We start from the raw sequence: 58,278 nt of genomic DNA, 5'->3' as shown, positions 1-58,278 counted from the left end.
CTCATTGTTGTATGCAAGATGTACAGTTGCAATCAGAAATATTCAACCCCCTCACCTCAATAGACATTATAGTGATGTGGATGACAGATAATGACAATAAATGACCAAAACAACTCATCAAACAACAAAAGATATTTATTAATGCGTATTTTAGTTATTTTGACAACAGAAGTTGACCTAACTTTGAAGTTCAAATGAAAAATGTATTCTTTCAACACATGTGCATGTGCAGTATTATTCAACACCCCAGCTTCAGTACTTTGTGGCGCATCCTCTAGCTTTTATAACTTCTAAAAAATGTTTTCGGTAAGTGCGGACAAGCTTCTTACACCTCTCGATTGGAATTTTTGCCCATTTTTCAAGTGCAAAAGCCTCTAGATCAGTGATGTTTGATGGCTTCCATGCTGCAACTGCCTTCTTTAAATCCCACCAAAGATTTTTAATCAAATTTGAATCTGGTGACTGTGAATGCCATTCCAGGACGTTCCAGGATCTTTTTCTCCACCAAGCTTTGGTGGACTTGGAGGTTTTGCTTTGGATCATTGTCTTGCTGGAAAGTCCAATGATCACCAAGGTTTAATTTGTCAACAGAAGGCATCACATTCCTCCTTAAAATGGCCTGGTATTTCTGTGAATCCATGATGCCATGTACACAATAAAGATTGCTAGTTCCTGCCGCAGAAAAACAGCCCAACATCATCTTTGACCAACCTCCATGCTGGACTGTGGGGATGGTATTCTTCTGGTCCTAAGCCTGGCCTTTCGCATGCCAGACATACCGCTGGTCCATACGTCCAAACAGTTCCAGTTTGGTTTCACCAGTCCATAGAACTGTCACCCAAAACTCAGTAGTCTTATCCAAATTCCTCCTGCATATTCTAGTCGACTTTTGATGTTCCTTGTGGTCAAGAGCTGAGTGTGTCTTGAAGCCGGCCATGAAGTCCTTTTTTATTCAGTGCACGTCTTATAGTTGCCACTAACGCACTTGTACCAGCCTTCATCAGGTCATCCTGTAGGTGTCTTGCAGTCACACAGGGGTTTATCTGAGTTGTTCTGACTAAGTTGCTGAGGGTCCTTGATGAAATGTTGGGCTTTCTTCCACGGCCAGGCAGGTTTGAAGCTGCTCCATCAGTTTTAAACTTCCTTATAATGTTCCCAATTGTGTCTCTTGGAATATAATTTTTGGGGGAAATCTTCTTCTACCCAAGGCCTTTCAGGTGTGATGAAATAATCTCCTCTCAGCTTTTGTGGAAGCTCCTTTGTCTTTCCCATGATTGCAACTCACCTTGAATACCTTCATGGATGGGGTTTATATATGCATCACAGCTGAAGCAAATGAAGGATCAATATAGAGTTCCCAAAGGCTTAATAATGTTTCAACTCAACTTCAGGAAAAAAAAACGGTCAGACAGCTTTAAAAACAAGAATATTATATAGGGGTTGAATAATTTTGACATGGCTATCTTAACAAAATATACTGCTACACACAAATACTACATCATGCATTTTCCGTGTCGATTTTCTGTATCACTCAACTCATAAAGAAGTCATCCGAAGCAGAATCTTGCTCAAAGAGCAGATTCTGTCAACTTTAATTGATAAATCCTTAAAATCTTTGGGGGGGTTGGATATTTCTGAGTGCAACTGTATGTTTATAAATGGCAGTGTCATGGTCACCCTGTACCTTGCAGGTGTTTAAATTAAAAACATAAATAAATGAAGCCGTGTTATATTTGAATAGTTTAGTATTGAATGCACAATAACAGGATATTTATGCATTGGCACTAGGCAATGTATAAACATTTAGTTTAATACAAAACACAATTTCATACAATATTTATAGTATGGGGTCCCTGCACCATCTCTCCACCAGTTTCGGGGTCCTTGGCCTGAAAAACGTTGAAGACCCCTGGCCCGGAGCGCAAAATGCCGAGATGGCGACACAAGAGACCGATTTATCATGAAGTCACACATGTAATTTAAAACAATACATTAACGTCCCATGCTCAGGAATTGCGCGCGGTTTTGTTTTTAATTATTTTAATTTAAATTTAAAAAAATCTGTTTTTATATTTAATTAATTTAAATTTACAGTGTAACATATTTTGCTATGCTCAAGTCCGACAGATGTTAGCTCTGGCAGTCAATGCTGAGAAAACAAAATTACACAACAAATATCAACCAGTATTTTTCAAAAGGTATATTTATTTGTGTAGCCTTTAATTACATCTCTATTTACAGTTGTATTTCAACCATTTGAGTTGCTTCAAATCACTTCTCAAACCAACAAGGTTAGTTTGTGTTCTCACTCTTATGGTGAGGATTTTTAGGCTCATAACTTCCCTCGCCACAGAGTTTGCAAGGTCAAACAGTCAGCCCCAACGAAAGACATTCAGGTTTTTACAAAGGAGCAGACAGCAGAGAGGAAGATAAACATGTCACACACTCAGTTCTCCACAACACTGGCAGCCCACTGCTTGCCTTAACTATTTAATGTTGTGGTGTATTTGCTATTCAATGACAATGAAAACCTGACTTCCACTCTTTTCCAAGAAATCTCTGGATTTTTATTAGCCCTGTAAAAAAAAAAAAGGGACTTAAATGTCAAAAATGAACCAGATGTCTATTTAAAAAATCGTAATTAAGGACAAATATAAAATGAATCAATGGTGGACTCACCTCTTTATCTTTATGAAACACAATGGTTGCTACCCAACATGGATCTTAAGTAAACTCAAGTGCCTGAAGAAAAAACAAACATGGCTGCCTCACATCAGCTAATGTTCACTGTCATTGAACTAAAATTGAATAAATAAATTAGCTCTCAATCCAACTTGACCAGTGTGCCATCCAAAGCTGTCCTATGATGAGAATGCTCACTAGTAGATAACATGGACATTTTTCAATCTCTGCCATCGGTCCATTAAGACGTGTGCACAGCATCAAGCCTGTTGGTGGCAGCATAGAGATGCTACTTTACAGCAGGTCCTGGAAGGCTTCAAAATAACACCACAAACCACATACAAACCTCTGTACACAGATTCAAGGCTTGTTCTGCCAAAGGTGTCATACATTGAAAATTCTAGTTATTTAATTTGACTTAAGATAATTCTTAATGAATTCACATTGACATTTAAGAGTTGTTTTCAGTTCAGTGTCAAACATATCCTAACTCAATCCGCTGTGCTTCAGTGTTGTCAGACATAAATATCTCTGCACTTTAACCATTTCTGTATTAAGTTGCCCAACAAAGGTCTTATGTGTGATAGTATAGTTTTATGATGAGAGAACATGACAAGAAAACAGGGTCCAGGACAAACGTCATGTAATGTTTTCATAAATCCCAGCATCAATGGAAGGATGTGTTTTTAACATGTAGCTTCAGGGATGAATGTTTCCAGCAGTGGTGGTAGCTCCAGGGCGGGGGATTATTATGATAGCCAACTGAAGACCTGTACCCTCCTGCACATCAGCTGGATAGACAAAGGGTAGGTTGAGGTCACCCCGCCCACCGAGAACTAGACGGCTGTGGAAAGAATGACATAGCTAAAGCGGAATGTCATGCCAGTCTGACTGTTTGAGAGAGATAGAGCAGGGCAAGGAGCTCTGCAAACAGTTTTACTATACATTAATGGCATAAAACACAAAGTTAGAGACTTATGATATGAAGTGTAAAATAAACAACTTCGGGTTATTCTGAAAGTGGGCGGGGCAAATGGGACTGAGGGCTCATTTGAGACTACAGTTTCGGTAATTAAAGTCAAAAACTGCTTTCTGGTTGATTTGAGGTATCCAGCCTGAACTCTTCCCCCCCTGTCTCCCAGTTCTCATCCACTACACTGTCCATGTTTTCAAACACATCACAGAGTGAAGGCGAATCCGTTTTCTACTCTATAGGATTTAATAAATGTTATACTGCTGTTGGGTGCACTCAGACAGAAAAAGGGCAAGGTAGGCCTGCATTTGGATGACCTAGAAAATGCAATAGTGAACCTTTGCATAACCTGGCTCACGCTGGTCTGACGCTGAAGGCTGAGGCAATGTTACAGAGGAAGGACAATTTTAGAAAACCCAGGCATGTCCAAGACTGATGGGAATCTGGTTGTCACTGGTGGGAGGTGACTACTCGCAGTTAAAATGTGTAGCCAGCTGGGGGCGCTTTGTCGTCTTTGTTGCTCTCCAGGGAGAAAGGAGGAATGCGAACATCAAAGTGGGAGCCATCAGTCCTTTCAATACGAAACGTCCCCCTAAACACAAATACAGAAACAGAGGAGTGACCATTGTGCACATAGGAGGGGACCAGTGATTCCAGTAAAACAAAATGTTAATCAGTGAGAAGATGTAGAAAGTGTAGCATATGTGGAATGTGTGAAGCAGTAAAGTGATATATTAATGAGCAAACTCACCACATATGACCACTGGGGGCTTGTAGAGACACGTGGCTGCTGTACTGAAAGGCCGGCTGCTCTTTAGACAACACTGGCTCCTGCAACAACACAGACACAACATGAGATCAAGCGCCTCTGAGTTTAACTTTGTCTTTTAAGTTAAAGACACTGAACAGTTGGTTAAGTGATTTTTTTCACCAGGTAACGACACAGCAATTTTGCGAAATTAAAAAGGTAAAAGTTTGGGGAAAAAACTGAATTCACTTGGTTAAAAGGTGGTGACACTGCTCTCCAGACTTTGTGTTCATGTAGGTTTGTGCGTGTTTGCATGAATGTGTGTGTGTGTATGCTTTAGGGATGGGCGCTCGATTAAATTGTCTTCGTCGATCGTCGGGAGAGTTAATGACGAATTTTCGATTAATCATTAGTATTTTCAAGTTCAAAAATTCACTATTTATAAGCTACATTAAAATGCAGTGAAAAACAAAGCGTGTTTCCTCATTGAGATCTTTATTACAAGATGAACAAAATATGCGCTGCCGTAATCTTAAGCAGCGGAGCCGACAGCTAGAAGCCGGTGCTACTCAACACAACTGACCATCGTTTTTTTTTCCTCCAAAATAAAATAATAATAATATAAAAAAACATAATGTTAAACAACTACAAATATATAATACTTAGGTCTGACAGGTTTTGCCAAATGTAACTCAAAACTATCAAACAAGGTACCGAGTCGAGAAAGCTTCATAAAAATAACCAGTAACTCACATACAACTTCAGCACCAGCCTACGGATTTGTGTTGTTAAAGATGAGCATGTTAAACTGCTCTGGGGTCAGACGCGAACGCAGCCTGGTGACCGTCAGTCCAGCCGCAGAAAAACCCGCTCTGAGGGGACTGACGTCGCCCTGATACACAGGTAGCTCCGTGCTAACTTGGCTAGCCTGGCCGCGGCTCCGGTGTTTGCGCTCCCCTCGTCCGTGTCAGACAACGCAGGCTCCTCGTCTCCCTCAGCCTCTGGGATAGCTTCGCAGTATTGGCAGTGAACCAAGTCATTTTTTAACTCAAAATGGTCCCATGCAACACTTCGCCGTGACCTCTTCATGTTTACTTTGGAAATGGAACTACACGGTAACTCGCAGCCAGTCGCAGGTAACTGAGTAGGACTGTGGCGTTTTTTTCAAACACCCCCGTGGTCACATGTGTAATTAGCGAATTTCTCGATGAAAAAATTATTTCATCGACGAAATTCTTAATGATCAATTAATCGATCGTCGATTAATTATGCCCATCCCTAGTATGCTTACCCTGCCCACGACTCCTCGTCCTCGGACCGTCTCCAGAGTTCCTGACAGGCTGAAGATCCTCCAGTGCCTCTCTCTCAGCTGGACCACCTCACTGCCCATGTTCTCCAGACGGATACAGTATCGCCACTATCACAAGAAAACACACAAAAGCATTTTAGTACTCATTTTAAAAGTCAGGGTTAATAGTCTTCATGAAGTATATTGTGGTAATTTCTAAATGTGAGTGTCCTATGGGCCCATTACACATAATATTTCCCAGACAAAACTTTGCAACTCACCCAGTAAACATGAGAGTTCTGGGCCTCCTGAGAAGATGAAGAAAATATTTCCATTAGTATTTAAAAAGGGATCTCGACAAAAGAACAACTTAAAAATAGGGATGCACCGATGTATCGGCCGAACATCGGTAGCGGCCGATATTCGCCTTGTTAACTGATATCGGCTTATCGGTAATAAACTTGACTTTCACCGATATCATTGGCCGATGTTCATATTTGTTGTAAAACCGCTGGGCACGTGCCGCGGCTGGGGGAGCAGTCGCTCCGTCGCCCAGTGTGCGGCACCGGGAGGTCCATCGCCGGCACGGAAGGCGGGCTGTTGGAGGGGACTGGGTACGCGGTCAGCGGCGGCCACTCTGGATGCGTGTCGGGCCCTTCTCGCGGATCACCTCAGCTACGGCGACCGCTGGGGGAACCCTCTGTTCGCGCGGGGGGGGGGGGGGGGCACCCTGCGGTGCGCCTCGGCTGGCGCCTCGGCTTCTCAGTCAGCCTAGCAGCTGACTGAGAACTGGTGCGGACCAGGGGAATCCGACATCGCGAAGGGCCACGGGGGGTGTTGACGCGATGTGATTTCTGCCCGACACTAAAAACAGGTAAAACTGAGGAGGGCTTGTTAAGTTATCTTGACTCACGCAGTGTAACTTGGCGTAAAAAGTATGAGCGTAGCGTCTGTTTAAGTACTTTATTCTCATGTGCACCGGCTCTATTCATCCGTCTCATGCACAGGTAACAAGGGAATTGACAACATACGTCATACACACAGAAGCCGTAACACATCTAATAAACGGGCAATACTGCTACCGTAAATCAATGAGAAGAGCGTTCTCTATAATGCTACTTTAACAGGGCTGTTTTAGACAGGGTAAAAAGGTGCCGTTTTAAATTGTCCTTGTGGTATTTTGACCAAAATATGTTACAGACATTTCATTAAGATCGCATGGAACCATTTCAACTTGCGGTAAAATGGGCATAATATGTCTCTGTTAAATAAAGTTTAGTTAAATCAAAGATTGTTTCATAAATCTGATTCAATTTGTGCTCATTAAAAGATAAGAGTGATGAAGGGCTGAACATTTTTTAAATAGTGCTTTTAAATAATGATTTAATTATTTTTCTGGCACAAAAGGGTGAATGAATAACAACAAAAAGAAAATAAACAAATATCGTATCGGCTATCGGCCAGATTGTTATTTTAAATATCGGTATCGGTATCGGCCAAGAATTTCCATATCGGTGCACCCCTACTTAAAAATAATTAAACCGCTGATTGGCAGACCAAAATACAAACAATGCAGGGTTTGACAGTGACAGTTTGGCACTTGGATTTGCGACTAAAAACAGGTGTGCAAAATGTATTAAGATATATTTAAGATAATGGTTATTTTTTCAAAAAAAGGCTGATAATACAACAACTGTGATTACGCTGATCATTACCGATATTATCTGTTGAAAAAAATTTGATTTCATGAGGAGCACTGGTAGAGCTCAGGGTGAGCCAGACAAACGGCTTACAAAAAGCTGCTGGAGCAGTCGCACCCTTTGATTGTTTTGGCATTTATTTATAACTTTATTAAACAGGTGTTTATACAGCTTATTCTCTAGATCATCATCCTGCTGCTTTAGCGAGTAAAAATAAGTGTGTGTGTGTGAATGTGTGATATTATTTGGGCACAATGGGAACTGCGGTTGGAGATATATGGGTTCACTAAGCCCTAATGCTATTAATCACGGTAGAAAACATTCAGCTGCAGCTTCTCATTTATATCTGGTTAAAGTAACAAGTCAGGGGTTGATCATAAGTTGTCACTAATTAAACTACGGCTGTTTATTGTGTCTCAGAAGGCTGTTGTTACTACCAGCCAAAGATAGTTTGTGAGAGAAGAACCTTCACTCCGTTCCACCACTTAAAAACCACAAGTTTCTTTAGTTCCATTAAATCCAGCACAGTTAGACATCATGTAACAAAAAAACTTGAGGGACATCAATTATATACAGTTTGAAACAAAAATAATTAAAAAAAAATGAGTTAATATCTTATTAAAATAAAATCATTTTTGCTTTCAAATGTCTCATTTTATTCCTTCATTAAGAGAAAGTTCTAGCTTTTTATGATTGATAAATCTGCGATTTAAGAGCACATGCAATCCTTCAACAATTCCCGTCACTAGGTCCTGTAATGCAATGTAGACACGTTTTGAGGGCTGACATGGCCCAGGATGTGCTTAAAGAAGATAAAATAGCATCAAAATATATTTCAGGTATTATTCATGTACCCTCATGCCCATGTAGAAGGGGATGACAGTGACTCGGATGTTCTCAGTGGTCTCCCTGTGGACGTCTGAGAGCTCCAGCCAGGGATGGTTTTTATCCTGCCACGCCTTCAGGGTGTCTCTGGATGTGAATGGAGGAGCTACAGAAGGCGAAGAAACACACATATATTTATCAAAAAACTTTGACTTTCCTCTCTTCTATATTGTCCCAGTGTACTTAATTGAGCCTATAGTGTGTTTACAATACATGTCTATCATGAGGTACATAGTTGAGTCAAAAATTATTTGGACATTGACACTGACATCCCTTGGTGAAGATTTAACCCCTTGCCAATATCTAGCCCTGTCAAGAAACCTCTCGAGGACATTGGAGTGTCATATTTTGCAATCTGATGGGACAGTTTTCCATAGTGCAGCTCGATGATGTCCCAAAATTATATAATAAAAGCAGCCTAGGAGGTTCTCAAGGCAAAGAAATTCAATACTCTTTAATGACCATATCACATTAGTTTTTTATGTAGTATATAATCACTGAAGGATGAATGGGCATTGAAAAAGGTGTGAAGACTGAGGTCGAGACTGTGGTAGAGTGTTTACATTTTGTTGGGTTGTACATGAGGAAGCGCTCAAACAGCTCATGTTGGATGGGGACCTGCTCTGTGGAGTTGTAGGGAAGGATGTCTTCATGGCTCACATAGTCCAGACCTGAGGAAAGAAACAGACACACTGTCACATGGTGAGGAGATAAAAAAACAATAATAAAATCCTCAAAACGCAGTGTTTTACTGGAAAGTTTCATTTATCATGTAAACCCGATAGTAATTAAACAGAAAATGATTGGATAAAGAACATGATGGGTCCAACAATGTGTAACAAGACAGTTAAGTGTGTGCATCCTGACTGCTCTTTACATGGTTACACACCTGGGATGGCGTACAGGGCTCTGCTGTCGTCGTGGTTTGCCAGAAACGTTACTGCCTCTGTCTGAGACCTCTGAGACTGTCAAAGACAATAACAGTCACACAACTGTTGACACACACTAATGAACAACCCACAGTTGTGGCTTTAGCTTCTTTTACACAGAGATCCTCATTATGCAGCAATTTCTTGATTACAATGTACCAAGAAGTCAACAGAGTTACAGCTGAGCACATGGGATTTAAGAAGAGACTGAAAAGGGGCTTTTGTCCGCCTATGGAATTTCCGCTCATTGCACTGAATGAACTAGCTTATTGTAAGAGGACACATCTCACATCAGGTAGACATCTAAAAGAATTGTGTCCTTCATTCTCTCTGCAATAACCAGCCAAAACAATATAATATAGATACTGCACCGTAACCTGTTTTTTGCTGTTTTTAACCTTCTTATGGGTCTACTCTAGCATTTGGTTTAGATGTGTAAATTAGAAACAGTGTTCACTTATGGTCGCAAGAGTCGTACATTTTTATACTAAAAAGGTTATACAAATGTTAAGTCCTATAAGATTCTTGTCAGATACTTCTCCATTCTGACGTATACATAATTATCTGGAATTTAACCAATATCCAGTGAATACAACAAATAATATATGAATAACAAACTATCTGAAACTACTTGCCTGTCTGGACTCACCCACAATTTCTAGGGGCAGTTTAGATGTTTGGGCAGGGAAATATAAACCAAATATCTCTGTATTTTTTGGTTGAATGCCAAAACACAAAACATATCTTGGTATTTTCTAGTGCAATTGTAAGTCACATCCACAACAGAGCTATCACAAGAAAATTTGTCATAACAGTCGGTGATCAAAATGGAACAGCTACTAAATATATCACCATGTAATTTAAAAATATATAAAATAAATTGCCTCTTCAAAAAAAACAAAAAACAATAATGATAGTATTACTAGACTATATAGTGTTTGTACAAGAAGGTTAAGAACAGCTAAGTGAAAAGGTATGAGGGTCATTAACTACTTAAGTAAAGTTTAAATCCCAGTGCAAAAAAATACAAAAATATGCTAAAAAGGTCTGTTATAGGTACTTTGGCCTCGGATTACTCCAGAAGTTAACAGTAGAAGTACTCAATACAATTTGGACAAGTAGCTACAAAAGTACATGGAATATAAACTACTTATGGAAGAACATATAGTATTACAGCATATAATATCAGACTTTCAAATCACTTCAAGTTACAGTTGTGGGACTTGGCACTTGAAATTTCTGGTAAAACTGTTCAAGTTTAGCAAATGTTTTGTTTAGATAATTATAACATTTTTACACGGTATATGAATATGATCAAATCTTATTTCCATATCATGCATCTTTTTGGAAAACCAGAAGTAGTCACTTGCCTACCCTTACGCTGAATCTGATTTATAATTCATCAAAACTGTATTGTTTGTTGTTGCCAGGAGTGTATAAGAGAGGAGACTCCCGTCTTCTCCTCAGGAGAAATACAAGCACGAGCATAACTTTTTTTGGGATATAAACTGTGTTGCTTAATTCTATACCCACCTTTAAAATATTTGGTAAATACACCTCCCAGCCCTAATAGAGGTAACTAATATGTAAGTTCTAAAGGAAAACTATACAGGAACTTACTATGTGAGGGCAGTCCCTGGTGTCAATCAGGACTTGGTAATAGGTGTGAGTCTTCCCCTTAACCTCTTTGGAACCATGGCTTCCTGGTGGATCAGGTTTGCTGAAGGAACAAAGTGAAACAGGGACAATTTAATCTAAGTTGAAAGGGAAAAAACTAGTCTGACACAGAAACAGAGTCATTAAAGACCCATTTGGGCAGTTTGCAGCAAGAGATGGAGCTTTACCTGTCAGACATGGGAGGGGTGATGTCTCTGTCATAGAGTCGGGCATGCCAGGGAAACAAGACGATGCCTCTGTAGCCAAACACGCTGTGGAGAAACAGCTGAGGAGAGTAAAACAACAAGGGGGTAAGCGTTAAGTCCATGTTAGATTATACATGTAGGAGGTTTAGTAAAGCATAAATTAGATGGGATTACAGTCACTTGACAAGATCATGCAAATGTGCACTAAATTACTGATTCATCAAAACAGACCTGACTTTTAAACCATATGACAGTACAGTAATATTCAGGTCTAAAATGTATCAAAATTATTTACTTCCTCAGAGTGTGTGTGAGTGTGTGTCTTACTTGTCCCGTTTCATATTTGCCATGTTGCTTCACAGCCTCAAACACTCCGACTGTTTCCAAAATCTTCCCCTCAGGCCTGTTCCTGCCAAAAACAGGCACCACCATTACACACTGGACACTGTGTGTGAGTATGAGTGCATTTGTGTATGTTTAATTGTACACGCATGCTCACATGACTATAAATCATGACCATATGATCACAAACTACCATACAGGCGTGTTTATTGTACAGGTCAAAACAACATCACATATGGATAAACAACTTGTAAGTCCCAGAGGAGTCTCACACAGATTTGAAGAGAAAAGGCTTCAGGATTTGACCTCCTACAGAGAAGACTGGTAATCGTCCTTATAGGGGGGGAATCCCTCTGGTGCCTCTCTTTAAACTCTCTCCCCTATCGTAATCTCAATCACAACTTTGACAAGATTGAATAAAACATCTACACTCGTCAGATGTCAACAAACAGGACTACCAGTCAATCTAATCTCTGTGTCCTCGCCTTCAGCCTCGCAACAACACACAGAGACTTACAGTAAATATTACCAGTGACAACAACAGCTGGTCACCTCAAATAAATAACATGCATACTTCTGTGCTTCCTGCAAAGCTAATCTTCACAACAGAGATGAAGAGAGGGGATTAATGAGGTGGATATATTGACAGAGGGATTTAGTATTTCACTGTAGGTTATCTTCAGGTTATTTTCATATCATGGCTTTATTTGAGAATAATAATCACTAGGTAACCTGATTTTATTATAAGAGAAATGGTTAAAAACAGAATCCTGATATTCAAAAGTCAGATTTATGCCTTTTATTTAGCCTCGCGTTTGCGTAGAAAAGAAATGCCTTTTTTTTTATATATATATGATATTCTTGCTTTTGTACTGCAAGTGCTACTGGAGTATTCCAAAAGAGAACACAACCCAAAACTTAGACAATAAAGAACTTTTTCATCCTATAAAGACATGAATAAATTTGATGTCATGTGCCCCTTCTGCTCATGTGCGTATTACATCCTGTAGACGTGCACAACGGATGGACAAAATGGATGAGATACAGGCAGCAATGATGGTTAAACACAAGTATGTCTGCGGGCTAAGGGCAAGGAGCCATACTGAGACAGGGGGCCTCATTTATTAGGCACAAAACGGGGTCTGAAAAATGCGTGCGCTTCTTCTCACACAAACGTTGGGATTTATAAAAAGAAACAAGAAACAGGCGGTTAAACGAGTCGCCTCATAATCTGACATTGTTAAGAGATTTTATTGTTTTGCATTGACCATTTAAGGTTGATTGTGGGCATGTAGAGGGCGGAGTATGAGGCAGATGCACGTACGAACGTTTCCAGGTGAAGTGTGATGTATAAAGATAAAATTGCCTTCATGTGTGGGTGCACATGGTTTTATAAACCAGAATCTGTTTTGGGATACGGAACTTCTCGGCTTTTGTGCGCACGTACACTTTTAGTATGAATACTACGCACTGTTTGATAAACGAGGTCCCTGAACAATTACATCTCGTCAAAATCTGTTGTGCTCTCAGGCTACACTGCAGTGATGGCTGTGAGATTTTACCAGCAGATGGATGAATATTTCAACCTCCTGCCTCGGCAAAAAACAAGGGGAAATGTAGACTACATTAAATGATCTGAGCATTGGCAGCAACTTAAGTCTTAATGACAATGGACTATTTTTAATACTTAACAGACCCTACTTGACACTGTGTAGATATAAAGATATGCAAGTATTGATTCTTTCATTATAATACCCAGCATCTGGCCTCAAGTTTGAACAGGGGCTCTACTGTTCTGTTCTAACCTCTGCAACAATCTGAGAAATGTCAATACACTGTGTATACACAGAATCAGATCTAAATATAGAAAACCCACTGCAAACCCAGGGACTTTCTACAGCCAACAGCTGTATGTACACACTAGACCCTGAACACGGGTCATTGTGTCACTGAGCTCTCATCAAGTAGTTTGATGAAGCTACTAAATTTAAGTTAGACATGTTAATACTGAATCATTACTGCTGCTTTCCATCCACTGCGTGGGCATTCACCCACCTACCGACCCACTCTCAGAGACTAAACTCGCCCTCTCTTTCTGTTATGCTCTAAACTAATTTCTTCAGCACTTTTTCCTGGTTGATTCGATGAAGGCAGCTACAAACACAAGACCAACTAGTTTTTCTTTTTTTAGAGCATCACTTTTATTCAACCACTGCTGCTGCTGGTGGTGTGAACGCCAAGAAGAACATTTGAGCATGTCACTGACCTGCAATGCCACATAACAACAAAGAAAGTGCTGGGAAATCTTAGCTATTTTGAGAGAAACTGTCTGAGCTGAATAACTATATTATCATCAGTCGTGTGGAGAGTCAAATTGAGACTGTCTTATATGTTACTAATGATAGCACTAAGTCTGTAAGCTCTGAGCACATGTCCAGGTTGACTGAGTGGATAGATTTTTGCTTCGTCATGGTTTGTGAAGGGGGTTTTCATTGAAGCAGCAGTTTGGAACAGTCATGGAAACGTTAAATTTAGTCGAACCGTGGGAACAGTTTAAACCATTACAATTTAAACAGATAATTCTTGAGTGTAATGGAATTGTTTTCTGAGATGCCTTAAATGCCTGGGGTGCTACTCTATGTGAGCACCAAGTGTAATAACAGAACCATGGACATGTACATAATAATAAAATTATTATATATTCCTTTACATGGAACTTTTCTTAACAATGTTACAAGTGATTTTTTCATTTTATATTAACATTAGAAAGAAGAATTTCATGTTAGTAAACAAGTCCAAACCAGATATTATATCGTAAATCAGCCCAAAATAAAATCCAAGTGGAAAAGAAGACACCACACTGCAGTTAATGTTGGTAATTTTGCTTAACATAAAAGGTTATTTACTGAAAGGTCAAGTCCATTTATCTGAGCCTTTTCTTCTAGATAAATCTAATTCAAAAGATCTTCTGTCAATCGTTACAAGCAACTCTATATATATTGCTTAACAAGCTAAGAGACGTTCTGTCATGTTAATCATTAGCCTTCACTATAGCTTATAACAGTAATTATTAGTAACATGGGAGATGATAAACATTTTACTTATTACTTGATTATATTTAATAGATTTTAAACACAGCTTCTATTACTTTTTTTAAATCCATTCCCCCCCAAATACTCTTCCTACACATGTAGAATGTTGCATTAAATTTGCACTTTAAACCTCATTTGAAAAGCAAAATAGCGACTTAAGAACTCTGAAAAACTGCATTTATTTACAAGGCAGCACCAGTTCAAAGTAAGTTGTTTATGATTGCTTAGAAATATGATAATTTGATGGGAAATAACAGGAGATACACTGGCTAACATCACTCATGACTGCAGAAGGTGTCTCAGTGGCATGCGAGGCCTTGTGTCAAGTTCCAAAAGGCTGATGTTGCAAAGTGACATGTAAACAATCAGAGCTCTAACTATAAACCATAAATCCTACAATGTGGATCATGGACGTTCAACCAAATAGATGCCTACAGTTATCAATATACTCACTGTCATGCACGAATTTAAACCAATATGCAAGATAATTAGCAGATTGTTGCTTGTGCTGCTTCACATTAAAACCATAATGATACTAGTGATCTTACTAGCAGCACAATGGCCCAGGGTAAGGGTCACCGTTATTTAACATGCTGGCTGGAGGCAGGTGTTGCACAAGGCATTTCGCTAGCTTAGCGGAGCAGCAGAGGACGACTGCCCCGTTCTGGTTTTCTGCTGCTACACATCAGCTCATGTCCAAACACCAGCCTCATAATGTGGACACCAACACCAGCCACGTGTGCCCTCATAAAACTACAGCCAGGGTCATAATGGGGGGCCATCTTGAAAACCTTAGCTAAAGTCTTTAGCATGTTAGCATCGGTAGGAGAGGACACTAGCTGCGTATCTCACCGTGTCGACATGAACCTCACCGGCGGAGCTACGCCGGTCAGCCCGCAGCTCCGACATTGTGGCCTCTGTCTGAACGCCTGGAAGCCGCTGCTGCTGTCTGCCACGCTCAGTATTCTGTGGGTGTGTTTCCTGTTGTATTTACTGACGGTGCTCCACAAGCCGCGGCGGAGCGCAGAGGCAGCCATCTTTCCTGCCCTGACACCATAGCACGTTCAGACGCACAGTCATGAGCTTCACTTGTGCTGCTTTCATGGGACTGCGGAGACTTCGGAATTCCTAAACTTTAATTTGTTTATACTTTAAAAACAGCATTGCTTATTTGTTTCCCATTGTTTTCTTTTTTAAACTGTCTCCTATTGTTTACCTTCAATTTACCTTTTAAACTTTTAAAGCAGCTTGCAACTGTGCTCTGAAAGGTGCTTTATATCAAGTTTATTTGTATTATTATTATTAGTAGAATTATCATTACTTTTAATACTACTTATTATTAATGCATATTTTTATATCTTGCAATTACAAAATATATTGTCCAAAAATCTGATGTTTAAATTGAAATGTAGTTTTTCCAGCAAAACACTAATTTGCGATTCAACTCTAGTCTTTACGACCGTATGAAGAGACACTGAACGCACCAAAAGTGCTCACATTTAACGAGCAACGTTTAAAATAAATATGAAACAAACTATAAATGAATAAACGTGAAACATGTAAAAAGATTACAAGTTTTAAATATAAAATGAGTGTTTTAAGAATAGCATGTCATACGGTTGGTCATGTGAGCGAGTACGTCATCGAGTCACATGGTAAACAACATGGCCGCTTACTTGTAGTAATATTTCTACCTCTCGCTGTTGTTGGCGTTGAAGTCTCCGTAATATGGTGTACTGATGTAAAAACAGGTTCAGTTCGTGTTCTTATTGTTATTATTTGTACCCAGGCTGATTTCTTTGACTGTGAACGAACCTGGAAGTAGACACAGTCCGACTTCCCTGTCACAGTCTCCTGGATTAAAATCATGGCCTCATCATTTGTGGTCGGGGATCAGTTCAGGAACAAGGTGACAGAGTTATTAGAATACACATACTCGTCTCTGCCACATCCCCTGAGAGAAGAGCTGCAGGAGATCCTCGACAAACCAGCAGCAGCGACCCTGTCCTTCAGCACAGCAAGACAACTCAAGAGCTTCCTTCAGGACCAAGGTAGTGAGAAGTGTTTGCATGTTTATATAGAGTGACCACTGACATAGTTCACTGACTGAATGACGTATATTAAAGTAACATGATAGATTATTAAATTACTGTGCAAACTACAGACAATGTGCTTTATCTGGGTATAGGGTATTTTATTAATATGTTTATTCAAAAATTGACTGAAAATATATTCCGTTTATTGCCTGTAACATCTTACCTTATTGGAGGTTGATGAAATGTTGAAACCATTAACCGGGCTTTGAACCTTGCCGACTACAATTTAATAATTTAAAATGCATTAACCTTTCTCAACTAATGGAAGTATTAGAAAATCTAAATAATTTCAACAGGGGCTGTCTTATGTCTGATTTCAGTATTTGACTTCAAACATTTCTTATGACCGTTTCTCCTCAGGGCATCCATTCTACCTGCATGAGTTGTTGGAAGACAGTTCACTGAACCTGCCTGAGTTTGTGAAGCCTCCCAGAGTAAGTGAAGCCATGCACATGTTGGACATGTTGTAGTTCATGTCCGTTATAGCTGTAAATCTGATATGGGTTAGCTGTGATAAAATAATCATTGTACACAGCTCTTAAATCGCCATGCCATAACACTAGTTGACTGACTTTCCATTTGTGGTTGACATTTTAAATACAGGGTTGCGGTAAAGACATTATTTGAGGTGTATTATCTAAGTAGCACACAACATCTTGAGGTTGTTTTTAGTGAGTGTAAAGTACAAGTTCCAACAGGTGTGCCGTGTAGACCTGTGAGAGGGAAAGTGAGAGGACCCTGTCTGAAACTGAACCTCTATCATCAGGACTACAGCTGGAATCATGTCACATTAAAGTTTGATGTTTCTCTCTAACTGCAGAACCCTGTGCTGGTCGCACGTCTGGAGAGGATAAAAAACAAACTGGCCAATGAGGAATACAGTAGGATCACACGTAATGTCAACGCTCAGGTAAAACTACTCAAAGATTTCAAGTATGTTTCTGGGTTAATGTCTCAGGAACAATATGTGTCAGAGATAGAAACACGGTATATTATGAAAGTTAGAGGTCTTATCACTTATTTGAGTGTAGTGTCAAATCATATATTGTCCAATCATTTTAATTATGATGTGATCGTTACTGCAGCTTAAAAAAGGCATGTTTAAAAAATGTCTACACCCACTTGTACTTTAAATGACACATAATCACATTGTTTGAGCCAATAACACAGTGATGATTATTTTAAAGATCACATCAGAATTAAGACAGATAGACGATGGTCAGATTAATTTTTAATGACATGGGTGTGCATGTATAGTACTGATCTTTGTAGCAGACTAGCTCTCCTATCAGACAGAATGAAGAATTGCACTTTGTAATTAATATTATTAATATTTTTCCTTTTCTCCAGGAAATCAACAGAAATGGAACATTAGCAGATTTTGGACGGGAAGGTTCGTCACATGTTCACTATCTTACAGCAGCTGAATTCATATTGTGTCTAAAGTTAAGAAATGAACATAAACAGAACCTCAATTGTGTCGCATCTTTTTTTCTCCCTCTCTTTCTGCAGTGCGATCAGCGAAAGCAGTGGTGGTAACCATATTCAACTTCCTGATCACAGTGATTGCTACCTTCGCCTGTTCGTACATGGGCAGTCAGTACCTGTTCACTGAAACAACAGCGGTATATACACTTTTTCTTTCTTTGACGTGTTTAACATCTTCAAATAACTAACCATAACCAAACTTGCGTGAAAAATTTGCACTTGAACAAATATCAGTCTGCAAAGAACTACCATAAATGACAGAATCAGAATCAGAATGTATTTATTGCCAAGTAGGTTTACACCTACAAGGAATTTGCTCTGGTTATTGGTGCATACAATGAACATAGAACATAAAAACATACAAACACAATAAATACAACACACATAAGAAAAGCAATAAAAAGAAACAATATATGTTTACTCCCCTTTTCTAATATTTATACAAAGTAACATTTATTTAAACATAAACATATCTAAATAAAATATATATAATAGATAAAAGATATAAAAAGTGAAGTAAAAAGTGAAATGAAAGACAGTGAACAGTGTCAGATTGCAATATGCAATGTAGTGCAGAAAGTGTCTTTGACAAAAATGGATTCGATGTGTCATTTGACTTTGTAGTTTGGGCCATGTCCCATTCACCAACATGGAGGAGGCAGGATTTATGACTAATACTGCTCTGCAGGCAATCAATGGCGATCAAGATGATTTGGCCTCACTTTTGGCGAGCAGTCATGTCGTCCATCTTTTTATAGTCTATGGGTACACCCATCTTAATCCATAGCAATCCAATAAAACAGCCAAGTAATGAATTGTACACGTATAATCATTCTCCTACTTGTTTTTTTTGTGGACATGTCATCTCAGATCTGTTTAGTCAATTCATATCATTAAACTGACGGGGTTGATTAAATTAATTAGCATTAACGGCTAATTTCAATTGAAATTTGTTTGGATGAGAAACACAATATAACAAAAGTTAACAAGTTCAACACAACCACAATGAAGAACTTATCTACTCTCGCCTGTGATAACAATGGATGTAATTGTCAACTGTGTTTTTGTTCTTGTGTTTCCTAAGTTTGGCTTTTGTTTTTGTTTCTGACACGTGTTTTTCAGAGAGTGATATCAGCTGTCATCGCTGCATCAGTGGTCGGTCTGGCTGAGCTTTACGTCCTGGTCCGGACCATGGAGGGAGATCTAGGCGAGCCATAGCAGCCTTGCACATCAAATGAGGGAAACACAAATCTTTGTAAGCAAAGCCAGCCAGGTCAGAATATCTGGATTTGAGGGGAGTTTAGTAAAAACATTCTGTACATTTTGCTTTAAAATTTGTAAGGAAATTTGGTGGTATGAGTTTAAAGTTACTGAGAATTTACAAATGAATGACACTAGTACCACTAAAGGGAGGCTGGAAAATTACATGAAAGCAAATTGATTTAAAATATCGGAATATCTGTGACTGCTTAATCTGACATTCCAATTATTCACGCTTTTTAAATTAAATCTAAACACGAGTCATGTTTTCTATTTATTTAAAGGTATTTTATATCTCTTTTTTTCTGATACTGCATACTTTTTTTCTTCTTCCTCGTTCTCCTTGGCACTTCCCTATACAAATAGAATGTTGCAAATTTTTCTGTGATTCTATTCTGTTCTCAGATGTAATTATATTTATGTGTTCAATAAAATCATCAGTGGTGACTGAAGATAATCCTTTGAATTGTACATTGTAGTTCATCTTCCTTGCTTTCACTTCTTGCAAAGTTAAACTGGATATATGGGGATTCTTTTGTAAGAACACTGACACAGGGACTTGATAACACTGATGTTAGAATTTGATCTTATTTAACATTTCCTCACAGTGAGTTACTGTGGTTTGGGCTATGATCTAAAATACACATTACACTTACTCGTACAGTAGATGCAGATATACTCTCCTGAGATTTTATTATTTGAACAGACCTTTGTAGCCTGTGCCTCTGTGTTATTAGCCATTAATAACTTAACACACCTAAATCTCAGACTGAACTCTCTATGGTCATGTTGCATTGGGGGTAATGTAGGTACCAGGTTTTGAGAATGTAGCAAAAATGTATTTAAGTAAAAAAAACGTAACTTTCCATCTGGCATCATCATCAGGTCAAATTCTTAATTTGTCCAAACTGCAATGATGAATAGAATTTTGTATAGCCGGTTACTTTATATCAATTTTTTTTGTTTATTGAGACCATGAGATGAACCTTATAGTTGTTTAGAAAACTAGTAAGTGGAGCTTGGTTGAAGTAATTTGTTGTTGTTTTTTATTTATTATGCTAGTTGTGCTGGTAAAACTAATCCTGAATAGTTCCTGAAATATTTTATAATCCATCTCCAACTGGCAGATGTGTTATTAATTATCTGCTGATAAGTGCTTACAATATCTGGTTTGAAATGAACTATAGAGCCAAGCAATACATGAAAAACAAACAGTAGCCATGATAAAAGACTTAACATCCCCAGCATAATAACACTTTATTTCTTAGTTCTAGACAATTCCCGGATGACATAAGATAATCACTTTTCTATGATCCTCTCTCCAGATAGGACTTCATATTTTTTTGTAAACTATCCCAACCTCCTCTTGTCAAGTACCGTCATATCAGTGGTAGGATTAAAAGATGTAACTACATCTGGAATACAAAATAAAAGTATCTTTCTAAGATCTGAGATTTGACACCGGATTAAAGGTTTATTGAAAGATTATTTGGTATTAAAGATGATTATGATATGCAGAGATCTCTGTCCAGCGCTGGATGAACAGTGGGCACCACTGTCTGTCATATTTGCTTCTGTATTATATCTCTCATGTAATATTTCAAAACTTAAATCCAGGCAGAATTACAGAGCCTGTAAGCTGATAGACCCTGAGCTCTGGCTTTAATTTAGTTTTTTTTCTTCCTTCTGTCCATCTAACCCTCCTGATACTTACAGTACAGAGAGATATGAAAAATATATTTTGCCTCAGAAAATAATTATTCCTGTCATGGTATATTACCACAAGGAATCATTTTAATCAGGATGTTTTGAAAGATAATACTTGCGGGGTCGTAGCATTAAACATGCCATGGTTCAGCTTAGAGCAGGAAAACAGGAGCTGGCATCTGTGATAAGAATCCTTGCCACGAACAAACGTGTTTGCACGGAGGAGGCAAGTTGGTGGTTGATATGACGGCTTCTATTAGACATTGATTTACTGAGAAATTATCAATGTTAGACTCCAGAAATACAGAGCAATGAAGACTCTACTACATACACGTGGTTCTTATACATCTCTTGTATTTGGGGGGCAAAAAATGAGTTTTTAATTAAAGAAATCATCACTAACAGAAGAGAAGAAAGAGCTGTGTTGAACTACATTATCATTAAAAAAGAACAACATTTAATCACTTCTCTGTAGCAATTCAGGGTGCCTGAAAAAGATAGCACACAAGCAAAAAATTATTCGCTCTAACTGATGGTTAAATGGCTGAAGTCGAAGGTGTAAATAGTAGCAACGATCTAAACTCATGTATTAACAATGGAGTGAATAAAGGATAAATGGTTAAAATTGGTAAGTTAATGCACAAAACTGTGTACACAGTAAACTAAATGTAAGCTGATTAACAGAAGAAAGTGAATAGATACTGGAAAAATGTTGAAGTGGACAGCTAAAAGCCAACGTATAAACAATTTAAATAGTAGCCTGTGAATAACAGTACGAGGTTTGCTGGAAAATAATGGACGAATTGCTAAAAACACAGAGTTCGACTGATTGAAAAATACATTTGATCTTAACAGTAGCCATTGACAGAGCTGTAGGGCCAAATCTAACAAAAAACGCTGGAAACCAATGAACAAATGAAAACGTTTCTTAGAATAACAATTATTTTTAATGTTTTTTCAAATGAATGGAACCTGGCCTTCATTTTCTGGTCTCTCACTGTGTTTTGAACCTCTTGCTTTTGGTCAGGAAACAGTGATGGGTGTAACAATTTTTTTCTTTTTTGTACCATATTGTACATTTGTAAGACTGTTACTGTACGTTATTCTCGCCTGATCCTTGTTTTCTATCATATTATTTGTAAAATTATGGTTTTACCAACAGAAATGGGAAAAAATGGATTGTTGTTAAGAACATACAAACAAACAAATTTGTGGTTTTTGGAAATGTTAGAAATTACACTCATGGCTGGGTTGAAATAAAATCAATTTATTCCCTAAAATATGCAGCACAAAAACATAATAAGAAAATTTTTAACACGGATGACGCAACAGCAGCAGAACAACTATACATATATAGGTTTGTTTGATGCACAAGCAGCTCTTTTAAAACAAAGGACAGATGGAGACACAGAAAATGAAATAAAGGATAATGCAAGGGTTCCTGACAGAAAAGACAGATTGAACAATGTGAAGAAGAGACAGCTTTATTCTAACACTTTAAAGCTAATGCTCCAGACTATTCAGAATTCAAGAAAGTTAGTGACAATAGCAGCGTTGTAGATCAGGTCTGAGATGTATCCCATGGACGTCTGTGGTCCCATTTGTGGGTGGTGGTGGTGGTGATGGTGGTGAGGTCCTTGGCCCTGAGTTACCTCCCAGTACACTGGCTGAGGGTGAGAGGGGACTACCTGGTCCACAGAGGCATGGCTTCCACCTCCAGGGCTGCCTCCATACATAGCCTGGTGAGCCCCAGCTTGAACCAGGCTCTGGGGCTTGAAGCTCCTGAAGGCCTGATACGAGCGGGACGAGGAGGAGTGGTGAGCCTGCCTGCTCATGGGCTGGGGAAATGAACTAGGAATAAATCCAGGGAGCGCTGGTCCCAGGTGCTGCTGTCGGTGGTGCTCTTCCTCCCAGGGACGAGGCTCAGAAGCTTTGGAGGAGGCCGGGATGGGCTGCTGTTGGAGGGTTGAGGAGGACGGTGGTGACGATACAGGGTTGCTGTAGATTTGGAACCAGTCAGAGTACATGTGCGGAACATCCTCGGAGTGGTGGCTCTGCTCTTGCCGGAATATGTCTTGCAAGGTGGCTGGGGTGGAGAAGGTGGTGGTCATGGGTGCAGGGGAGGAGGACTCCACAGCACCTCTCCCTCCCTGGACAGGCTTGGTGACAGACTTCGGGAGTCTGCCAGTCTTGATGCTTCTGGCTCTCCTGTTTTGGAACCACACCTGTGGAAAATGGCTTATATTAAGGGGGGTCATATGATGTTTACTTTTGGTTTCACCCTCATTCATGTAGCAACACCCCCTTCAAAAGCAATGTATGGCTTTATAGATCAATATTCAAACCCATAGTAATGTCAACTAGTGACAGTGTAAACAAACAGAAACGTCCGATAACAGTGAGAGTGCAGTGAGCCAGAAATATTAAAGGTTGTGGGTCAGAAAGAAAAAAACAGGATTGCAAGAGCTGAGACACTGTGTTGGTCAGAGATTACATCCAGCAATTTTTAATGAGCCTACAAGTAGTTGTTTAATCTGTAATTAATAGTGTATACAAATATTGATCACAGCCACTTAAAAAATATAAAATATAAATGTGAATAAGAACTGTAGAAGTTGATGAGCAGTTTTCATTATTTTCATCATAGACCTGGCATGTTGGCCGGTGAGAATTTGAGTGTTTATAGTTTTAAATGGATGTAGTTTGCCGGACCTGTATCTTGCTCTCGGGCAGGTGTGTGTGTGCAGCCAGCCTCTCCCTCAAGGTGATGTCGGGGTACGGGGTGACATTGAAGGCCTGCTCCAGCTCCGAAAGCTGCGCTCGGCTGAAGATGGTCCTCTTCCTCTTCCTCTGCGCCTCCACGCAGCCTGCGGCGCGCTCCGGCTCCGGAGAGGACCCGGCATCTTCTAGCGAGTCCACACATGACAGGGAAACTTTCAGGTACAATCAAATTCAATAATGCATAATGTCAAATAAAAGTCATTAGGAGGAAGGTATCCTTTGGATTGAAATTGCTTTTAAGGCGATTAAAATGAATAAAGTCGAAATAATGTAAAATTGTTTAATTTGTTTTATTTTACAAATTGAATAAGGGCAACTTAAATTAATTAAATGTTAATGTTATATTTTCAGGTAGTATAATAATTCCATTGGATATTTAATTGATATTTTTTTCTGCTTCATTTCTGCTTTTATAATTTTTTTGTTGATTAACGTCATATTGATCAAAGTTGCTTCAAAATATGTCACAATAATAATATTAATAATTATCATAACGAAATTAAGTTATTATATTTGATTTAATATTTTGTAATGGATGGAATTATTATTATTATCAATCTATAATCAATATAAGAGTCTGATCATTCATTGAATTGTTATAATTATTAATCATAACAATATCATTAATAATAATAATGATAATGATAATCATCATCACCATCATCATCATCATCATCATCATCATCATCATCATCATCATCATCATCATCATAACTTACCTTTACACTGATCCTGTTCTCCAAATAACGCTTTAAAATCCATCATGTCTTTCTGCTGGTTCTGCTTGAGTAAAGAGAAGTCTGGATCCATAAACAGGGCCATTACCACAACAGACACACAGACACACAGACAATCGCTCATACATCAACTGCTCCAACAAGAGGAGGAGTTGCCACTTCTTATACCCAGATCAGATGGAGACCTCCCACACCAACAGCCCTGCAAATCCAGGTGTTTTTCACCTCTGTCTGAGAAATAGACCGGTTTTCCTGCTGCATTTTACATTTTGTAATCTCAAGTCATTACAGACTTTAAAGATATTTGGGGGTGCTGTGCTTCCGACATATTAAAATGTGTGTATACAGATCAAATATCAGGGAAAATAGCAAATAATAATAATAATAATTTTAATAATAATAATAATAATGAATTCAAACTATATTAATTCATGAATTGCTTCGCTGGATATTTCATTTAAATAAGGTTAGCAGAATGATAGGCCACATGTTGTTGGGGTCTCATTTCCGACGATAGATGTGTTTGGATGTGAAAATATTGCAATTTTTTTTAACATTTATTTAAATTTGCTTTTGGGAATGTCATAATATAAAAAATGTGAAAAAAGTTAAATTAACCAAATGCTGAAGAAAAGATAGGGATAGTAAATTGACTTTTTATCACTTGAGTGTCATAAAAGCAATGTACGCTCCATGTTTGCAGAGTCAAATACCCAACTGATGCAATATAGTTTATAACTCACATGTTTGACGGTGAATTTTGTTGTTGTGGTGAGATTATGACCCTTGATAGCAATGAAAAGCACCAGGTTGACATCAGTAATCTTTGCATTTTGTATTTACTCAGCTCTGTCTGTGTCGATTAATCTCTCTGAGTCTGAAGGAAAGGCTCGTTCACCTTACCTAATGTTCTTGCATGGTTCAACGCAATTTTACCAAAAATTCTCGTAACTCAATAAGCGTGACCCCAAATGACTAATTTTCATTGTTGAGGCCAAATATCATTGGGTCATATTAAATGATTGTGAGGAGTTGTTCCACCTTTTCATTTTTCTCTTGTCTGATTCCCATGAACCCAATCTCTGCATTTATTTGTCAAACAGCCCAGTTTATTAATTTCATTTCCTCTATCTCAACCCCAGCTCAGTTATACAATATCAAAGCATTTGTGGATGTAAATATCAGTCAGCAATCCTTTATTTTTTTGTTGTCATAAGATATTCTTTCCTGTGTTGGTGTTTTTGTTACGTAATTGGGAGTCAATTCATATTCAAGTGTCTATCACAAACAATTTCAACAACATTGAATTATCAATTCTATTGAGTGTAATTGTTGCAGTGTAAAAGGATAATATTGAGACACACATTTTGTGGTGACTTACACAACACATCAACATTACAACTCTTTGCCCAATATATCTTATCTATATACAAACAGATACACAGATACAAAAACAGCATTGGACTGTACACACACACACACACACACGCACGCACGCACGCACACACACACACACACACACACGCACACACGCACACACACACACACACACACACACACACACACACTTATACACTATGTTCCCTCCACGATACATTTCCCATCTGTGAGCATTTCTCCTGCACCGTTTGGAGGAGTGTCCACTAATCCACCACCAGGGGACAGCATAGTCTTTTCAAAGTGCTACCAAACCAGCTCTGTATCTCCGTCCAGCTGAGAGGTGAGGAGGAAGAACCCACTGCTGCAGGTGGAGGCTGAAATAGTTTGAGTGTAAAAGATGAACCGTGGAGGAAAATGGATCTCCGATGTCTAAGCATCACTCAAACTTGCGCAGGTGGTTGTAGAGGGACTGGACATAGGTGAAAACACACATGGGGTCTGGTTTACGACCCATGATCATCATGTCGTCCACCTCGATCAGCCGATCGCAGCCGGCCTTCACTCTGCACACACAGACGGAGAAACACAAGTCAGAGGGGAAGGCTCTTTTGATACGGTTCAACCTGAACCTAAGTTTGATTCAACACCTCATAAAGAGCATTTACGTACAACGAAACAGCCGGAATTCAGAATGGTGGATCAAAATGTGTCAGCTGAATCAAATGAAGGTTGCCCGAACTATTGACTAGTCCAAGAAATAACAGGAAATCCAAACCATTATATTAAAATAGCAATATTTTTTCTCATTAGCAAATCAAAAAGCAGCAATATTAATTGAATATGTTTAATACCTACAATAATATTATTAATGATATCAATCATATTAACTCTGAACTCTGAACTCCTTTTTTAATGCAAACAGGCACCAGTCAATTTTTGTTTTTATTCCGCCTGTTGTGTTTTTTTATGTAAATGCTGCTGTAATACTACATCTGCTGCTACTTTACTCATCCTGTGGATGGACAATACTATTGCATTTTTCAAATTTTGCAGTTCTCAATAAATGATTCTACTATTACGGTTTGCACTAAACGCATCCTATCGATCCTATACATATTGACTGAGTGCTTAATTTGTTACGTACGTATATGTTCGGTTTACACCAGGGATTAGAGAGAAACTGAATGTCGATCCTGCTTTTACATGTGGCAGAATTTACAATAAAGTTGACTTGGACTTCATAATAATATGAAACTAAAAAATGAGCAAATCCTCAATTGTAAGAACCTGGGAACAGGTTTAATACTTTTGCTCGACCTAGTTTATGATCAAAATGGTTTATGATTAATTTTCTGTTCTTTCAACACTGCGTCATCTGAGAGGTGACACACATGACTGAGCTGTATCAACAAAAGGTTTACAACACAGCCAATATTTGTATATCTAACATCATAAAGTTATATATCTAACATCAGGTCTTGGATACTCATTTTCCTTTGCATTCTCACAAACATGTTTTGTGTAGGAGGACCTTATATATGTATAATTCATATGCATTTAATGTCCTATAAGTCTCTGCTCTGTGATCTCCTTAAGAGGTCAACTTTAAAGCTGCCCCCTGTATATAAAGGATTGATTCTGTGACCAAGTGAATATTGTTTTTCAGTCAAATCAGCTTAATTCAACAGCAGTCTTAAAATAATAATAATAAATAATAAAAAATTCATGAACCAAGGGGTATCTTTAAGTCCACTTCAGAACTATGCGCCTGTATAATGTCTAATCTACACAGTGCAGCCTGCTGGAGCAGTAACCGTAACAGTAACAATAAGCCATGCTGTGTGAAGCTCTGCGGTCAGGCAACAGGAATGCACGCCCAACACCTAAAAGAAGAAAGTCTGGTGAAGCAGAGAGGATCGGCAGGAAAATTGCCATATAAAATGTTTGTGTGGTGTTGTCTCGTAAAATACAGAGGACTATAAAATAAAACAACAAAGAATATAAATTAAGGAACCCAACTGTAAAATAAAATGAAAAAGAAAGAAGTTATTGTTGATGCACTTAAGACCAATAAATTCTTAAAAGCAAACTCCCCAAACCACAACTAACCCCTAGCAAACAAATAGGTGATTGATGTTTTTTCATAGTTTTTTTTAGATATTTTGTGGCAAATACAGAAAATACTTGACCACTTCTTGCTGAGGAGCTTGATACTACTAGTCACAGTATTTTTTTGCTATAGATGAGGGCAGAGACAGCACACAATTAGCTTGATTAATCATAACTGGAAACAGAGGGAAACAGCTAAACTATCTCTGTGCACAAATGTAAAAAAACAGCACCTCTGAATCTCACTTATTAACATGAACCACCACCTTTGTTTAATCTGTTCAAAAACTAGTGTGGAAAAACAATGGGGAACTATTTCTTGGTCGGAAGCAGTCACCACAAATTCACTGCCTCCAGCTGGTGTTGTGAAGTGGTTATCCTATTTATTTGCCCGCCGGAAGCAGGGGGCTGCTTCTTTGCAGAGTTCAAAAATATTCCTGCCAGACCCCATAAAGCTCACCAATGAACACGTTGTATCTTATTTTCTTTTACACAGACATAAATGTGTGGTTTTATATGGAGTTATGTGTTGGACACATTTCTTGACAAACTCCAGTGGATCAGACAATGTGTCTGTGCAGTGTCTCCAGTCACAGGGCAGGTTGTCAGATAGGTGATAGGTGATTACAGGTTTAATTAGAAGTCTTTGCAAAAGCGAAAGTTAATAAACCTGACGACCTTAGTGAGTTTTTTTAAAGAAGAAAATCTAAGATTTCGAGAATAGACTCATCATATTACAGGAATAAGGTTGTAACTCAGCAGAAAGTGGTAAACTCATGAGAATAAAGTAGTAGTTGAGGAGAAAGTTGTATTTTAACAATAAAAAAAAAGAATAACTCCTTCTGGATCTAAAACCTTGATAAAATAGCTCAGTGTTTCTTTGAATATCACACAGATGTAACCAACGTTATACAATTGATCACTACCAAACATTTCCTCCTCCACCAAAGAAGAAACTTCCTCTGAGTCTGTGTATTTCTTTCTGTTGGAGGAGACAACGTTTCTTCCAAAGTCCTGATACTTATGATAATATAGAGCGGATGTGACAAAAAATTAAAGATTATATTATTTTTGACCTTTTATGTAGTGCCTTGAGATAATGTATAATTGGTGCTGTACAAATAAAACTGTAATTGAAATAATTTTTTAGAACCTAAAAAGTATAGGTCATTATATAAAATATAAGTCATCAGATGCTCCAAACAATTTGTTGTTTTATTTATCCAAGAATGAGCCTTTTATATTTAAATACTGTACATTCACATTGGGAGTGGGTCCTCTCTACAGTGTTTTTTATAGTAGACCAAACTGGACAAACTAAAGACCTTTACCTCTAGATGTCACTAAATTCTACAAACTGACCCTTTAAGTGGCCCTTATGATCCCACATTGGTTACAGTACATAACTCTATATACACCAAAAACAATAACTTTTGACTTTCTGTTTGAGTACACATTAAACTGAATGACAAACAGGGAGCTAAACTAAATTAAGCCAACCACCTCAACGTCCATACTTGGCCCAATGCACAGACATGGCAGTGGTATCCCTCCCCTTGAAAGAAAGTAAAGTAAAACTGCCATGCGACACATTTTTGTCAGGTCATATATGATCAAAATGATCAATTCTACAAAATGAAAAAAAAAGGGATTAATCTGCATCATGTCATAAGAATAACTGGCCACTTCTAAACACAACATTTCTTTAAAATGTTGACTTTGCTTTCACTCACTCTGCAGTTCCAAAGGCCAGCTCAAAGTTGTGTTTACGGTTGACGGGCGACAAAATGGTGTAGTCGAACTCAATGGGGAAGAAGGAGTGGACGAGGGCACAGAACGCCATCCCGTCACTCCAGCTGGATGAGAAGTTCTGGATGTCGATGTTCTACGGAGCAACAAAGAAAAACATTTGGTGATGATGTGGCATGTGTTTCCGTGAGATCATTTCAGACCTCCGTGTGCACAAAGAAAAACATTTAAGAGACAGGGAGAGGTAAAAGAAACATGACTTGTAAAACTGACTGGCAGCTCGTCAGAGCTTCATAAAGACATCTCTCCATTCACTGACTGGCCTATAATTATGATGGATAAAACAGACTTTCTTCGCCTCTCCAGCTTTGGGTCTATTACATGCTTTTGAAGTCATGTCAACTCAGGGCTGCCCTTCATTAGTCTGGAGTTTGCCTTGAATGAAATGCAGCATGTCAAGTCACAGGATGAACATCTCCCTCACATGTGTGCGTGAATGTTTATTGCTGCCAGTTAATAGCAGTTTAGCTTGACTGTGGCCGTAACCAGAGCCACATGGAGCAGCTGGCAAACAGCGCTGTGAAAAGAAAATGGTACCATGGCCTCAACTACCTCAGCCCTGCACCCTCACATACATACAATTACACACACCTTGGATTAACAAGGATATTCACCTCCATATACTGCAGCTCTCTGGTTGATAGGTAGATGATTAACACATTAGCGCTGTGCTATGTGCTGACAGGTTAAAGCTATATGGAGCGAGGCTTATTTAAAACCCACTATTTTTATGTCTCATCTCAAACATATTCAAATTCAAAAGCCCCGTGCTGGAAATGTTGTGACCTTCACCCATTTACAACAGACTACATAAACATCACATTACTGCAGGCCACTTTTTAAAAGCATGCTGTAATTTTTTCCTTGAAAGGGTTTCCTTACTTTTTGCAAGCTTCTGCACATTTATCTCTGTCTGTGTGATTATCTGACATGTGCATATTCGCTTTCTGTCTGACAGTTACAGACAAGAAAATTGAAACCAGTGTCATGAGTGTGCAGCACGTAGGTCCACAAAGCTGTAGCCAGGAAGAAATAAACTTATGCCTCTAGCATGAAGAGTAGAAGTGGAAAGTTTGGGAAGTTAAGAAAAAACATCTACCATCACGTCAAAAGCTCAATAACTACAGTATGTATCTTTTTCCTTCAATCTTTACAGAAAGAGAAATGTAGGAACTATATAATTTGTGCTCTAATGGCGAGTTTGATGGTGGAACTGTTTATTTCTTTAACCACGAAACAAGCACATCTTTGAATATGGTTTGAAAATTAGACATGTTGTGATATTTCTTGAGCTTTAAATACACAAGTATGTGTTTAATTTTTAAGGGAGCCAGCTAGCTATTATCTCTGTGCTTCTGGTCTATGCAAGGCAGGAAACATAATATATAAGATTATTACATATATTCATCTAACTCTTTGAAAGAAAGCAAATTTCAGACATATGCTGCAAATACTTCTCTTCAAATATCTGACGAATCTATATCTGTCAGTGTAACACTATTATGACATGACTTTGCAGTTGAAAAACAGCCAGTCAAGTAAAAGTCAAGGGACTAACAGCTGGAAAGCATCCTGAAAAGGATCAAATGAATTTATAAGCCTCTGCTGCTGACTTTAAAGCCCTGCTTCAAACCTCAAACACAGGATGTGGATACAAAGTTTACCACTGCATCTCCATACAACAATAATGTGACTTAAACTACAATAGGCACAATGGGTTAGAATCTCAAGCAAACCTCATTTTCATGCTATGAAGTGAAATGAAGAGTGACGGCCTGGCACTAAGTGAAACCACATTCTAAAAGGTAATCAACTTTGATCTGTCCTGGAAAATGTGCAGCAGTAGCATAATATTTATGCAATTTGTGGTAAATGGGCTAAAACACTTTAGAAGCTTTGAGTTTATCTGGAGCCAAGTAGCAACTTGTAATATATGGATAAAATGTTATGAAATATGGATGAATTGATACTATATTACCATAAATGCACAGTATAGAATGTAATGTTAAATTACAGAATAACATAGTCAGAGTTTTATCTGCTAGATAATAATAGGTATCTTACCTGGTAGCCTATGGTCTTGGATCGGCACCACTCCAGAAGGATCTGCTTGATGCTGCTGGCGCTGGATACCCCAAAACTCTGAGACCGCTTGAGTTTGGATTTGGACTCCACTGGTTTGGGACGGCTGTGAAGGAGAAGTTGGAAAAGAGGCAAAAATGATGCATACATGTTTTATCTACCATTGTTCCAATGTTGCTAAAATGCAGCATTAAATTGCATTCACCTGTTAGTTGCTTCAGAGTCGAGTCTTTCAAAAATAGATCGACGAGCCTGAGCACCAATGTTACGAGGCAGAGTCTGTGACCTCACTAGCTCCCTCCTCCTCTCTCCTACCTGTCCATAGGACTTGTCACTGTTTATGTCACCATCTCTGCAGGGTGGAGGCACAGAAGTGTAAGACACATATAAAATATATGAAACCTGTCCTTAAAGATGTCCTTACTCAATCACGTTACACTCACCTATCATGCTGCTGTAACCCCGCGTAGGTCACTGACTTAGCAGGAGCTGGACTTGCCTTTTCTGTAAGACAAACATTAAGATCAAATCATATCCACAATTCTGCAAGATACTGTATGTGACTGAACGTGCGACTCACCCTGAAGGCGGGGAGATCCGAGGACTCTGATGGGTGAAGGGGTCCATGTCTTTACAGAAGATACTAACAGAAACAAATAGAAAAGAAACAGTCAGTTTAAGGATGTTAGAAAATACCTTGATATGCTGTACTAATGTTTAATACGAAAAAAAACAACAACAGATCGGTCAAATTGAGTCAGTCAGCTACCTGATTGAAGTGAAGACTCTTCTATTGGTTGAGGCTGGTTGAATGTTGTAGTTGACTGACCAGGAGAAGAGGCCTCAAAGTCAGGGGAGGACAGAGAATCAACGGGACTGCTGGGAGAGTTGGGAGAGTTGGGAGAGCCCTTGAGCTCCGCTGTCTTGGTTGTGGCGGTGATGGGAAGGTGAGGCATCCGCATGGCGACTGGGGCTGTGTGCTCGTGTGGGAAATCAAAGGGTGGGGAGATCTCTCCGTGTACCAACATTGAATGTTCTAGTTGGATAAAAAAGATTAAAAATGATCACCTCAATGGAAATTGTCAAAGCACAATAATTTTGTATTTAGCAACAGTGATCCAGATCACTATACAATATGTAGTGTGCAAGGGGTTGCCCATGGTTACTAGTCCACAGAAAATCATCCTTTAAAGTTTCCGTCATTGGATAATTTTAACCATTTTTAGCATGGGAGTGTTTTGTCTCACAAACTCTGTTCAGTAAATTCGTCTTTTCAGGTCTGATAAACTATACATTAACTGCCCAGCAAATAGAAACCAAAATAGACACAGTAAAGGGAGTTTTTTTGTCAAGAAGATGGCGGAGACCAAAACAGAGCCAAAAAGGGAGTGAAGTTAAAATTGAATAAAATGTAGCTGAAATCAAATATTTAGTATTCAGGATGAATACACAAGAAACAAACTAAATGAGACCTCATTTACCTCCAAATCTAATATTACTGCTCTGCACAGCAACGGTGTTGAAAGTTTTAGTGATAAACTTTTTATCATAAAAAGTCTTATTTGTGTCTCATTAAATCAGTCCGACAGAGCGATGACAAAGTGTCTGTAGACACGATGCTATATTCTTTAGATCCACAAAAATACTATGTACTGTGTTGTTATCAACTGGTATTGCTAACAATGGGTAACCTGGTTAGAGCAAAGCCTACTTCTTCCATCACACACAAAGCAACCTTTGACTTGTTGTACTGGAACATGGTCAACTCGAGATCTTCTCTATGTGGGAAACTAACTAAGTTTTTCATAATCCACACTTAATGTTTGTAGCCCAGGCCCTCTGTTAGAATAACTTAGCCCAACTGTATTTTCTACACAGGTCACAATGGTGATTATATACATGTCCTCAGGAGTAAACGGATCTTCACGTCATATCCGTGGACTATCCCTTCAATCGAAAATGTATGCTGTGGTAGCAAATGAGATGCCATGGTGTGACACCATTATGATTTGTTCACCTGTTGTGGCAGCGTGACCATTCTCCAGGGCGGCGTGTGTGGGGGCGGGGTCCACTTCTATTGGCTCTTCTCGCTCAATGCTCTGAAACACACATAGAGTCATAGTTAACTAACACACTAACCATGTTTATAGCTTTTTAAGCAGCATGAGGTCATCTTTGACCTTCACTGGAGAGTAGGATGACTGTAAGTAGATGTTTACGTCTAGAACGCTGTCCACGCCGGAAAACAGGTTTTCAAACTCGCCTGGTGAATGAATCATTCGATTTTTTTGTATTTTTTGCCAAAGGGGATTAAAAATCTGATCCGAACAAAACGGAGCTCTGTGTCAATCTGTTCCATCGCTAATATGTTGTGTTTGTATGAAAGACAAAGAGTCAGGGAATCATGCTCCTCTTGTTTGAACAGAAAATGAATCCAGATGTCCTGTGATTATTGAGTCACTGTTGGACCTTTTCCCTCTATTCAGATTTTAGACTTCTCTCCAACACATGGGATTTGCTGACATGACTTCAGACAAAACAAATCAACGCAGTGTGACTCAGCTCATACTCGATAACGCAGCACATTTGGCGGCATGGACATCAGAGAAGTGTTGTAGGTGTGAGAGGCACCAGTGTTCTGCTCTGTTCTGTGCACCTATCTCCCCTTGATAAGAACGGCCAAGCCTTTGTTTAAAATCAGGCACTGCTGTCATTGACAGTGACGGGAAAAGCAGCCAAAATCTATCTGACGATCTGGCAGCACCACTAAAATGACTGAGATCAGGTTATAATGTCAAACATCATTAGCATCTGGGGTTCAGTGTCTCTGTGACCCCCATTTGTTTCCGGCCTCCGTGATCAGAGCAGATCCTCGGTGGAGGCTCGCGTTCCTCTCTCTCCAAACACAATTAGCCACATGGAAACAGCTAATCACCGTCCAGAGCAGATACCTCTATCTTAAACTCTTGACCGCACGGCGCTGCTGACCCACATAGGTTGTGGGTCAAGCTGTCACTTTCCATGTGGCAAGATAGACGGAGCACAGCGCATTGATAGTCGGCCCCTTTGGTACAGAACAACACTACTCAGGTCAATAGTGCAGCACTGATAGCTGTGCACATTTTCTCAAGGTCACATTGTGTGTGTGCTTGTCTCACAAATTTTGAAACGGGAACATAACACACCCTCAGGCACCCATGTAGGAGGTCCTCTGCTCTTTAACAAGCAAACAAATGAACAGCTGCTTTTTTTTCATGTTCTGATGTTGAATACACACTGTCCATTTCTGTGCTGCGTTTGACTGAGAATGTTATTTCTCCAATGATGCATCTGATGCATTCATTGTGTGTTTAGATAAACTCAGCATGTTTGGAAGCAAAACTGCATCATCTGCCCAAAACCCACTACGTGATCAGATAGATATGGAGCCTCCTCAACAAGGGTCAGCAAAAAAGGGAAGTGTAAATCAGTTTTCTCAGTTTATAAATCTGTGCAAACAAATTATAAACCATGCTCTCGGATTTATAATCCCTGCCAAATATTTGTAAACCATCTGCACAGGTTTGCAAAATAAACCCAGTTTATCTAGGTATGAATGTAAAATGTAAGAATATAATTCCTGCTCTAATATTGATATAATATATATATATATATATGTATATTCCATTGGATATTTGCAGCTTTCATTGTGTAGCATCATATTTATTGTGCTTTAATTGGGGCTTGCAGGCAAAATTGGTTTATATTCTAACAGCATGATTTATAAACTGTGTAAACATTATGAAACAGAGAGTAAAGATCTTTCTTCTTTCTCTTAGATGACCCCAAGGGGGATCTGTTGATAGAGGATGTAATTATACAGAAAACCTGAAGCTACTAAAAACTTAATTTCTGGTCTGGTACTGGTCAGACAATGTACGGTGGATTTGGAAATGATGCTGATAATAATAGATAGTTAACCAAATACCAAAACAACGAAAGAAGCAAACATTCTCCATAGAGCTTAGATGAATTGAGGAGTCTTAAGTTTGACACGCAATCGTCATTATAAGTCATTAAGTCATAAGTCACAGTCATTTATCTATTGATGACATAAGCATGTAGATTATAGGAGTGAAAAGTATATAAGACATTTAAAATAAAATAAAAGAGTATTAGGGTCTGACAGTACGGAAGGGGAGAGACGGAGGAGAATTATAAGAATTATAATAGGCAACTCATTTCCAGGCAAACTCCTATGGCCTATAACAAACTGATTATGAATCAGTCCTTCTTAAGTCACCACATGAGAACAATTTGCCTAAATTTAACAATAAAAAAAAAGTCGAGTGTCTTATGTGTTTTATTTGGGTTTAGTGCCTTTGAGTTTTACCTCGAATCCCCTTTAATGCTAGAGAACAAAATGTCCACTTGTGATGGTCACAGGAAAACAACCAAATCACATTTAACAATATGGACCTGTAGTTTCTGCTGACGAAATAGTCCCAATGAAAACTGCTGGCAGTGTGTTGTGTGGATTCTTCATATGAACAAGGTGCCCTAAGAGAAAAGAGATGTTGTGGTTGATATGTGAATTTAATATTGCAGTGCCTGGAACACCACAAATATCTTGACCTGATTTACCTCCATTTTTGGTTGAAGGCACAAGATTGCAGCGATGGATATCTGAAAACCTGGACAAACAAAACTAAAACTAACTAAACTAAGAGAGAAACTTAACACTGTCACGCACGCACGCACACTAACGCACACACACACACTATGCTCACTTGAAATGGCTGGGAGAGTGTAAATGTGTGTCAGTGGGCTGAGGTCACCTCATAAGAATGCTGTTGGGGGAAGGAATATATGTGTGTGTGTGTGTGTGTGTGTGTGTGAGAGAGAGAGAGAGAGAGAGAGAGAGAGAGAGAGAGAGAGAGAGAGAGAGAGAGAATTGTGGGGGTTGTGGGGCGGTTGTCATTTCAGAAAGGGGCAATTACACTCCTCAAAGAGGATAAGGGGAAAAAAAATGAAAACCTTATATCACTGTGTATGAAGGTGAGGGAGTCAGAGGGGAACAGTTTTTACATTGCCTGATGGGAAATGTCAAAGAGGGACGGGGCAGTGGGGTGGAAACAGCTGGTTATCCAGCAGGAGGAGGGAGACAAATTTCAGTGTCTGGCTTTGGGGAGGGGAGCTCCCCTGGCTTAAGTACTGAGATCATCAGACGTCCACTGTGGGTCAGAGGGGGATATATGATCGCTGCGCTGCTGAGTTTCCAGTAAACTCCCTGGTATCTCGAGGTCTCGCTTTCTGGCAGAACAAACGGTACACAGTACCGCCGAGGGACCTGTGAACATGATACCCGCGACACATTTGCTCAAACAAGCATTCGTGAAGACCCACATTGGCTGATATCTGTTGGTAGTGATATGTTGTTTTGAGGATGTCGTTTTCTATTAAAATCAGCAACTCAGCGGCTACAATCTGCACAGCAGCTCCACGTTAATATCTGTCTCACCCAGCTTGGAAGTGAGGTTGAACTGGTTGCTTCTTTACAATGACCAGATTTCCAACATTTAATTTCTTCGTTGGTGCTTTATCAATTTCTTGGCTTTCTTTCCAATGTGCCAAATACATCATTTGGGATCATCTTATCAGGATAGGGAAAAAAAAAGAAAAGCTTATTTTCTCAACTCATGACTGGAAGTTTAGCATCTGTCCAATGTGGACAGGTGATAGGGTTGCAATCATCTACCAGCTCAGTATTGCAAAGTAAATATTTGTACACCGTGTATATGTGGAGAGATACTATAAACCTGCACCAGCACTATAAACCTGTGTAAATATACAGCTGCTCTAAAGTGACTCTATGTCAACAGAAGGATGAAGGTTGTGTGTTCGTTTGTTTGATATTTAGAAGGATTATGCTAACTTCTCCTGAATTGTTGTGGAGGGTTTGGGCATGGGACCCTAGGAGGAATCTTACATAATATCACATTTTATTTACAGTCTAATAAAGCATTATTTTAATCTAATATTTTGGACCAGTGACAGTCCTCGGAACTAGGAACTCTCAGCTGGTGACAGCTTCACTCACTCCGACTCTGAACCACACTACAGGTCACATTTCACTCTATTGGCCGACACGTGTGTATGAGTGTTTGCCCCCTTACTGGTAAATGACTGAAAGTAGGAACGATGACACCAGAAAAGACTGAGCTGAGCTGTCAGGAACCCTGGATGGACACAAAGGACGTGTGTTAACATATATCTGGTCTATTGGCAGCTGGGATCCTGTTACTGTGCTACATGGAATCATATTTGAATATTATTATTTGTATATTTTGTATATTTTGAATAATTTGCATTAATTTAATTTATTCCAGAGCTATAATGCCTCCTGCTTGTTTTCAGAATGCATAAATGAGAACATCCTGAACCTCCATTAAACGGTACATGTACTTTTTTTAAATTGCAGATTCATCATGTGTGACATGGGACTGGGTATCCAGAGGTCTCTCTCTGTTAGCTCCTCTTTCATCCCTCCCTCTCATAAACTGTCCTCAGTCCCTCTGTCTCTGTCTCTTTCTCTCAGGGAGACATCTGAGCTTCACTAGGCCTTTGGGTGGTGGAGGACGAGAACACTCGAACAATGGAGGAGGGCTGGCATCCCTCCAACGACTACCTGTGTGCATGTGTGGGTTTGTGTGTGTTTGTGTGTGTGTGTGTGTGTGTGTGTGTGTGTGTGTGTGTGTGTGAGAGTGAAAGATAAATTCACTGCTATGGGCGCCAAACTTAAGTTCTCATTTTAATTTGCTAAATAAATGCACTAACAGAGATTCCCATGAGGCGCATGAAGTCACAATGCAGCCTTTGTGCTCATGCCATTTATATGAATACGTGAGGTGACAGGAAAGCTTCAATTATGAAGCTAGTAAACTGTCATGCATCAATGTCAACTACAGCCACCACCTTGCAATTTACTATGACAATAATCCAAAAGCACAGGATGCACCACAATCAGCAGATACATATATATGAAGGAAGAAACATGTACTTGTATTCACACAGCTACTGTAAAGCGATCAGACTTCTGCTCAGTCAACAGTTAGAGACAGAGGACTCTGCTCTGTAATTTCCTTGTATAAAGGAATCCTCTCAGAGTAAGAGGGACACACTCAGACCACCTGTTCTTCAAATACACTCGCACAGACTGCAATTTCTCTGCTCGAAAAATCGCAGGGAACGCCACTTTGGGTTGAGGTTGAAAAAATGCACGACCTTTGTAGAGAGAAGATATAAAACACAAATTGCAGGTGAGCGCCACTGTACAGGGGGAGGTTTTCTTTATAAACATAAAAGTCTGTCTGAATGGAAGTTACAGTGTCGGCTGCTGACGAGGCCGGATTTCACACGTGGTTCTCTTCTGACAGCATCTTAAACCATGGGTTGATTCATGTTTTAACGATCTGTCACAATCTGCTCTTATAACGTAAGAAAGGGGATCATACCTCTTGTTTTTCTTGAGAGAAACAGAGGGGTTTCTACCTCCCTGGTGGCAGAGACAGTGGATAGTTCAGTACTGAGCAAATTCAGAGGGTGAAGAATTTCTCTTTTGGACACTTGATGAGCTTTCTCCTCTTGTGCTTTCCTCCATCCAAAATTCTCACTTTTGCAAGCAGCACATTGAAATCCATTGTTCTTTTGGGCATCTGGTAAAACACTGGGCATTCTTTAAACGTAGCTCTTTCTGAAACCCTTTTATTTTTTGGGGGGGCAATTCTCTCCACAACCTAATTGCCATAAATAAATAAAGCCTTCTGGAAAATGTTTTTTGTGGCCGTCTCGGGACTGTAAATTTCGTCCGGACTGAGAAACGATAGCCAGAAGTTACCAAGCAAATCTCGGAAAAGAGATCTTTTAGCAGTTGTCAGTGCAAGTTCATGTGTTTTTTGGTGCGAAGCTTTGACAAGACGGCTGATAGGAGGGATAAGATGAATTGGTTGCATATTTTCAAAGAGTTGCCTAAACTTGCTACAAACCCCAGCTTTAACAGTACAGACAAACTAAACTTTTCTCTATACCTCATGACTTTTTTTTTTTCCATCAGACTTTGATAACACTTGATGTAATTCCTTATTTGTTGAATTTTCTCAACTGCTTCTACTCTCAGTGTTAAAGATGTGTAGCATTAGATTAATTGAAGAAGAAGAGTGTGGTCTCAGGCCAAGTTTCTATGAGAAATAGGTCCTGCTCGCTGTGGGGAAAATATCATTTTTCACTTTTGACTTGTACTCTCTCCTCTGTAATCTCTCGCTCCAACATGTGGCAACAATAGAGAGCGACTCCCCTGTCTTCCCTCTCTACCTCCCTCCCTCCCTCCATCCTCCTCTGCTCTTTCATTCCTGGCAGTGAGGCAGAGGAGGGTGGGACGATGTCTGGAGGAGACTTGAAATGCTCACCGCAGGAAGGCAGGAGGTCAGCAAATAAAGACAATCTGTATCACCTCTACCTTAATTCCCAATCGCTGACAAACAGTTGACTAAACTGGATAAGTGGTGTGAGTAAGAGCAGGCGGCCCCACTAGTCATTTCAGTTTAGTATCCCCAGGGATTACATCAATATTGGACAAATCTTCACCTCGTGATTTACATCCAGTGCCAACATTCTGGGCCAGAGCAAGAAGTATTGTGCCTTTTATTGTAGTGGAGGTCTGGGTGGTGTACGGGCATTGAAGGGAGTCCGAATCGTCTTGCAAGAATGACAACCTTTTTCCCACACGGACAAAGAGAGTTAAAATATACCTTTTTATTAACCATAACCACAAACTTTCCATAATGCTGTAAATACTGAATCTTCTATAGATCTAATATTGATGTCTGGATGTTTGTTAATCTGGATTAGGATTAACTCCTTTTGCATTGATCAATAATACATTTATTGTCGATGAGAAAAATCTTTACCAATGTTAGCAGGCCAGCAGTCCATAATATCTGTCCCACCAAATCACTTTGATAATCTGATTATTTTTACTTCACCATATCAGACTGACACAGACATTCATGGGTATCACAGGTGCAGATCTCTCAATATTCGTAGACTCACTTCCTTTCGCAAGTTGTCTTAAAAGTAAAAGCAGACTTATGTTGTTGCTGTAATGCTGTATATCGAGCTGAATTGAAAAAGGGTGTGAACTGGGGTCTGAAGATTGGGTCACTTGCTCAACATACCTATGAAATAACCGACATGATATGTATACAAACACTAACGGCTCAGAGCTATATATGAACCACACACATGAACAGTAATAAAGAAAACTCTGAAAAACTTTGACTCTAAAATCTTCATTTCAGAAGTTTTCTGTCATAGACTGTTTCTAAATGACCAGCACACAAATGTTTATTTTAGTGCTGTTTGAGGAGGACTCACTAATGACAAAGCATAATTCTGAAGCAACTCCAGAGCATCAACACAGGACAAGAGAACAGAAGCTTAGAAACAGACAATAACGGCCACTGCATTTTTAGTCATGTAAAATAATATGCACTCTTCTAATGAAGAAGCCAACCAAAGTTATCCCAGTCTCATTATTAATGCTGATGATCCGAGGTTACAAGATGGAACCATCTCAGCAGAGTAGTAACCCAGAGAGGCTGAGCTTGAGCCTCGATGTCTCCCAGTTACATGTCAGTGAAGCAAGGATTCAACTCAAGCCAACACGACTCAACCAAAGACATTGGTTGGACTTAAATCCTGAAGAATCCTGAGTCCTGATGTCATGAATTAGCAGACATCAGCTGGAGCAAACATTAGCATTGCCCACATCATGGCATGTACAGTGGCTATACTCAGCCCTGTGGCCAGTATGCCTGCAATGAAACACATGACCACCCACATAGGAACTACAGAGCTGAATCAGACAGAATCCAAAATTACCTGTAGCAATGCATTTTTTTTCTTCTTTTTTTTCTTCTTTTTTTTTTCTGTGATTATCAACTGTTTTACATTTTTGTTGTTGAGATCTGGTGGAATGCGTTTGATAAGTCAGCTTCAAACAATGCATTCACGCATTTTTTTATATTTAACAAATGTTTCCTTTGTTTCTCTTTCCACTGCACACACTGGCAATGCCACTTCATTCTACTGTTGAATTCTACAGCTGTGTTGCATCTGAATGGTTTAAGAATTCATCAAATGTTATTTTCCATTTTTATTCACCCTGTATGGCTGCAGTTACTCCTGGGCATGTATAAGTGAAAACATGCTAGGCGGCAGTGGGAATTCACAACTGGCCCTCTGCTCACCCCCAACACTCCATCACCTTGCCTCTGTGGAGTTTACATTTTGAAATTCACCCTCAGAATGACTGACAGGCAGATAAATTAACTCTGGGCCACGTTTCTTCTCGCTCGTCTCCCGAGCTCCCAGAATGCCCAGAGCAGCAGTTATATCTGAGTCCCCCTCCTGTGGTGGGAAACTTGATTTCTGACAAAACCTGAAAATGCCAGGAACCCCTGCTCTCTCAACCGTGACCCCGCACAGTGTCACCCAACCTCTAAAACCGATTTTCCTTTAAGTGCCTTTCGGGCATTATTCAAAAAACATTGGGGCAGAGTGCTGCTAAATGAAATTTGTGCAGTGTTCCCAGGCGGATTGAGCTAAAGGGACGACCTTAAAATCTATTCCTGAAGTTGACTTCCAGAAAGGCTTATTTGTTCCACAGGGCAGCGAGGATGAGGAGGCTGAGGGGGGTCAGGAGGGTGAGGAGGGTGACCTATCCCACCAGCCAGTCAGTTATTAACCTGTTTCCACAGAGATGATGACGGGAACATGGCTTATTGTCTGGAAGTCATTAAGAGAACCAGGGGTAGCCAGGGAGTGGTCGCATACCTCTGCTAAACCCCCCAGTGAGTGCACACAAACACAGGCACACGCACACACACACACTTCAGCTGTGTTCTGCCTTCAGTGTCACTCTTTTCTCTTCCATTATTTCTAATCTATATTTAATTCTTATTAATAGCAATTCCTTATCAGAATAAGTTGGAGAAGTTTATCCAAAGCAACGTAACAGTAGCTTTGATAAGTAGCTTATGTTGACAAACGTCTCACAAGCAAATACAGGGAGATACACATACTTAAAAAAGAGTAGAGGTTAATTTGTAAAGTGATGAATCAAGTTTTGATCTAAAATATATATATATATATATATATATATATATGTGTTACTTATATAAATATTTGATGTGTTTTTGTGAGTGTTTTTGATCAGACTTCAAACTCTGGCTTCTGTCTCACTCCGGGCTTTATTAATAGCAACATGGAGACGTGGGGTGGGTTACTGCCAGGAATCAAGCCTTAAAATGCAGGGGGAGACTGGAGTAGAAGGCTGAGGAAGGGGCCATGGAGGCAAAGAGGAGAGGAGAGAGGGATGGATGGACGGATGGAATTTGGATACACACAGAGATCAGAGGTTATTTGTCACAGTTAAGAGTCAGGGCTGGTCCTGCTTGGAAAGTCTCCACTTTACTATAGAACTTTACTATACCACACTACACTATACAACACTATGCTATGCTACACTATACAGTACTTCGCTATGCTACTCTACTCTGTATTATACTTCACTATATTAAACTATGTCATACTATTTTATAGTCTAAACTATACTTTACTGTACTATACTATACTATACTCCACATTTTTATTAGTTTTCACCAATACCCTGCTGATACAGCATATTAATGCCAACACTGTTAGTGTGAACGTGTGCACCAGTTTGCAATCACAGTGTAATACAGCTTGGACTAGGATCAGTGCATCTTAAGTGCTCTGAATGTACAATCTATCCATCAGCCTATTCTCAGACTGTGACTAGACTAAAACACTGCAGGCTAAATATTGCAGTGGTCCGCTGCTTATGTGCAGATAAGAAAGCAGATAGCATCGAGGCTGAGTTGTGAAATGTTGGGGGGAGATGGAGCCAGTGGGTGCAAAGGGAGGGACGGAGGGAGACAAAGTATCTGGAGGAGTATTACCTGACGGAATTAACAACCAACACATTCTGAATGATCAGATCATCAACCAGCAGGATAAATACTCACACAGAGACCTGATTCCAGTTTAAAAATATAGTTTGAATAAAGTGAATTAATAAAATATTATTGAACTGGGAATTAATGAAATAGCTTAATGTAATTACGGTAGAAACGAGAATAGCAAAGATACTTTTTAAAATTAAAACCCAGTTTTTAATAAATCATGTTGCTCACTACAAGAAACTAATGAAGGAGATTATTTTCTTTCATTGCCTCTATGGATCACAGTGAATAGAAGGACATGTCCAGGGTAATCATATAATAATCATATTAACACATAAAAAAGTCCTGTGTTATCTAAAAAGCCTATCCTGTAAGCCCATGTAAGAAACATCACAACTTTTCCATCTCCAGAAACCAGCTCTTGCCTAATATGTGATGCAAGTGCTGTATAGGGTCATAAATCAAGGGCACTCTGTCTCTGTGCATTGATAGAGAACATTAGATGACCCCGTGACCTGACCTTGATAATCTGATCTGCTCATCTGCTAATGAACACACTCACACAGACACACACAGTGAGACACACACACACACACACACACACACGCACTAGAGGAATGCAAAGTCTAATGCTCTGCTGTGGAGGCTTGAATGGTACAGGTGTGGTTTAGGAAGGTATTTGTGGGAAAGAAGTGAAATGAAAGTGTGGAGTCTTGTTAAAGAAAAGAAAATTACAACTATGTCATGAATTTATCAGATATCTCCCTTATATAAAGAGCTGAATGTAATCCTGTCAACCTCTTTTAATGAAGTTTAACTTGTATGGATCTAGATGTATTGCACATGTTGAAGGAAATACAAAAGAGAGCAGTCAAATTAAATACAATTTCTTGATTCTTGACTTTTAATCCCTCGACTGGGCCAAGCTCCAAAAACACTTGATTCCACATTTATCACATTGCAACGCACAAGTTTATTTCATTCGACTGATCATGGTCTGTATATAATGATGGACGACATGACAGCTCCAAAAAGTGAAGCCAAATCATCTTGATCGCCCCCTGGTGGCTGGCTGCAGTATAGGCAATAAACCAAAAAAAGCATTAAAGTACATATCAAAATCATTTGTCTCAAAAATCTATCTATTCTATCATTTTGGGTAATTCTTATCACACTGTGCAACATTTTCTGGGAAGTTAGGTTTGAATAACCATTTGATATTCAAAAAATAAGGTGAACAAGATTGTTCAGCTAACGCTGACTCATGATTGGTTGAGCATGTGGGATCTTTTAGCTTAATCATTGTACTACAGGAGGAAGTGGAGGAGCGTCGCTCATCTTTATGTACAGTCTCTGGACTGGCACTGTCTGGTTTCAGTTGTACATCAGGCAGTACACATAACTTTTTCTGAAGCTTTCACCAACATTGTGAATCTGACAGCTGTATTATAACACCAGCTGTTACATGACCAAACTTTTGTTTTGTGATGCGAACAGAGCTAATTCTGATGAAGATGGAGAGATGTGGATGAAGTCCTTAAAAAGTTAAGTGGACCGTGAGTAATGTTATCTTTTCAAGCATATACTATTATGCTATTAAGAATCGTATTTTAAGATCAATTAACATATAATTAATCTAAACTAATCATATTGTACAATATACAATAATGGCAGATTTCAAACAGAAGTATCAGCCTCTAGGGGTGAAATGAAAATGAGGACGACAGGTGAGAGACAGGAAAAGGTAGAGGAAGGAGTGAAGGAATGAGTCAGAGGAGGAAGAGAGGAGGGTCGATTCTATAATACCTCCACATTGAATGTACTCCCTATGAAGCACAAGAATCCACACAATGGCCCATTGAGACAGCTGCTTTGGCACTGTAATTGGCAACAGCAGTGTTTCTGCGGACATACAGTGTGTGTAAGTGTGTAAGTGTGTGTGTGAGGAGGAGAAACAAAGGAGGAAGAGGAGACATTGTTGAGGAGGATTAGGTCTTTGTCCTAATCCTAATCTTCACTAATTCCTGTTGCCCAGAACCATTAGAGGATAGAAAAGAGCCACACAGCTGCCTCTTTACAAACCACAAAAAGCTTCGGGATGGACACACACACACAAACACACACACACACACACACACACACACACACACACACACACACACACACACTGTTACACACAGCTGGGTTTCCATTCAAGCATTTTTATTTAAATGCCGATGTTCTGAATCAGAAAAGTGGAACAGAGCCAGTCTAGTATGAAAGTTTATCAAATATTACAAAACAATAATCGTCATCTCAAAAAAGGGCAGAATGAGAGGAATATAAAATCTGAAAAGGTATCTACACTCACACACACGCATACACACACTATTCTTCAACTCAGCTGATGAAACAGCTCCAGATTGTTCTCTTTTGAAGAATAGAGGGAAGAAAAGGCACAGTCATGCTGTGTAATTCATACGGATTCGTGCTGCAGGTGTTTTCAACATGGAGGAGATGGCGCTGACACACTACAAGTGTGATTTGGAGATGTGTGTGTGTGTGTATGTGTATGTGTATGTGTATGTGTGTGTGTGTTTGTTTGTGTGTGTTCTCTTGAGACGGCACTGCAGGTCAGAGTGACGCTGCACAGTAACAGCTGGAAAGCAGGCTGGAAGACTGACACGCCTATACACATCCCTCTGCCTACAGTGTGTGTGTGTGTAACTGTCAGTCAGGCCTGTTTGAAGAGCCAACTGTACTTTTTGTGCTGTATCTTCCTCTGGTGTGATTCTGACAGGTCTGTGAGGATGTGGCAGGAAGAGTGAGCTGCAATTATAATCCAAACAGTCGTGTCCTGAGATCCGACTATATGCACAAAAAGTAATTATTTGTGCACCGATACTAGTTCACAGTATTTTCTGCATCTCTTGTTTGATATGATATGTGTGTTACTGCAGCTGACAGCGGGTATCTCCCACACACACACTCACAAGCGCACACAAAGGTACCGTTGTGTTGTCTAGCTATGACCACATGATTTCACAGAAGAAAACATTCCTCTGTTGTTTCCAACCACATAGTTTGGTAATTACAGCCAAAAGTAGAACAGCTATTTGCATGTGTGTGCTTTTATAGACTGCATTTCAATATGTGTCCTTTCACTGGACATTTATTACCATCACACTCTGTGACATGTACAAAGATCCACACTCTGCAATCTCTTGTGCTGCTTTCATATGGAACTTGTGAGCTTATATTTACACCATGGAAAGACGTGTACGCAGTATGCTTGGCGTTCAAAAGGTTAAATCTGAGAACAGGCAACAGCTTCATGGATCTGGCAGAAGAATTTAGCAAGTAGGCCGGTCATGTAAAGTAGGAAAATAAAGGCTAAATGTCAGAAGGAAGAGAAGTGCTATTGAGAATTTCAATAAAAATTACAACAACAAACTACATGATGTAATGGCAATATATTACCCTACCATCCAATAAAAGAAGAGCTTCTCTGGATGAACCCTGGGGGGCGTTCATACAGGGGGGCTCTCCTCGTGAACGTGGTGAACGCAATCTCATTTGAAGACCAAATTTAGGAACAACTGCTCATTCATGCAAATCTTCCAATCAGCCAATAATGTTGCATCAGTGCAGTGTATACAACCAGACAGACATAGGAACTTCAGGACTGGTTTAAGGATTTCTGCTGCTGTACTGACATGTTCATACACAACCGTTTTTATTAAGAATGGAACCAAAACTCTAGACAGCAGCATTTCTGTGGATGGAAACAAACTGTTGAGCGAAGTAAGAGGAGACCGATCAGACCGGTTGGAGCTGATTGAACTCTTGTAAGTCACATATCCCCCATTCACAACTGACTTTTGATTTCTTACAAACTACTTCTGATGGAACATACACCCCCGCTCTTACAGTGTAAAATGTCCTGCTCAGTATGTGTCCTGACCACACACAGTAAAATAAATAATTAAAGCAGATCTAAGGGATCCAAGTCAAGATGGTTTGTGTTATGTGCTCTGATAAAAAAAAAGAACAGCTATTGGACTCATGCAGTATATCATGTCATCCATCTCAGTAAGGTTTGATGGAACATATGCTTTTAATAAATACGGCTGTTTACACCAAGAGTGTAAATGTTCACAACTTATGCACAACTGTGACTTGTATTATACATTTTGCAACCTCCTGGTGTAGCTATAGTGGCTGAAACTAGTCAGGCTACATCGACATTACCACATTTTCATTCAACCTGGTGTCCACACTGCTCTGGAGTTTTGGAGCGGCTAAAACTGAGAAGTTTGGAAATGCTGCTGGACCCGTATTTGATTAAAAACCCTGGGTGTTGCATTTTAGTCTGTACGGGCAGAAACTGAGATGTTTTGAAACCGTGACGTAGACACTCACAACCACTTGCTCTTTGGGTCTATTCTGTAACGACGTGACCTTTGCTAGGTCTTCAGGCACCTATCACATGACCCTCTTTTGAAGGAAAACAACCAGTGTTAGCCTCTGCTACTAGTGCACAATGCAACATGGGTAATCAATCATAAGAGCTGCTGACCCTTTGTCTTTGCCTACAGCTGATGTGCAGTTAAACTTTACATTTCCCAATGATACAACTGTTTACATGTGTGGGAGAGGAGAGGAGATTCAAGCAATCTGTGTACAGCGGCATGTACATGTATATACAGTCGATATGTATGTTAGAATGGACAGGGATTAAAACTGATAGGGAGTCAAAACTTGTGTGGACAGAGTTTTAGTTTGAAAACGTAGCAGAAATGTAGAAATGTGAAAGAAACAACACAAAATTCTAGGATCTACAATCAGAAGAACATTCCACCATTGTGATTGAGGGATTTCACTCAGCGTGTGTTGCCTAAAATGATCCTGTTTTAAAGACAATGATCACAGAGGCTAAAAGAGGATGATGGATTTATGCTGCATTTGCACTTTGAGGTGTTTCTAGAGAAATTCTTGCAAACAATGGAATTGATTTATGTTCGTCTTAAGTCTTGCAATTGCAGAGTTGCTTAAGAGCTGACTAACAACGCAGAAACATGCTTAAAGACATGTAGCTACTGAATTGCCTTGAAAGGAAGAAAGAAAAGAAAGAATACTTGATTTTCTTCAGCTGTTGTGTACTCTCCAATCTCTTCTAAATATTTAGACAGAGGAAATTCTGACGTAAGACAGAATTTCCATTCCCTTGTGAAAAACCAATAAATTCTGGAGAATGCCAGGAAAAAGTGCACGCTCATCTTCAACTAGCTGATTGATGAGCAGAAAGCACATGACGGAGACACGGTTGAGCCAGGAAAGAAAACCAATTAAAGTAAACAATGACGTGAACAGTGACAGATTGTGTACCTGACTCCAACATGAGTGCCACTCCAGAGGACAAACTTCCATTAGCAGCATTGTATTGTGACAGTTCAAATGTATTACTGCTAATAACTTAGAAACCACTGAGCTTTACGACTCTGACTCTTCATTGATGAACTATGATGCAACCCTGATATAGACGGAACATGAAACCACTTCTGATCCACCCTAATACTCTTATCAAGACGAATGTCAGCTCTCCAGGAACAGAGAAAAAACAGATGTACCTTCAGCGTGAGCCATCGCTTTTTTAACTTATACTGTAGGATTTTAAAAGGCTTCCACCTGAGCAGAACCATGCCGTCATTCAGGCGAAACAAGCTTATTGAATATCCCCCAAATAATGACTAACCAGAGCCTTCATTTCATAACACTGATTTCGCATATTTGACTGGAACCACACAACCACACTGACCGCACCTCCCAGGAGCCTGCTGCACTCATATTACTGTTCTTCATAAATCCTTAAACGTCCCGCTGGAGGCCCATTGTGCAACGCCGTGACACAGCCACTGCTTTGTGTGACAAATCGACGCCGCCACAACGCAAACAGCCTCGGTCAAGCTCACTTTCTGCGGGGGCCCTTTCCCAAACTGGAAAATTACATAGCAATTACTGGATTACCTCCTCTGACATTGTATATTACATTTCCACCCATGTTACAAAGTATCTGGCACTGGAGGGCGAGGAGGTGGGTCAGTGCAACTGTGCCAAGAGCTTCTATGTGTAACAGTCCAGGAGGAACTGCACATTTTCTTGGACGAGATTCCTTGATGCTTGAGATTTAAGCAGTTGGTTGACAGGTAAAGCTGTGATTTCCCAGCAGGGGGAATTGAAACTTTTGGGTATTTTACAGTTCCAGGGGAGTATGGGAGAATATCAGAAATCAGAGAATTGAAAATACAATTAATTCAATAATTTGTCTTAAAAGTACTGATAAAGTATATTATACACCTAAACATTATGTGTTGCAAGTGACAATGAATAAGAATAAAAAAGCAGCATAGCATAACCTAAAGCGATCCCAGCCGGGAAAACAATTTGCTAATTTCTTCCTGTTTTAATTTCACAGTGGGAGACACATTTTCTTTGTGCCATTTATCAAACCTTTCATACCCGTTGGTGTAAAGGTCATTATTTGTTAGTCATTACATTGATATGCACCCAAAATTGACCTCATAACGATAAGTTAAAGCACAAAATGGCAATTACTAAATGAAGGTAGATATAATTAAGAGTAATGGATGAAGGAATTGCTAAATGGATAAACGGCTTAAACAGACAAGTAATAGATAAGTGATTGAAGCCTGCATTGTCTTCCACTTCAAACAGTAGTGCTGAGAAAAGAGTGTATGAAAATCAACTAAAATGTCACTAGTAACATGTCGTTTCTTTTATATGAATATACTTACATCTTAAAATTTTTTTATTTAAAATGTGTGCATGAAGGTGTTTGCTTGACATCAGGACAGCAAGGTTGGGACCATTGTGGTTAAAAACAAAATTCACCACCCACCTCCCCAACATGCAATACTCACGTTCGTCTTGCTGGACACAGCAAACGTGGCTCGGCTTGAGAAGCGAGTGGTGGAGGGGCTGCTGCTGGACACTGGGCCTGTCAGCATGGAGGAAACTCTGGAGCTGGCAGGAGGACTGCTGGGACTCGGGGAGGATGAGAAAGTGGCAGGGGGCGAAGCAGGGCTCGACTGACCGCTGAGGCCGCTGTAGGTCTGGGCTTGGCTCCCTACGGTGCAGGGCTGGATGTGGAGCTGAGCCTGGCTCTGAGTCTGAGCCTGACCCTTCCCATACACCACCTCTGTAATCTCCTGATGGTTCTCCTGAATATCATTAAGGTGATTCTTGTGGTTCAGACTGTGATTGTGGATGTTGTTCGACAGGGTGCTCCTGTCACATGTCATTCCGCTCAGGAGCTCCACCTGTTGGGTGAGAGCTTCCAGCTGACTCCTGAGCTGCCGGTTCTCCTGCTGGAGCTGAACCACTGCTCGTGCTAGAGGCCCGCTCACGTTGGCTGTCTCCTCCAGACGACGCTCCATGCCCAGCTTAAAAGCACTGACGTCCAAGTGGATCTCCCTGATGGCGTCCTGTAGAGTGTTCTCATAACGGGCTAGAGCCGCACAAACTGTCTCTTCCTCTGGAGAGGAGGAACGGGGATGACACAAGTCTCCCATCTGAGCGAGGGTTGCTGCTTCCATCTGTACCGCTGGTGACCCTCTGGGGAGGGGAGAGACAGCTTGTATGTCTGTTAGATCCTCTGGACACTGGACAATGTGTGGCTTCAGTCAGTGTGCTGAGGGTTTGGCTGGAGGGGGTGGGGACAGACGGACAAGAGTTGGGAGGTGAAAGTTTGCAGGAGGGGGCAAAGGTCTGGTCTGTTCTATCCCTACTCCTTCGGCTCCGTCTTGGGACGTCCCAGGCTACTCCTACTTCAGTGAGCTTGACAGATGTCTCCCTGTGTCTTCTCTCTGAAAGCACAAAGGGAAAACGACTTGACCTTTGGCTTGTGAGGAGCTGTCAAACTCTTGAAAGAACCATCACTGTTACTTATTAGACAGAGGTCATGTTCTATAGTGAAAATCAGCAGCATTAGAAAAAAAAAAAAACGAGAGAGTAACGGTAAAGTTACGGCTCGTACAAAATGATTTCATTCAGAACCTCAAAATAAGAACATCTTTAACAGATTCAAACACAACTGCTCTGACTCTGCTGCAGGAAGGAGCAGGATGACAGAAACAAATCATACTTCCAGCCACTAATGCTTCATGTTTATGTAAGTGCCATAAAACACAGCAGTGAGGTCATCTTCACCCACAGCTGCAGCCCACCTACCTCAGCTCTGCTGCGAAGTTCACCAGAGTTCCCTCAGCACTCAGCAGCTCTGTGCGTCATGTGTGTGTGTGTCTGTGCTGCCGGTTTGTTTTAAAGGCTCAGGTTGGTCGCTCCTCTGGCCCAGAAGAGGGAGGAGAGAGGGAGGGATAAAGGAGGAGGGTGGTGTCAGTGGTGTAGGGGAGAAACCACATGGGCAGAGTAGTAAATGTGAGGGGAGGGGAGGGAAGGAGGGAGGCAGACCGGGCTGCTTTTACATCCTAGTGTAAACTGTGTTAACTTTTGGAATAAATCCCCTCCCCTCCTCTTCTCTTTTCTACTCCGTCTCTTTTCTGCATCTCTTCCTCCTCCTCTCCTCTCCTATAGTGTGTGTTCTCCTAGAAACAGAGGGACTTGTTTTCCCAACACAGCACAAATAATCAGGTTGTTTTATGAGAAAATAGTGGGCTGGGTAAAGTGAAAAGCATTGGGGCTGCTGAGTGAATCATTGTTTCTTTAAGTGTGGATAATTGCACCTATATCATGCATTTCGGGCGGGTGTAGATAAAGTGTCTTGAGTGGCCGATATGTCTAGAAAAGCAACTTGTACATTCACAAACCAAGTATACTGTATATGCAGTCAAATTTCTTTCAGCGGCACAAATTCATATTTAATATAAACAATGGGAAAATACAGAAAAAGTTGTCACTTAAAGAGACACAGCTACAGACACTGAGAATGACTGACACTGCACTTCCTCTCGGCACCACAGAGTGTCAGATCACTGATTGTGTGACAGTTGGTTCTCCTATACCTCCAAGTGCTCCAATAAGTGCAGCTTTAATCCTCCATTCCCATACTGTATGTTGAAATTTTATTTTGTATTTATTTTATTATTATGTTAAACCGTTACAGAAGCACAAATCATTTTGGCTGCTATAGTTTGCTACGTTGCTGCTTACTCTCAGTCTATTATTACTAATTCCAGAGTGAACACTGATTTAGAAAGGTGATTGCTTGTTGAGGGTCCTGACATATGTTCTCCATATTTTATATTGTTACTGATTCAATAAAAATTATGAATACATAAAATGTAAATATGATTTATAGAAATTACACTCCCATGATTTTAATACATTTTTCCCTTCCCTTTCCTGACCCCTCTGTCTCTCGCTGGTCTCCTGTAATTCCTCCTCTCTATTATGATCTTTCCATCTCCTCGCTCTAAGGGTTTTTTGTTAAGATAAACACTGCAGCAAGTCGAGAGACAACATTTCACCCTGTGCTGTAGTGTTAGGTTAACAAATGAAGCTGTGTGGAAAACAGCCACAGGCAGATAAAGAAGTGGACTCCAGTATAGAAAAGCATGATGTGCAATTTTCACATGGGGCTTAATTTTCATATCGAGTTACATGTGTACCACAGATCATGAGTGTAAATGCTAGAGAGGGTTCATATGAGTTTAGCTACCACTGTTTCCCTCTTTACATATTTCTGTATTGTTGTATTATCGTTTTGTCTTTGATAACAGGAGAGAGACAGAAAGACGACCTGGCTGCTGAGGACCACCACCCTCCCCCTCGTAACAGGACCCCAACAGAGCAAACATTCCACACTAGATAGCAATTGTGCGAGGGTGGTGTGTGCCCATGTAGCAGACAGACTCATGTAAATACTTCAACATTCCACCCTCCTGCTTACTGTCAACAGCCTGTGTGGGTGTGTGTATGTGTGTGTGTCTGTGTGTCTGTGTGTGTGTGTGTGTGTGTGTGTGTGTGTGTGTGTGTGTGTGTGTGTGTGTGTGAGACAGAAAAAGGGAGAGTTGGGTGATGAAGAGGAGGGGGCTCACTTGAGGGTTTTATGTGAGTGTACTGGGGATAGTGCATATGGCAGCAAAGCACTGTAGAGGTCAGAGGTCACAGGTATCTGTCACCTGAGGTAATACAAATGAACTGCAGTGTTTTCACTAAAAATGAGCACTATCAGCTGAGATTACAGCAGTGATAAAAAATGGTTGCCACACTTTGCAAGACTCCTAACTCTTCCTCCCTCTCTGTCTGTGTTTGGGTTCTGACGTGTGCGAGGACATTGTGTGCTCAAAGCTGTTGACTGCTTGAGTCTGTGAGGAGAAGGAATCAATTATAAAGGCTTAGTATTTACTCTCGATGCATGTCAAGCACCCTTTTGCAGTTTATTTCTGTAGGGTTCAGTGGCAATTTTTACTTTTTTGCCTGGATGATTCTTTATTTTCATTATTTGTGTATTTTGTATGTTTTAGGAATGTGTATTCGTTTTTATGTTTTCACATTTTACCCACTAAAGAAAAAAATAATGAATGTATATAGCTTTTCCTCTACACTGACACTGATCTGAACTAAAAAAACATTAATACACACGACAGCTGTCAACCTTTCACAGGCATGTTTCTGTGCAGCAGCAAAATTACAAAGCGACTTCCTCTTAACACCTTTTTTTTTTTTTATAATAACCCTCAAAATCACTGGGACAACTTGCCAAACCCAGTCGACAAAAATAGTCATCCTTTAATTCAGGGTGTCAGCACCTCAGAAATGACTGTTTGCTTTGGCTGACAGGCGCAACGAGCAATCAGATCATGTTCTAACATAATTCAGTCTTCTGCCAACAAATACAGACGTGTTCAGTTAGGACACCTTCACTTTGTGCTTCAGGACATAGGTCACAGACTCAGCGTCATCTCTGAGTGCAATTTTTTTTCACAATCAATTTCACACTTATCTCAATAATCACGGCACTTCATCCATGATTGATGTGAAGATTCACCTGAAGCAGCTTTTAGTCACAATACAGCAAGGTGCTGGATCTGAGGAATGCTCCATCCATTACAGATTTTAAAACCAGATTGAGAACTTTTTTATTAACAAGTGCCTTTAGTTAAACTATTTTAAAATGTCACACCATCATTGTGCTTTATAATAAAACTGCTGTACCTTGAAATATTTGCAATTTACATGAGCTCCAAATCTACCTGCCTATTCAATCCTGCTCAGCAGCAACTACGGCTTTGTCTTTGTCTGCTGATCTGTCAGGATCCCTCATAGAGCCAAACCTCTGCCTGACCTGCTCTCCTATGGATGATCCACTGGAGTTCACCTGTTTGGTACAAACTCCTGACTCAGACCTTATCTGTGTGATCAGGATTTAAAACATTTTTATAATAAACCTTTCTGAGCACTGTGTTCTGCTTTGAGAATCTCCACAGACCCAACATGTTCCTGTCAATATGCAACAAATTTCTGATATGAAATCTCACAGTTAATAATATTTAATGTGTTTTTTTTAAATGTTAATCTCTTTTTTTCTACAATGTTGTGCAGTTGCACAGCATTGCTGGTGGTGATCACTGACAGTTCACATAGCGTACTGATGGTGAATGTGTGAATTGTTTGGTTGAAACAATTGTGGAAATGATTGTCCCCTAAAAAATTACTGGACTTAAACTTATTGGGAGAACAGAAACCAGACTGTACATGACTATAGTATTGTTGCCTAGTGTCTGCTGGATGAGTAATCACATGCCTCTTTGCTAACATGTTTGTCATATCAGATTCTTGAGGTGATATGTGATAGTTGTGTTTACTACCAGCGGTGAAAAAAATCTGTAGATACTGCTCTGAGAAATGATTCATCCTGCGTCATCATTTCATGAGTCATTAAATTATAGTTTTAAAATTGAATTAGACTTAATTTACAGTGAACTGGGCAGCCTGAAAGTCCTCATCAACCCCATGTGGGTCCTCAGACACCACTTTGAGAACCATTGCTTTCCAGTAAGGGTGAGTCAGCAGGTACTGTGGTATGACCTGCATGACTCAGAGCGGTATGAAATGAAAAACTTCATCTATCATCACAATAAATTCTCTCTCTCTCTCTCTCTCTCTCTCTGCAAAGCTTCCCGTAATCCTACTTGAGCTTTTTCATTGTTTTGACAATGACCACATATGTTTTACTTCTCTGACTCTGGCTCCCTCTGTGCACTGTTGAAGTTGTAACCGTCCGGTGTGATTACCCAGGAGGAGAGGTCACACACTTCGATTTTCTTCTCATCTGGTTTTAAACCAGTGAAAGTATTTGTTGATTCTGCAGAGACATTTGTGAGTATGCAGCTTCCTCCGAGGAGGGAGCTTGCCTCAACTGATTAAGTGCAAATTAGGTCACTTGGTCGACTGGGGGACATATGGGGTTTTGATATATAACACACTTACAGCCTTAAATATATCACACCTGTCAAAGCCCAAACATCTGCAAAAAGTAAAGAGCACAAAGAGTAATATCTTTAAGGTTTTAAAGACTACAGATCCAGACTGTGAGCAGAAAATCTACAGTTAAATCCCCAAACCAGATGGAGACACTCTCCCTTACAAAGTACTGCCAGTGCTCATGGGCAAAGCACTGAAGTGGGAACTCCCTGTTCTTTTTAATTAACTCACGCTTTTGTTCCTGGTAAAATAAAAATGATAAAATCAACTGGAGCGGCAGCATCAGTAGCTTGAGAAGTGAGCGGAGGAATGTCTCTGAGAGTACTACTTCTTCACATTGGACTGACGGCAGACTGGACACTTCAGTAGATCCCTAGGGCCTCTTGAGGTACAAAGTGGCATCACGATACCTGATGGGCTAAGTATTAGCATGCTAGTGTTTTTGTTGAATAATTACGGCTTTCAGTGTGACCTATTTGCAGCCAGACAAGAATATGCAAATCCTCCTACCATAGAGTCCAGGGGGTTAATTGTGTACATAAGCTACTTTTCCTATCAGAAACGTTGTGTGCAGGGTTAGGGTTAGCAGGGTGCAGCAGACACACTCACTGTGTAAAAAACAAACACACACCCCTAATCCCTACTGAGCAGAATCAGGCTTCAATGTGTAAGAAGGCAGAATTTGCAACCGAGATATTGTGGCTTCATTTGTGTATAGCGGGAGGAAGTGACGTCCATCTTTATTTTCAGTATATGGATGAAATCTTTATGATTTTAAGTTGAGTTAAGTTGAGACATTTGTTAACTACTCAGATTAAAATAGTCCACAAGTGTGTAACATTCAATGACACCTCACACATTTATTGCTGCTAATACCAATAACATTTGTTCAAAATAAATTATTTTACATTGTGTACATTGGATCTAATTGCCTGATCATAAAGATTTCTTCCTAGTAATACCTTCTATCAATTCCTGCGATTGTGTGACAGTCTTTGATACGCTCTCTGGCTCGTGATGAAAGAGGTTTTCGTTGGCTTGTCTCACTCTGTCTGTGATCATTAACTGAAGGAACACAAATGTTTTAAACTTCCTTCTGGTGCACATAATGTTAGACATGAAGTCAAAACTACGACAGACTAGTCCAATGGACGACACACTGATGTAATGTACACTCACACTTCTCTCTTTCTGGCAGTGACAGGAAAAACATAAGGTCTGCCGGACACTGGAGGAAGACAAAACAAATCCAATGCACCTTTTGATATCCACAGTTGGATTATTTTATGATTCAACATGCGTTCTGTTCTTAAAGCAAAGTCATAATTATACATTTTGAGTTGTCATTGTACAGACTTCAAACAGGCTGCATTGGATGTCATAATACTATAATTTACATCAGGATACATGGAAATGTTAACACGCAAATCTTGATTCAAATCAGTTCCGTTGGTACAAGAGGGAAATGTTCACAAACATGGTCTGTGTCCCTTTCCTGCTTTTCAGAGAGGTCACCAGTGGTTTTTATTTCAACACATTTGGCTTCGTTTTACAGCTGGCAACTTGAAGGGAGAATTTAGTGCTGTACTTAACTGAATAATGGATGACAGATGGTCATTAGGGAATACGTTGTTTATAATTAAGCTGTTGATTATAGGTATGTTAGTATGCACATAATGAAACTGTGTAGCTAAAGATGCCAGACTTAACCACATACAGTACCTCATAGTCTGGTTTAATGTCCCCTCTATCATCATCCACATCCCCTACAAATCTTATCAGGGGGTACACACACACATGCACGCACGCACGCACGCACACACACACACACACACACACACACACACACACACACACACAC

General features: G+C 39.8%; 4 protein-coding genes across 5 annotated transcripts; 1 reads left to right on the top strand and 3 right to left on the bottom strand.

Annotated features, from left to right (window-relative positions):
- Positions 1–2,185: 2,185 nt before the first annotated feature.
- poldip2 (polymerase (DNA-directed), delta interacting protein 2) lies at positions 2,186–15,577 on the bottom strand. 2 transcript variants are annotated; one of them, XM_053422436.1, is made up of 11 exons: positions 15,354–15,577; positions 11,395–11,476; positions 11,050–11,147; positions 10,826–10,925; positions 9,166–9,241; positions 8,840–8,947; positions 8,246–8,382; positions 5,973–5,999; positions 5,695–5,820; positions 4,407–4,486; positions 2,186–4,247 (listed from the first exon to the last, which is right to left on the bottom strand). In XM_053422436.1, exons 1-11 carry the CDS (start codon positions 15,536–15,538, stop codon positions 4,133–4,135), a joined length of 1,134 nt encoding a protein of 377 aa, XP_053278411.1. In that variant the 5' UTR covers positions 15,539–15,577; the 3' UTR covers positions 2,186–4,132. The 2 variants fall into 2 exon arrangements, with proteins under 2 accessions (XP_053278411.1, XP_053278412.1); XM_053422437.1 differs by having other exon boundaries at positions 11,395–11,470; positions 15,354–15,576.
- Positions 15,578–16,146: 569 nt separating this feature from the next.
- Positions 16,147–19,816, top strand: tmem199 (transmembrane protein 199). Its single transcript, XM_053422435.1, has 6 exons — positions 16,147–16,552; positions 16,958–17,031; positions 17,418–17,507; positions 17,948–17,990; positions 18,110–18,222; positions 19,208–19,816. The coding sequence occupies exons 1-6, from the start codon at positions 16,369–16,371 to the stop codon at positions 19,301–19,303; spliced, it is 600 nt and encodes a 199-aa protein (XP_053278410.1). The 5' UTR covers positions 16,147–16,368; the 3' UTR covers positions 19,304–19,816.
- A 2,756-nt stretch (positions 19,817–22,572) lies between these two features.
- sebox (SEBOX homeobox) lies at positions 22,573–24,655 on the bottom strand. The gene is made up of 3 exons (XM_053423679.1): positions 24,553–24,655; positions 23,765–23,955; positions 22,573–23,277 (listed from the first exon to the last, which is right to left on the bottom strand). Exons 1-3 carry the CDS (start codon positions 24,653–24,655, stop codon positions 22,573–22,575), a joined length of 999 nt encoding a protein of 332 aa, XP_053279654.1.
- Positions 24,656–25,264: 609 nt separating this feature from the next.
- Positions 25,265–52,317, bottom strand: smtnl (smoothelin, like). Its single transcript, XM_053422804.1, has 10 exons — positions 52,203–52,317; positions 50,894–51,838; positions 33,968–34,049; positions 32,720–32,986; positions 32,531–32,593; positions 32,394–32,454; positions 32,156–32,302; positions 31,933–32,056; positions 29,793–29,944; positions 25,265–26,513 (listed from the first exon to the last, which is right to left on the bottom strand). The coding sequence occupies exons 2-10, from the start codon at positions 51,566–51,568 to the stop codon at positions 26,387–26,389; spliced, it is 1,698 nt and encodes a 565-aa protein (XP_053278779.1). The 5' UTR covers positions 51,569–51,838; positions 52,203–52,317; the 3' UTR covers positions 25,265–26,386.
- Positions 52,318–58,278: the final 5,961 nt, after the last annotated feature.

The sequence above is a fragment of the Pleuronectes platessa genome, chromosome 5 (assembly GCF_947347685.1).
Source record: "Pleuronectes platessa chromosome 5, fPlePla1.1, whole genome shotgun sequence".
NCBI lineage: Eukaryota > Metazoa > Chordata > Actinopteri > Pleuronectiformes > Pleuronectidae > Pleuronectes > Pleuronectes platessa.
The sequence above is the reverse complement of the archived record's forward strand: the minus strand, read 5'-3'. Positions and strand labels throughout refer to the sequence as shown.

Excerpts from the sequence above, each read along its gene's own strand:
- poldip2 (XM_053422436.1), bottom strand. The coding sequence starts at position 15,538 with ATGGCTGCCTCTGCGCTCCGCCGCGGCTTGTGGAGCACCGTCAGTAAA. Across the intron at positions 8,948-9,165 it reads AGCCCTGTACGCCATCCCAG|GTCTGGACTATGTGAGCCAT; the intron begins GTGTGTAACCAT and ends TTCTTTCCTCAG. Across the intron at positions 4,248-4,406 it reads GCCCCCAGTGGTCATATGTG|GGGGACGTTTCGTATTGAAA; the intron begins GTGAGTTTGCTC and ends ATTTGTGTTTAG.
- tmem199 (XM_053422435.1), top strand. The coding sequence starts at position 16,369 with ATGGCCTCATCATTTGTGGTCGGGGATCAGTTCAGGAACAAGGTGACA. Across the intron at positions 17,991-18,109 it reads AGCAGATTTTGGACGGGAAG|TGCGATCAGCGAAAGCAGTG; the intron begins GTTCGTCACATG and ends CTCTTTCTGCAG. Across the intron at positions 18,223-19,207 it reads TGTTCACTGAAACAACAGCG|AGAGTGATATCAGCTGTCAT; the intron begins GTATATACACTT and ends CGTGTTTTTCAG.
- sebox (XM_053423679.1), bottom strand. The coding sequence starts at position 24,655 with ATGGCCCTGTTTATGGATCCAGACTTCTCTTTACTCAAGCAGAACCAG. Across the intron at positions 23,956-24,552 it reads AGAACAGGATCAGTGTAAAG|ATGCCGGGTCCTCTCCGGAG; the intron begins GTAAGTTATGAT and ends ACTCGCTAGAAG. Across the intron at positions 23,278-23,764 it reads TGCCCGAGAGCAAGATACAG|GTGTGGTTCCAAAACAGGAG; the intron begins GTCCGGCAAACT and ends CATTTTCCACAG.
- smtnl (XM_053422804.1), bottom strand. The coding sequence starts at position 51,568 with ATGGAAGCAGCAACCCTCGCTCAGATGGGAGACTTGTGTCATCCCCGT. Across the intron at positions 32,987-33,967 it reads TGGTCACGCTGCCACAACAG|AACATTCAATGTTGGTACAC; the intron begins GTGAACAAATCA and ends TTATCCAACTAG. Across the intron at positions 32,303-32,393 it reads GGGTTACAGCAGCATGATAG|AGATGGTGACATAAACAGTG; the intron begins GTGAGTGTAACG and ends TCCACCCTGCAG.